The sequence below is a fragment of the Peromyscus maniculatus genome, chromosome 6 (genome assembly GCF_049852395.1).
Source record: "Peromyscus maniculatus bairdii isolate BWxNUB_F1_BW_parent chromosome 6, HU_Pman_BW_mat_3.1, whole genome shotgun sequence".
NCBI lineage: Eukaryota > Metazoa > Chordata > Mammalia > Rodentia > Cricetidae > Peromyscus > Peromyscus maniculatus.
The window spans coordinates 11,043,976-11,112,500 of NC_134857.1; the positions used below are offsets into that span (position 1 = coordinate 11,043,976).

The 68,525-nt window shown below is 46.7% G+C and overlaps 2 protein-coding genes across 4 annotated transcripts in view; one reads left to right on the forward strand and one right to left on the reverse strand.

Annotated features, from left to right (window-relative positions):
* Positions 1–12,334: 12,334 nt before the first annotated feature.
* Cldn11 (claudin 11) lies at positions 12,335–26,467 on the forward strand. The gene is made up of 3 exons (XM_006971161.4): positions 12,335–12,773; positions 16,400–16,564; positions 25,257–26,467. Exons 1-3 carry the CDS (start codon positions 12,548–12,550, stop codon positions 25,487–25,489), a joined length of 624 nt encoding a protein of 207 aa, XP_006971223.1. The 5' UTR covers positions 12,335–12,547; the 3' UTR covers positions 25,490–26,467.
* Positions 26,468–59,295: 32,828 nt separating this feature from the next.
* Positions 59,296–68,525, reverse strand: part of Slc7a14 (solute carrier family 7 member 14) — a 126,569-nt gene continuing 117,339 nt past the window's right edge. For all 3 annotated transcript variants that reach the window (XM_006971162.4, XM_042278881.2, XM_076573943.1), the window contains one exon: positions 59,296–60,300. In XM_006971162.4, the coding sequence (XP_006971224.1) occupies positions 59,978–60,300 (323 nt within the window). In that variant the 3' untranslated portion in view covers positions 59,296–59,977. The remainder of the gene's footprint in view (positions 60,301–68,525) is intronic.

The window sequence follows — 68,525 nt, forward strand, 5'->3', positions numbered from 1 at the left end:
AGCGTCACACAAGACTGAGTGTCAGGAGGTTGCTTACTAAAGGAAAGAACCAGAAAATTACCCTCAAAAGATCATGGTGGATAGTAGGAGACCTTACACATTACAGCTGGAGCTTTCTGTTGGAGAGATGTAAGGGCCTGAATTTAGCTCAGATGATTGCTTTGCTCTGGCCTGACACCCACACTGTGACTTGTAGGAATGAGTCAGACAGGCCTTCTGCCCTTGAGGAACTTCCAGATACCTGAGCAAAGCCCAGTGGGTGAGCTCAACAGCAGAGGTCTTCCAGGGCACCGAGCTGAGGGTAGAGGCTTGGAAGCTTCCTGTTCGAGAGGACACCGGAACTGAGTTTTCAGAGATTCAGTAGATGTGGTCACTTCACCCCCACCCCTAAAGATGAGAGATCTTGTCAAGGGAGGGAAACTCTGACGGGTGCATTCTCAGCGGAATGCTGCATGGGGACAGGCGAGGGGCCTGTGGGCAACATGTAGCATTACACTTAGCTATGAAAACATCTTTGCCCCACAGGGAGCTAAAACTTACTGTGAGTGTGTATGTGAGTGTGAGTGTGTACATGTGTAGTGTGTGTGTGGGTGTTTGCCCACACTGTGTATGCAGAGGCCAGAGGCTGATACTGGGTATCTTCATTTATCTCTCAGTACTCTATGTTTAAGATAAGGTCTGTTTCTCACTGAGCCTGGAGCTGGCTGTTTAGGCTAGACTGGCTGGCCAGCAATCCCCCCAGAATCCATCCGCCATTTCCATGGGCGGCCGGGGTCTGAACACAGGTCCTCAGGTTTGACAGCAAGCATTTCACCCACTGAGTTATCTCCCATCCTGGAAGAGGTATTTATAGGAGAATTTACAAGGCTCTGTGAGGACACTGTAGAGCTCACCGGGAAGAAGCAGAAAGGTCATTTTGTAGGAGGTTCTTGGGTTGTAAATGGGTGGAAAATAACAGCAGAAAAAGCCATTTCCAGCACGGTGGAGAGTTAGGAATGTGGCACTGAGGACAGGAACACTTGGCATCCTTCCATGAGGAATGGCCAGAGGTCAGCTGGATGAGATGGACATCAGTTGGGGAAGGGGTCTGTGCAAATGGGTTGTTTATAGTATTGAAGCATGAAGGGCTTGTGTGATTTTGGGGTCCTTAAGGGTTTGTTTTGTGTGTGTGTGTGTGTGTGTGTGTGTGTGTGTGTGTGTGTGATTTGTGTGATAATCAAGGGACTATCTGTGGGCATCAGTTCTCTCCTTTTAACATGAGAGTCCCAGTAATCAAACTCAGGTCATTAACGAGGCTTGGTGATGAGTAGCTTTACCCATGGATCGTCTCAGCAGTCCACAGATATTTATAAATGCCTAAGATAGTTTACACTTAAAAAGAATTTTTAAAAATTTCCTATTTATTAAAAACTCATGCTTCTTATGGGAAAATGTCTAAAAAACAAAAGAGCAAGGCAGTGGTAGCGCACACCTTTAATCCCAGCAGATGCAGGTGGATTTCTGAGTTCCAGCCCCGCCTGGTCTATAGAGTGAGTTCCAGGACAGCCAGGGCTACACAGAGAAACCCTGTCTTAAAAGACAGCAACAACAACAGAACCCCCAAAACAACAACAACAAAACAAACAACCTCCACCAACAACTTCCCCAAACGAACAAACAAACACACCCCCAAACACCACCAAAACCAAACCAAACCAAAGCCAAAACCCAACAACAGCAGCAAAAGGAAACCAAAAGACCCCCAACCTCACCACTCAAAGGAATACTTGTTAAATTTTAGTGTATATTTTCCAAATACATGTATTGGATTTTAAAAGCCTCCAATTGTACATATATTGAAATTAATTTAGCAGTGTGTACTTTGAAAGCGGTAATTTGGGGCTGGAGGGGTGGCTCCGTGGTGAAGAGCAGCTGCTGCTGTTTCAGGGACCAGAGTTCAGTTTCCAGCAGGCAGGTTGGGAGGGTACAAGTGCCCCTAACTCCAGCTCCTGAGCTCAGATGCTGTCTACTGGCCTGCATGGGCACCTGCACACATCTGTGCAGACATGGACATAGACTCACACATGTGCACATAAAATAAGAATAAGAGCATATTTTATAACATACATAGTTCTTAACTGATACTTTTTGAAAAGTAAATCGCAAAACACATTAACAGAATATTTTTGCAGACTTCTTAGACAAACTTTCAGGGGCTGAGTGGAAGAACATGTGCACCTTAAGTCTTCTATCTATGTTGCCAGATTACTCTGGAGAATTGGGGTATGCCAGTGAGGCTGGCGGTATTTTGTTAACACTCCTTGGCAGAAGGAAGTTATTTATTTATATTAAGAAATTATCTACTATCTCTACATACCACCCACAGATCACCCCTCTTCCCTCCTCCCACCCCCACCCCTCTCTCCCAAGCCACTCCACATCCCCACATCCCCCAAATCAAGGTCTCCCATGGGGAGTCAGCAGAGCCCGGCACACTGAGCCTAGGCAGGTCCAAGCCCCTTCCCACTGTTCCAAGGCTGCAACAAGGTGCCACACCCCAGGCACCGGATTCCCAAAAGCCTGCCCATGCACCAGGGATAGATCCTGATCCCCCTGCCTGGGTGTTCCCCAAACAGTTCTGTGGTGATATTGTGCTCCCCAAATTATTGTACATCCTAATAAACTTATCTGGGGTCAGAAGACAGAACAGCCACTAGATAGACATAGAGGCCAGAAAATGGTGACACACACACCTTTAATCCTATCACTTGGGAGGCAAAGATCCATCTGGATCTCTGTGAGTTCAAAGCCACCCTGGAAACAGCCAGTCATGGTGACTTACGCCTTTAATCCCAGGAAGTGTTGGCAGAAAGCAGAAAGGTATATAAGGCATGAAAACCAGGAACTAGCCTGGTTAAACTTTTAGGCTTTTGAGCAACAGTTCAGCTGAGATTCATTCTGAATGAGGACTCAGTGGTTTCCAGTCTGAGGAAACAGGATCAGCTGTGGAATTGGCAAGATGAGGTGGCTGTGGCTTGTTCTGCTTCTCGATCTTCCAGCTTTAACCCCAATAACTGACTCTGGGTTTGATTTTATTAATAAGACTGTCTAAGTTTCATGCTACACAGCTCGAGCCAAACAACCGTCTTCCGTATCCAGAGGGCCTAGTCCAGTACCCCGAGGGCTCCACAGCCACCAGTCCACAGTTCATGGGCCTCCAATGGTGTGGCCAGTCATCTCTTCCCGGCACGATCTCGACGTCCCTTACCTGCAGAATCCCTCTTCTCTCTCATCGATTGGATTCCCAGAGCTCAGCCTGGTGCCTGGCAGTGGATCTCTGCATTTGCTTCCATCAGTCACTGGACAAAGGCTCTATGATGATAGTTAGGGTATTCAATAGACCAGTCCAGGCACCCTCTGGACCACTGCCAGCAGTCCAAGGTGGTATCATCTTTGTGGGTTCCTGAGAGCCTCCCCAGCACCCTGCCTCCTGCCCCTCAACTGAAGAATGGATAAAGAAAATGTGGCACATATACACAATGGAATACTACTCAGCAGTAAAAAACAATGATATCAAGAAAGTTGCAATCAAATGGATGAAACTAGAAAATATCATCCTGAGTGAGGTAACCCAGACTCAGAAGACTAACATAGTATGTACTCACTCATAAGTGGATACTAGATGTGAGGGAAGGGATGGTCAGACTGCAACCCACAGCTCCAGAGAGGCTAGCTAACAGGGAAAGACCCTAGGAGGGACACATGGATGACCCTGTGAAGGAGAAGTGGATGAGATCTACATGAGCGGACTGGGTGTGGGGTGGTGGTGGCAGAGGGTGAGGAGTGGGGGATGAGAACATAGGGAAATGGGAGGGTTGAGTTGGAACAGGGACAGAGTGGGAGGGCAGGGAGGGAGATACCATGATAGATGAGAACATCACGGGAAAAGGCAGAAGTTATTTTAAAGGTCTCTTATCTAGTAGCAATGGAAGTCTGTGAGAGCCCTCCAGTGGTCAATTTAAGTTTTGCAAAGATTATTTTCTATGGAATTAAACACAAAGGTTTTTAATTTTAGGATTAAAACAGGAAGGATTTTAAAGTCTTAGCAGAGGTTTACCTTGGCTGTTTAAAAGGCCTTTTCTTAGCTGGATGTGGTGGGCACACCTTTAATCCCAGCACTAAGGAGGCAGAGGCAGGTGGATTTCTGAGGTTCAGGCCAGCCTGGTCTACAGAGTGAGTTCCAGGACAGTCAGGGCTACAGAGAAATCCTGTCTTGAAAAACACAAACAAATAAACAGAGACTTTTGGAACAAAAGTATTTGGAACAAAAAGATGCCACTCCAACCCCCCTCACCCCCCACCCCCCGCCCCGCAAACTTTGCTTTTTTTTTTTCAATTTCACTGTCACATAAAAATTCCTCATGTTTACTAACAGATTTATAGCCAATTAATTAACTTTTGTAAACATAGAAACTAACATTTATTGATCACCATCTACTGCTCCAAGCATTTTACACATCACCTACTTCATACACACACACACACACACACACACACACACACACACACACACACACACCATGGCAGATGTGTGGCTCTGAGAGAACAGCTTTCAGGGGTTGGTTCTCTCCTTCTATCATATGGGTCCCATGATCAAACTCAGGGCATCAGTTTGGAGCATGTGCTTTTACCTGCTATACCACCTTACAGGCCTGTTATCCATTTCTTCTTTTTAAAACTGCACCTTCAGTTTTCACAGTTACAATGAAATAGTTACTATTACTAATACCATTTTATTGGTGGGAAGCACAGTACTACTCACAAAGTGAAAAGGCTAGACATGTTATCTGAGTGATGGAGCGAGGGTTTGGACCCAGCGTTCACACCATCTCGAGTGACAGAGCGAGGACTTCAACCCAGCGTTCACACCATCTCGAGTGACGGAGCCAGGGTTTCAACCCAGTGTTCACACCATCTCACAGCCATGTGTACCTGGTTCCTGGTGCCCAAGCCTGTTCCCACCCAGGATAACCTAGTAAGAAGATTATTTATGTAAGAAACAGAAAGGGGGCTGGAGAGATGGTTCAGCTGTTAAGAGCACTGGCTGCTCTTCCAGAGGACCCAGGTTCAATTTCCAGCACCTACAACTGTCTGTAACTGTCTGGGGATCTGACACCCTCACACAGACATACATGCAGGTAAAACACCAATACACATCAGTACAGTTAAAAAAAAAAAAAAAGAAAAGAAACAGAAAGAAAGAAAAAAAAAAAAAAACACAGACCGGCAGGGCAGGCCTGCAATCTTAGCACAGAGAGTCTGAGGAAGCAGGAGTGCTAGTTAGAAGCAGCCTGGTTTACATAAAAAGACTCAATCTTGGAAAAAAAATGTGATATAGAAAAAGACACCCAAATTTTTTCTTGTTTTTTTTTTAACCGAAACAGCTGTGTAGTGTTGATAACAGAATATCTCTTTTTCAGAGAGTCACTTCATTATTTTAAATATGTGTATGTGTGCGCATGGGGCTTAACGCCTGACAAACTGCCCTTCATACCCACGTCCCACGGAGTTAAAGGCGATGCCTGTTCTTACTGGCTGAGCTCCGGACCTGGTGGTGGGGCTCTTTAGATTGTTTCCCGTTCTTCCATCCAGCACTCGCGTATTTTGTTATCATCATGTCTTTAGGAAATGTGGTCTCCAGTGTAGGGTTGACACAAGTCCTTTTACTAAGGACCAGGAAGTGTGACCTCAAGGCTGAAGCCCACGCCGTCACCCACTCTTCTCAGGCTTCTGGAAGAAGAACGGGCTGTCTGAGGGCCAAAGAAAGGACTCAAACCGGAGCCCCAGCCGCTTCTCACGTTCGTTATTCCACTTGTGTGTAACGGGGAGGAAGGCAACTTTGGGATAAAAATGGCTTCTGGGCCAGGAATTGCACCTCAAGTCTTCCTGAAGAATGCAGTTCTCACCCCCGTCGAGGACTCTGCTCCTCCTCCTCTTCCTCCTCCTCCTTTTTTTTTTTTAGACAGGGTTTCTCTGTGTAGCTTTGTGCCTGTCCTGGATCTCGCTCTGTAGCCCAGGCTGGCCTGGAACTCACAGAGATCCACCTGGCTCTGCCTCCCGAGTGCTGGGGAATAAAGGCATGTGCCACCACCGCCCGGCTCAAGGACGCCTCTTTTTGCAGCAGACCGAGGCTGCTGCAGAGAACCAGAACTGACTGGTGAAAGGCGGAGGAAAGGTGACCGGAGTGGCCAGCCCAAACAGGACGTGTGTACCACAGCACCTACACGCAAGGCTCGGGAGCACCACAAGAGGTGGGTGAAAGACCAACAGTCAAAGGTCAGGATTGCAGGGACACAGTGTCTTCAGGACAGGGTGCTGCAACTGTGAACTCTCAAGAGTTGTGGTTGTCTGCTCCAGACCTGCGTAAGACCACACCAGTCAACCTTCCAGCATTAAGGGGTGTCTTAGGTAGGGTTCTGTTGCTGTGAACAGACACCATGACCATGGCAACTCTTACAAGGAAACATTTAATTGGGGCTGGCTTACATTTCCGTGGGTTAGTCCACTATTGTCATGGCAGGAGCATGGCAGCACACAGGCAGACATGGTGCTGGAGAGGTGGCTGAGAGTTCCACATCCAGAATGGCAGGCAGCAGGAAGAGAGTGAGATACTGGGTCTGGCTTGAGCATCCGAGACCTCAAACCCACCCCTAGTGACACACTTCCCCCAACAAGACCACACCTACTCCAACAATGCCACTTGCTCTGAGTCTACGGGGCCATTTTCATTCAGACCACCACAATGGGGAAAAGCTTACAAGACCCCAGCCAGCCCTAGCTGAGGAGCTACAGGCAGTCCGCTGAGGGAGAGTCTGTTTTTAGGAAGGAGTCGCCTGATGGCTGGCCAGTGCCCATATAGTTAGCTCTATACTTATGTGCACTCAGGCATATAAGAAAAAGGCATGGATTTGAGAGGGAAGTATTGGGAGAACATGGGAGGAATTGGAGGAAGGGTAGATATGATCAAAATGCTGTACTTGTGTATGAAAAAATTAAAAAATAAAAATGAAGGCTTTTGAAGAATGGTTTAATTGAAGATGAAGGCCCAGAAATGGAGCTCTGAATGTGCCCCTAGCTACTTAATTTTTTAAAAAATTTGTTTATTTATTTTTGAGATTGGATCTTACTGTGTTGCCAGGACTATTCCCACATTCCCGAGTTTAAGCAATCCTCCTGACTCTGCCTCCTGATTAGCTGAGACTGCAGGCATGGGTGATGATGCCTGCTCTCAGCAGAGTGTGAAGCTCTAGATGAAGCAATGTGTGGAACTCACTCTTCGCTGGTAGATTTCCAGAAGAGGCCGTTGGCAGCCCTGAATGAGCAAAGAGGATGTGACAGCATGCCGAGCAGTCATATCTCTTCGGCTGGGAAAGCCCTCTGTCTAAGGACTGGGGCCACAGAGGCCAGACTCTGCCTTCGCCCATCCCCTAAAGCAGTGCGATTCCTTCTGATGTCTGCACACAGTGTCTTCAGATTCCCTTACTAAGGGGACTTGGGGGCTTTGGAGTTTGGGCGATACCTTCCTCTCTTTTTCTAATTCTGTAGCATTTAGTCAGTGTGTACTGAATGTCCTCATGAGTGCCTGTGCCTCGGTCTCAGGTTTCAGTGCTAAACACAAGAATCCTGAAAGCATGGGGCATTTGACTCATTTGAAGACTTTTTTGAGACACTTGCTTACTTTGTGAATCTGTACTGTAGTAATTCTAAAAAGATGTGTATGTGAAGTTTTTGTATTATCAAATATTTTAAATCCACCAGAGAAATGTAAAAATAGATGGTGTAAAATGTACGAGACAGAGTGTGCAACTGGCTGAGTTAGTAGTGAACTCACAAGCAGGAGGACCTATGTTTGGTCTTCAAAGTCTATGCAAAAATAAAAAAAAAGGTTGACTCGGGGCTGCTGATGGTTCAGCGGTGAAGAGCATGTACAGCACCCACATGAGGCAGCTCACAGCTATCCACAACTGCAGCTCTCAGAGATCTCATGCCTTCTTCTGGCCTCTTCAGGCACCTGCATGCATATGCACATACCACACACATACACATATAATTAAAATAAAATGCACTAAAAATTAAAGAAAAAAGTATGCTTGGTTATGTGCCCTGGTAATCCCATCTCTGGGAAGGTGGAGACAGACAAATCCCTGGAGCTAGCTGGTCAACTGAGCTAGCTTGCTTGTTTCGTTCCAGGCCAGTGAGACCTGAAAACAAACAAACAAAACATAGAAGGTGAATGGTGCCTAAGGAGGTGCCTAATGGTACTCGGTATTGTCCTCTGGTGCCTGCATGTGCATACCCACACACACTGGATCCCACCCTTCCATAAACACATGCATGTGTGTACCCACTCCACACCAAAGATACTTGATTTGTAGTCTTAGAGAAGTGGGTTCGTATACATCTTGTGTTTTCATATATTTAGTTTCCTAAAGAGATGCATATCTTTAGTATAAAAACTGTCCCAGAAAAATGCAAATTGTAGTTAAGTCTATCACCTACTTGACATGTATGAAGCTGAGGTTAGGTTAATCCATCATCGAGTTTTCTCATTGCTCCTTTAAAATTTTTTAACCACCTACGCAATGACAAAACCACTAGTGGGCGCTAAGAGCACACTGACTTGGCCTGAGTTCTCAGCGCGAGCTTTTTGAGTGTCCTAGCAAAAGCCTTAGCCTGTGTTACACCCAGCTCTCACTGAACGGCCAATTTCAGGTGTAGATGGGAGGACAACGCAAGGCAGCTGTTTCCTTTTCCACACATCTGTGCTTTAGTGTACTAACTGGCTCTCTAAACGCTCCCCTACAAATACCGTCAGGTCAGAAGACAGAAATGTGGGGCGCCTCTAGAACTTTCCAGTTTTGTGATAAACTGTGGGGATGTGGAGAGGGGATACGGAGTTTCTGAGAGAAAATAAACGGAGATGGGATGGTCTGTGATCCCACCGGCGACATTTCCTGGGTGTGGTTGGACTCAGACTCACTGTTAGGGTGGAAGGGTGCCTGAGATTGTGTGGGGCTTGGGATGCGTTTTATTGAGTTATATTGGGTGGGAAGTCAGATCCCTATCACAGGGAAGACTTGAGACACAGTCAAAGTGAGGAACGTGGGAGAGACCCTACCTCAAATAAAATAAAGTGAAAAGGGGAAAAAAAATCCATGAGAGAGCTGGTGGGCTTTCACCAGAACCCAGAGAGCTTTGCTGTGGGATTGCAGCCTCCTCATCTGGGGCCCATGAAGTCATATCCTGTGGGTAGTGAAGGATTCTCAGGGCTTCTGTCCACTTGTTGGTGACAGGTCTCTGCTTCAGCGGCTGCCTGGCTTCCTTTGGAGTGGGTAATCATTTTACTCATGGCTAATTTATTCAGCCACATGTCTGCCGGCCTCCCTTAGGTAGCGTTCTGTGTGTGCTTGTCATCAGAAAATAATAATAATAATAATTACTTAGTGTCTTGTCTCATAAATGTAGCTTATACATTTCCAAGTGATATATGGTGCCTTAATCTTCACAATACCCCTAGTGGAAAATTCACACTTCTCATTCCCAAGAAAAGATCATGAGAGGCACGTGGGTGAAGGAACTGATCTAGAAGGAATGTGTACCCTGGGCATTGCCCTCCAAGACAGAAACTTTGACAGTTTAGCAGGTCATTTTACTACTTTGTGCCTGAGTTCTGAAATCTGACTTTCCAAACCTGTGTGTGTGTGTGTGTGTGTGTGTGTGTGTGTGTGTGTGTGTGTGAGAGAGAGAGAGAGAGAGAGAGAGAGAGAGAGAGAGAGAGAGAGAGAGAGAGAGAGAATGCACTAGTGTACATGTGTGAGACCTGTGGGCAAGCAGGCCATTGCTGAACTCTGATTGAGCTATCGTGGGTAGAACATTAATTCTAATGGAGTGCCAAGAACATAAATTTCGTAACTAGTTCACAGTGCTTGTGTTTTTATATTTTATATTGTACTTAGCACAAAGCTCATTTTGGGTGTTCTAAGAAAATATCTGACTACATCTAGATTAATAAACCCCATGATGAAGTACTCTGTAGACGCTGTATCAAAAAGGAGATATAGTCCTACAAAATAGTTTGTGCAAATCCCCCCTTACATGGGTGCAAGAAGAATGCAAAAGCAAGAATTCTGAGTACCATATTGTAACACAGTAGCCAGGTTTATTAAGTCTTTGTACCAGACGTTGCTCTCAGCGCTGTATGTATAGTGACTTACATACTCTTAAAGAGAACTATAAGATAGGTTCCATGTTCACTCCCACTCTACAAATGAGAGGAGGCCAAGAAACACGAAGTAGGGCTGGTGAGATGGCCCAGATAGGGCGTTGTTGTCAAGCCTGAAGACTGGAATTTGACTCCTGGGACCACCTTGACCACATGGAAGGGGAGAACTGACTCTTGCAGGTTGTCCTCTGACCTCTACACATGTGCCATGCACGCACACCCACACACGTATACACGCACACAAAACAAGTAAATAAAAATGTAATTAAAAAGATACATGCACAGAATTCTCAAGAAATGAATACAAATATTCTATTTTTTTAAAAAGCAATGTGAGCTGTCTTGATCCCAGAGCTGTAGTAGTGGAGCCAGGATTCAGACTGTGCAGCCCAGCTTGTCCACAGTACCAGCCCTGTCAAGCACTGTACGGTTATCCCACTGAGCCCACAGTAACACTAATGGAGTGTTTGCCATTCTCACTCCAAAGTGAAGAAGAACCCACAAGTCACACAGGCTAAGAGACAGCTCACTGTCTCCTCAAGGCCAGTCCTCCCCAGAAGACTCGGTGACGTGCAGTGGCTCCAGTGTGGGAACGACTGTGGTAAGCTCAGCACCAGCGGTGCATGGTTGGTATCTGAGGCTTCACACCAAGTTTTTGTGTTTGTTGAAACCCTTCACCATTTTAAATAGAATAGGTGGTGAGCCGGAAGTGGCCCAGATGACTAGTTCAAGAATACTTTCAAGATCAGATCACGTCATATAGTAAGATGAGCCAAATGATTCCAAGACTTCAAACTATGCAAGCCTGAAGCTGTAGCTCAGTAGTAGAGCACTTGTCTGCCATGCTCAAGTCCCTGGGTTCATCCCCGTGCTTCCTTCTACCCAAGGGGCACAGAATGAGCCTTATCTGAATGCATGTGGAGAAGGGGGCTGCCAGGCTGTGGTTGCTCATAGCTTCCGATTCCCACGCAATCTGGGCTGGTGGTTTCCTCAATGGAGAATAGAAGCTCACTTGTCTTCTGTGATCTGGGCAGAGTGCCTCACTTTTAATGTATCAGAAGTGGAACATCAAGCCCTTTAGGAACATTCAGAGAGTGATAACCAGGATGGGTTCCCAGGAACGGTCAGGGACAGTGATGAGGGACCCATGGGTTCTCTTTCCTAGCTTCGTGGACTTGAGGAGCTCATCCTTTTGGGGGCTGTGTCTTCTGTGTGGAATTGACAGTTGTTCCCACTACAAAGTGCGGAGAAGTCAATGAGCTATAATATAAACATACTTGTACATAGTAAGCACTAATAACAGTACTGTGTGTAGCTATTGACACCATATTGTGTTAAGAGCTAACTGCTGGTTTGACACCACAGGAAAGAATCTCTTTATTGTTGTTTCTTGTGGAGTGTGTGTGTGTGTGTGTGTGTGTGTGTGTGTGGTGTGTGTGTGTGTGTGTGTGTGTGTGTGTGTGTGTGTGTGGTATGTGTGGTGTGGATGATGCCCAGAACTGAACCTGGAGGTAGAGGAGCAGTCAGCAAACCCCAGAGATCCTTCTGCCTCAGCCCAGCTGCACTGGGGCCACAGACTTGCAGGCCACACCAGGCTTTTTTTAATTGGGCGCTGGGGACTGGGATTCAGGTTCTCGCGTGCGCATGCAGGAAGTGCTTTTACCCACTAAGTCATCTCCCAGTCTTTTCTTGTGATAACATCAGAGTGCTGGTCCCCTCGGTTCCTTAGGGCCATAGGAAGAGTTTACAGCTGGAAAGAGGGAGCGAGTGGGGAGTGGGTAGATGTTGAAGAGGAATTCCCAGACACAGAGACCAGAGAGAGGCCCCAAGAGAGACAACGCTCAGTGAACGCAGCAGGAGTGCGGCGCGCCCCTTACACCCCGCAGGTCTCCATCAGGATGGGATTAATTTACTTTCTAGCGCTGACCGTGCGCGCGTCACCGGCCCGCGGGGCAGCCTGCTGCCCCCTCCCGGTCCCCTGCTCCCTTCCACACCCCGTTCCGGAGCCCGGTCCGCGATTGGCCGGCTCGGCCCGGGGCTGTCGCGGATTGGCGCTTGCTGGCCCGGGCCACCGAGTTTAAAGAGGGGGCGGGGGGCGCTGCTCAGCAGCGCTGCTGTCCCCGCCGTGCGCACCTGTCTTCGCCGCAGTTCGCAGCCGCTCCCGCTCCACCTCCGAGCATCCCGGAGCCAGCGGCTCGCGAGGGCGGCAGAGGGCAAGCCTAGGGCAGGCTCTGTCCAGGCCGGCGCAGGAGGCACAGTCCGTGAGGGTCGAGCACTGCGGCCACCATGGTAGCCACGTGCCTGCAGGTGGTGGGCTTCGTCACGAGCTTCGTGGGTTGGATCGGCATCATCGTCACCACGTCTACCAATGACTGGGTGGTGACCTGCAGCTACACCATTCCCACCTGCCGAAAAATGGACGAACTGGGCTCCAAGGGGCTGTGGGCCGACTGCGTCATGGCCACCGGTCTCTACCACTGCAAGCCCTTGGTGGACATCCTCATCCTCCCCGGTAAGAACCCTGAACTCGCAAGTAGCTTCCAGGGGCAGGCTGGGCCAGAAATGGGGGCTTTAGACAGAGTTCTCAGAAGTTTGAGGACTCAGAGACCTCTGGGTACATTTTTGACATCTCCAATCCCACCTTGTAGGAGAATTAGCCCTAAAGAACCACCTGTCACCCTCGGTGTTTTTTTTTTTTTTTTTTTTTGTCAATCTGGAACATGGGATAATAAAGGCAATTTGGCCACTGGCAACACTGGTCAATGGCTTTGAGAATTTAATGAACCCATCCTGTACACATAGTAGGAACTCACTCTTGTTAATTCCTATTACTTCATCATCCCAGGTTCCCGAGCTAATGGACCAAAGATACAGAAGCCTGGCCCCTGCCTTCTCTGATGGGCTTCTGATTAGAGCCAGTCTGTAGATCTGAGGGGGAAAGATCACAGTACTTGGTGCCTCCACTAAGTATAGGCGAGCCTCTGAGATGGGACTCAGCCGTTCCGGTGAGGTTAGGGTCATATGCAGGATTCTCTGGATCGAGTCTCAGTTGGTTCCCGCAGGTCTCAGGGCCTGTCTTATCTGACCCGGCACCATCCCTATCCTTCGCCCTGGGGTCCTTCTGCAGTGACCCCCCTCCTCTGTTAGGGTGAGGGTGACACCCTTCCCCAGTTCCTCAGAGCAGGCTGCTGGGTATCGAGAAGAAACAGCACCCCCGGAGAGGACACTCCACCGGAGACAAAGGTCCGTGCTGGGGCCCCTCGAGGGCTTTCAGCTGTGTCCTCGGGTGTGCGTGGGAGGGCTGATGAGCCTCCGGAACGCTGGGTGAGGGAGTTTGGGAGGGCGCATCCTCCTTTCTGTCCTGTGGGAAAGTTCGTGGAAACAGTGTGAAGCCTGTAGCCGGGTGGATGGCTTGGGAGGTGGTGAGCACCACTGGGAGACTCCTGCTGGAAATCTGTCACACCGGTGGTTTTACTGTCACGGAGGTGAAGTTCCCTGCCTCCCTCTGGCCTTTGATGATGTGTATATTTAAGAGCATAGCCAGGCTTTAAGATGAGGAGAAATCAGCCCTAAAGTTACTGGCCTGAGAGCAGCTGAATGTGTGCCTTCTCCAGAGCATTTGGCTTTCCAGAGACCCTGTACCCCCTTTGAGAGCCCCAAGTATCCCCTCTTTTCCATACAGGGCATTTGGAATTCACCTCCCTCCACCCAGCTCACTTACTGCCAACTTCTAACCTTTACCCCAGGATGCTGTATTGGGAATTGAACCTGGGCTTTGTTCATGTTAGACGAGGTCACTACAGACTGAGCTATGCCTCCACCCCACTGCATTTTAAGTTCTCTTTGCATTCACTCCTAGTCCACACCTTGCCTCTACCGCATGGTAGGAGGGCCCAGTGGATGTCAGACCCGCCTTTCAGTCCCCTTTCTGCATTTGGACCTCGGAAGGACAGGCTCTAAGAGCCCCAGTGTGGACTCAGCTTCAGCTAATGCTGGCTTTGGTGGACGTGGGTTAGACTCCAGGACCCAGCACTCACCATCTGGGTTCCCCGGGACAAGTTGCTAACCTCAATCAACCCTAGGAGGTCTTCTCTAAAGAATTTAAACCAAACCAGCCACTTATCTTCCAGGATTGCTTGCAGCAGTCAATGGGACCAGAAACGAAGGCTCTCTTCGAAGTAGGAGATGTTCTAGAAAGGGCAAATGTCATTTTCTACTGACAGATGGGCATGGCAGTAGAGATTTCTGACTGATGTATAAATTCCCTTTGTTTCCTTCCCCTGAAATTATATTTCCTGAGCATTCGATGCCAAATGATTTTTTTTTTTTTCAGAGCACATAGGCCATGCTGGGGGCAGGGAGTATATTCTGTAGAGAAGCTTAATTGTTTTATGCTTCCTTACCTTACCCATTGTGTGTGGGTAGGAGCACTCCTCTATCTCCGACTTCTGATTTCCAGACATGGCCTTGGGACTGTAGCACGTGGACAGCCTTGTGCCATAAATTTCAGAGCATCAGTTTGAGCTGACTGCTGCCTTTGTGTGGGCCCTGGCTCTTCTCCCAGCTGCCAGGAGGGGCTGAGCCTCAGACTTCTGGGGCTCCTCCTGGGATCTACAAGTCTATGATACCTGATAGGTTCTCTCATTCCTAAGATGAACTAGATGGGCAGTGGTCGGAAGAGAGTCCATGTGGCATACCTTGCTGAGGGGCAGTGTTGGTGCTGTGTGTTGGAACAAAGGGAGGTTGGCTGGGTCTGACATGGGGTCCTGGTACCCGGAAAAGAGTTAGGGTCAGCTCTTGGCTTTGCCATTAACTCAGCCTCACTCAGGCCGCTAGCTCTAACTCTGCCTAAGCAAATGAAACAAAACAGACAGCCATCATTTATAAGTGCAACACTTTTTGTCTAACCTGGGGAGAATGTTTCAATGAGAAACAATAAACGATGGAAAAGTGTAACAGTAAATTTAAATCTCCTGGTGAAATTCTCCTGGTTTCTGTTCAGCTTTATTTCACATGAAGTTGTGCATATTATAACCTGTGTCCTCATCAAGTTCTCACTTAGCATTTTTATTTGACAGCACAGAGTGGATGCTCTTGCTCTACATTTCTCTTTCAACTCACCTTTTCCTTCATCGATAGTTACGTCATCCGTTATGGGGGCATGAAGACCAAGACAGGGGTCTACTCCACAGGCATCCCCGGGGCTGGAGAGACACCTTTTAAGCCTTGACAGATGGGTGGAGGAACATACCCAGGCACCATTAATAAAGCAGGGAATGGAACTTGACCATCTAAGGGGATGGGAGTCACGTGGACGGCAGCCTCTGGGGATGGGGGAGAGAGGGGGAGTCTCAGTCCTAGCTTGTAGTATAGTCAGGGCTACACATATTCACACCCATTGTGGACTGAGGACAAAATCACCAGTACCCCGAAGATACCAGCACCACACTATGCTGAGTGTGGTGTCTCATGCCTGTAATTCCAGCACTGGGGAGGCTGAAGCAGGAAGATCATGAGATTGAGATTTGCCTGGACTATGGTGAGTTCCTGTCCTTGAAAAAAAAAGAAGTATCGCCTTGATACCGAGCAATAATATCAGTAATACTTGCTGCCAGTCTTCTCAGTGCTTAGCATAGGACATATTCTGAAGACTCTTTGAACTGTGAATTTCATTGCCAGTGGAGTTAGTTCTATTAGGGAGGAGGAGGAGGGGCCTATGATGATCGCTCTGGAGACAAGGAAACAAGATGCAGTAACCGACTCGCTAAGGTTCCGCAGGCAGACCATGTGGCAGTGACCGGAGTCAACAACCCGCCATCATAGGTGACCTTTAACATGTGAGTGTCTAGGCGAACCTTTAGCAAGGTGTTACAACAGTGTAAGCAAAGGCTCGGCTGCTCCACCGTGGCCAAGTGGTCTGCATCCCTACCTGGCTTCTGTTTCTCTGGCACTCTCACTGCTCTTACCACCAAGTTTCTTTAAAAGTTCAAGGTGCGGGGTGACCTTAGACCGCACTGATCCCATTTTAGGTCTTAGAGGGGACAAGGAGGAGGGAGGTGGTGTTGAATTCCCGAGAGGTGGGACTCAGGAGTAAGAGGACCCCAAGTCTAAGCTGCGCTCTCTGTTCTCTCGTTCCAGGCTACGTGCAGGCTTGCAGAGCTCTCATGATTGCTGCTTCGGTCCTGGGTCTGCCAGCCATCCTTCTGTTGCTGACCGTTCTTCCCTGCATCCGCATGGGCCACGAGCCTGGAGTGGCCAAGTACAGGCGAGCCCAGCTGGCCGGGGTGCTCCTCATCCTGCTGGGTAAGCTTTCTCTTTGGCTCCCCCACTCTAGTGAATGTGAAGGAGCTCGGATCTTGGAGTTGCTACTTCAAGAGAAATGTGAAAGAAGTCAAGAGGACATCCTGGGCAACAGAAACCTGGAATCTGTGTCCCTTTAGGTTACATTCCAGAGGAATTTAGACAGGACCCTAAGTTACAGCTATGAGAAGAGCTGGTGGGTAACAAAAACGACTACCCAAGGAAAATTGGAAGGAAGGGGTTGTGTGGCGGCTCTCTAGGCAGGATCCACAGTAGAATCCCTTTAGAATAAATAACTTGTCCACAGACTTCATAGCAGATCAACTAAACTGGAATTTTCTGGTGATCAAGTGAGGAAAGATATTTTTTAGGAGGCTCCCGGGGTGGTTCTAATCACAATAAGAAATGAGGGCCTCGTTAATCTCTAACAAGAGGACAGGTAGAGAAGAGCACAAAGGAAAGGTGTGTGTGGGGGTGTGTGTGTGTGTGTGTGTGTGTGTGTGTGTGTGTGTGTGTGTGGGTGTGTGTGTGTGTGTGTGTGTGTGTGTGTGTGTGTGTGTGTGGGTGTGGGTGTGTGGGGGTAGACCAGTAGGGATGGATGAATGTTTTGTTCAGCAAGTGTTCATTAATCACGACAGCGGGCACTTCAGTAGCCAGTGGGGACCCTGATGGGGAAAAGGAATGTCTGCTTCGGGGGTGTGTGTGGAGACACTCCAGGGTATGGAGTCTGGGGAGGTCACCTTAAACTGGCTTGTATGCAGTGTACAGGGAGGACAGCCCCTAAATCACACTGGAGGGGGTTCCCAGAGCACTGGACTCCAGAGAGTTGAGGTGCGGTGACTGGTCGTGGATGGAGGGAGGAGCAGTCTAAACTGAGGGGTGGTGTGTGCTCATTCAGTTTTGCTGATCATACCTGCACATGGGAGCTTGCTTCAACTCCCTGCTGAGGGTCTCGTCTCCTGCACTACAAAAATAAATGCCGGCAAGAAGCGCAGGTGTAATCTTAGCCCATGCAAGGTGAAGGCAGGAGGGCCAGAAGTTCAAGGTCGTCTCCTTGGCTAATGAGGATAGCCTGGGATACGTAAGACTCACTAGTACTCTTTTTCTTTTTTTTGAGTTTTCAAGACAGGGTTTCTCTGTGTAACAGCTCTGACTGTCCTGGATCTCGCTCTGTAGACCAGGCTGACCTCAAACTCACAGAGATCCACCTGCCTCTGCCTCCCAAGCCCTAGGATTAAAGGCGTGCACCGCCAGGGCCCCAACATAAGACTCACTGGGATACAGAAAATACATTGTCTCAAAAAATACGTTTTTTTTTTCTTACCTTTCTCTGTAAGAGCTCCAAGTGAGACAGGGGTCTAAACAACTGCAGAGCGGCCTGTGGGAGGAAAGGAACAAGCGAAGTGTGGAGATGCAAATTGTGGGTTTGCTTTGCTTTGTTTCTGGTTTTTGAGTTTTTGGGGGAGCAATGTGTGGTTTGAAACTTCCCAGATGAATTCGCTTTTCACTTTTCATATATATATGTATTTATTTGAGACAGAGTTTATGCAGGCCTGGCTGTCCTGGAACTCACTCTGTAGACCAGGCTGGCCTTGAACTCATCGATCCACCTGCCTCTGCCTCCCGAGTCCTGGGATGAAAGGCGTGCGCCACCACCTGGCTGGTTTTTCTTCGACTTATTTTTTTCATCTATTTATGTGTGTATGTGTACCTGCACAGGGGACAGTTGGTTCTAACCTTCCGCCACGTGGGACCCAGAGAACGAACTCAGGTCTCCAGCCTTAGCAGCAAGCACCTCTGCCTACAGAGCCATCTCACTGGCCCAAGTTTGCTTTACCTCTTGAAGGTGGCTTGGTATAGGAAGTTTGATAGCTGAAGAGAGTGAGGTGGAGCTGGAGCGAGGGTGTGCATCAGTCAGTCCGTTTGTCTGTCTCCATCCACCCTGTGGGTGAAAAGAAACCTGAGCCCAAGGAAGCCGCGCCTTGGCGGCAGCTCACCATAAGGATGGGATGGACGGAGGAGCTTGCCGTCCAGGCCTAGACTCACATTTTGGTACTGCCTGCCTCTTTTGACTGCTGTCAGATTCATTTCTCAGCAGGTCTCCCTGGCCTTCGGGGTCCATGTTGTCTTGACTGGATGGAGCTGGCTCTGGAATGTGGAGCTCATTGTCTCAAGGGTGTTATCTGCTGATTTCCTTCACGTCTTCTCTCCCCCAGCCACAAGGCCCTTGTTTCCACCCCCAGGGATGGGTGGGAGAGGCCACAGTGTGAAGGCTCCCTTTGTGTGTAGCTCTGGGTTGTTTCTGCCACTCTCACTCTCTGGGGAGAAGTTGGTCCTGGGCCCATGCTCAGTCCTGGGAGTCACTGGTCATGTCCCAGCTGAAGTATGGCTGCTGAGCACGAAGTAGTGCTGGAGCTGGGGGCCTGGAAATGAGCAGTGTCACAGCTGATTCTGATGCGGATTTTTCTGGTCCTGAGAAATCTCTTGACTATTTTTTCTGAAGGCTTAAAGGAAAGCCCGCCCAGGAGCTTGATTCTGTGGCTTCTGAAGCCAGAGGCAGTGTAGAAGGAGCAACAGGTGCCTCAGAGCTGGGGAAGATGGAGGCCCTGGGCCCTAACTTTTTTCATCTTGTCGGTTGGAGTCAAACCAACGGCACTGAATCAGGAGGCCACTGCCCTCCAGCAGAGTCAGCTGGGGCAGCGACTGCCTCTGAACAGCCATGCTTCCTTCCCAATGAGAGCAGTGTGATAAAGCATGGGGAGTATTTAGCGTGGCATCTGGCACAGAGTAGGTCACGGTTGCCATGGCTGTGGTTACTGCTGGCTAGAGGGAATAGAGAGCCAGCCCGATCACGTTCGAGTTCCACAAGGGTCATGTCCACACACAACTGGAGAGGACAGCCGTGATGTTGTACTTCCAGAAACATCATCCGCATCCTGACTAAATGGAATGGGCCTTCATAGAAATCAGAATGCGGGCACCCACAGGCGAGATGGTCACTGTTCCCATCATGAAGGGACCCTGACTCCTTGTTCGGATTCCTTCATTCTTGCTGCGCTGTGGAAAGCGCTTCAGCTGCGTGTCTCCCGGGAGTGGGCCGGGAGGAACCGGGGCTCGCCTTCCTCGGGGACTTCTTTCATCTTTTCTTCCCCCTTTAAACATCCGGGCCTGGTGGCTTTACTTCTGGTGGAAAAAGTTGTTTCAGCTGCACACTTCGGGTTAATGGTGAATTGTACTAGAATCAAGGGTGTAGCTACATGGGAGATGAACTGCGTGTTGTACTTAGAAGTTTCCTACTGGGAAAGGGAATCCTTGCGTTTGGAAAGAGTGAGGTTCTTAATCCAGAGCAGAGGAGAACAGCTGGAGAAATGTTCCAGACTTATTTACTGTATACACACAAGACCCTAGTCTAAATAAAAGTCTCTCTGGGTAGTGGTAATGATGGGGCATCTTAGTATGGCAGTGACTCTGCTGGTAATCAGAGGCCCTAGATGCTGTGTGAACACTTTCTGTGATTGTTCTTAAGAAATATATTACCAAGTGCCTGGATATGTGGCATAGTGGAGAGCAACCGGGGACGAGCTTCAGGCCATAGCAACACATACACAAACAATAAATAAGAATAAAATTAAATTTAACAGATGACCATGAGACTTGTTTCAGAATGCTGTAGGAAACAGTAGATGATGATGTGTGCAGTGAAAACAACGGGAAAAATGTCAGTGTTGAAAGCTGGCCAGGAAAATAACGGACTCGAATATTCCATTGACTTGATGACGGTGGTGAGTGCTAGGTTTTCCTGACAATCACTGTGTGAGAGGAGCATGACCTCTCCTGGCTCCTCCCTTAGGTCATTGCTTTAGGAAACAATAGGCGAGAAAAGAAAAACTCAAGCTTTTCTAGATCCATATGAGAAAAGAACAGATAAATATGGCTCCACAGCTCACTGAGAAAGAAATACTACTTTCCTTTACCTGGCGCCCCGTTCCGGTATGTAGGCTTCAGACTTACCATCCCAGGGCAGCTCGGCTTCCCCGGTCATCCTTCCACTTTTCCACATCCCGCTGCCCAAGGCCTTAGATGTTCCTGGTGACTCTCTCAGTGTACCGAGGAGGACACAGTCAGAACAGCTCAAGTAATTTAACGGTGCTTTAAAAAGTCCCTTTAGTGCCTAGTATAGACTCGGGAAGGCCTGAAAACACACACACACACACACACACACACACACACACACACACACACACACACACACACACACACACCATGAAAGAAGAGATGCAGGTGTCTGGGGAGTTCCCCACATCTGGTGTCTTTTTCTTTCTCTGTTTTTCTCTCGTTTGTTACCTGGAAACTCAGACACATCTGCATTAATTTTATTTAACTTCATCCTCTCTTTTTTCCGTGTGTGTGTGTGTGTGTGTGTGTGTGTGTGTGTGTGTGTGTGTGTGATGTGCTCCTGAGAGGGTATGAGGAGGACCTAAGCGGTCCTCTATCACTTTTTGCCTTATTCCCCTGAGACCTGGAGGGAGGCTGGAAAGTCAACAGGTTCCCGTGATCTCCCTCTTCTGTCCCCTACAGTTCTGGGGTTATAGACTCAAGTAGCTACACCTAGATCTTTATGTGGGTACTGGGTATTTGAACTGAGGTTCTCTTTGTTGTGAAATAAGTGCTTTTACCCACTGAAACTCTCCTCAGCCCACATTTATTTATTTCTCTTTTGCTACTTTTTAGTTGACACCAAATACTTGTACATATTTAAGAGGTTGTGTGCATCTCATTTACTTAATTTCTGAATATTACCATGTGTTATTTAACCTCTAAAAAGATGGGGAGATAGACTTAAATTTCCCTTTTGTAAACTATCTTCCTAAATACTTTGTTTAGTTAAGATATATCAGGAACTTTTAGCAAAGATGCATCCTTTCAACTAAGGAACACATTGTATTGCATTATCTGAAAATTGTCCCTAACACACGCCGATGTTCTCACTCTGTAACAAGGAGGGGATTTTACGTATGAGGGGACCAAATCCAGTGTGTGTCTGCATCGGTCCCCCCGCCCCCACCTCCTCCCTTACTTAGCTTCTCTTCCCCTCAACAGACTGCAGGGTTCCGCTCCTTCCTGTGCAGGTTCGGAATGTATCGACGGAGGGAATAAGAAATCTGAGGGCAAAATTGCCATCTTGTCTTAGAGACTTAATTTAAAAACAAATTCTGACCTATATAAAGAAGGGAGACATCGGGTTGTTTATCTTTCTTTACCTTATGGGTAACTGTGACTTTTCATAAAAACCTATTATGTTTTCCCAGATAACGGGACCATTTCAAACTCCGTTTTTTGGGGATAGGATGGTAGGTACACAGATGGAAACAGGCCTAGTGAGCCTGTGCCTTTGGGAAAGCCAACGGTCGCTGTGGTTTTTCCTAACTGGTCAATCAGCTCCCCCATGCCCCCTCACCTGCCCAAAGCCACTGCTGAAACGGAGTATATTCTCTATTCTCTTTGTTTGTGTCTAAACATTTTTCCTTCGAATTCAGCTGGGGTCACTGCAGGTCAGCCTCTAGTTCCCTTTCCTGTGGTGGTGGCCTGTCATTTCTTAGCGCTTTTGATGTGGCTCACCTTTGGGTGCCACAGGAATTCCACCCGAGTTTGTGCATCTGCTAGCAAGGAAGGAGACTGTTTGCCTTGTTTTGCATGGGTTATGAAAGAGGGAGATTTTAATGAGGTAAACTGTGAGTTTGTGACTCTCATTGTGTTACAGTCACATTCAAATTTGTGGTTGGGGTGTAGGCAGGGGAAAGTGGGACCAAAATGAGACGACCTTTCATTCATCTGTCTGTCCATCCATACATCCGTTCATCCATCTGTCTGTCTTTTATTTGTCCACCCACTGACGAGTCCAGTTCTATGTGGTCACTATATAAATGTATAAGCATTTCCCCCTTCTCTAGTGAGTTACATACAGGAAATCTAACAACTTCTCTAACACATGCAAAGTCAGCCATCATCTGTGGGACACGGAGCCTGGCTCTTCCTAGCTGCTTTATCTGTGTTTAGGAAATAAAGGAATGCTAAGTGCATTGGAGACCATTTTTGGTCTTGCTGTTTACAATCTAAATTGAATGTTCCTAGTTTTCACAAAGGGGAGGAATGGTGTAAGCACTTGTGTGCATGAGTGTGCATGTGTGTTCTCTGTGTAAATACAAAGTAGCCCAAAAGGATAACACTGAATTTGAACAATGGAGTGCTTTGAAACCAGTTAGCTGTTTATGGGATGGACTGGCTGTATTGACTCTAGTCAGTTGTTTGGGAATGAGACCTTTTTCCCTTACCCCTTTGCCTGCTCCTCTCAGTGTACCTGGGCAGGAAAAGCTTTTGCTGATGGCTGGTGTGTCCTTTTTAAGGCTAGGAATGACCTCTTTTTTATTGTGTATCTTGCTCAGGGGGTGCATCTCGTCATTGTTAATAGAACTGTTGTAGGCTACATGGTAAATGTGATGAGATCATTTCAAATCTTTCCAAACGAGTAAGACTTGAATCCTTAGTTTACAGTTGACATTAAAGAAAGACTATTTCCTCTCTGTGCTCAGATAGTGTAACTTAGAAAGCTCGTGTAGAAACCAGAAAAATAGCTTGCTGCGTTGAAAGCCACAGGGGCACCCCAGGAGGCAAACTGGGCTGGCGGTGTGGCTCTGCTGCTTGAACTGGTCCATGGTTTTTAGGATGCCAGCTGGAGATCTCGTTCTGATTAGCGTCACGCCGGGCAACTCTAACGGGCCATCTCAAGTTAAAGTTCTTACTAAAATTTCTGTCCTGCTGTGGTTGAGAGAAATCAGACTATACTAAAGGGAACCATGGAGGTTTGTTTCGAGCTGTGTTGTCCAGTAAAATAGTCATTAGATACATGTGGCCATTTGAGTGAAAAACATTAAAATTAAACAGATCAAAATTTCAGTCTCACTAGCCCCATGGCATAAGTGAAATGACCCTATGTAGCTTGTTGCCACCCTATTTGGTAGAGTGGTTTAAATGTTTAAATTTCCTTTAAAAAATCTGGACTACTGAGAAGGGTCAGCAGGCCTCCAAGCCTACAGTTTGAGTTCGATCCTTGGTACCCACATTGTGGACTCCTGGAACTTGTTCTCTGACTTCCACACACACCCTGTGACATGTGTGCTCACTTATGCACGTACTTGCATGCAATAAATAAATTAAAATGCAATAAAAAAATTAAAAAAACCTTGAATAGATGAACTATTTTACCCCAAGAACTGTTCATTTGTGTGTTGGTGTTTTATGATCATGAATGACAGCACACAATCTCAGACCCTTGCCTGGTCCTCTGTCAATACCTAGCAATGCTCACTCCAGCAAGAGAAAAGTGATAGCTCACCCAGGTCTTTGTAATGTGGATCGATTAACTCAAGAAAATGGTGTGGAAAACTGAGATGGATAATTTCGTGTTTCTCATTTTGAAGAGCCTGATTATTTACTCATTCAGCCAGGAAACACTGAGCTGTGTGTGGTGCTGAGCTGAACCTTGAGTTTCTACACATAAATAAGGCATGGCCCCTGCCTTCACAGAACTCAGAGCATGGGGTGAAGGCTAGACACATAAGGCCATAAGTCTAATAGGATAATTCAGTATAATAAGAGAACTGTAAATCTAGAGAACTGGGGATGAGGCTCAGTTAATATAGTATGCCTAGCAAACTGTGGGGTTCCATCCCTGGCACCCCATAAACTGGTTGTATTAGCTCGTGCCTGAAACCTCAGAATTCAGGGCATGAGATTCAAGGTTATTGGCTATAGAGCATGGCTTCTTTTTTCTTTTTTTTTTTAATTTATTTTATTTTATTTTACAATACCATTCAATTCTACATATCAGCCACGGGTTCCCCTATTCTCCCCCCTCCCACCCCCTCCCCTTACTCCCAGTCCACCCCCCATTCCCACCTCCTCCAGGGCAAATCCTCCCCCGAGGACTGAGATCAACCTGGTAGACTCAGTCCAGGCAGGTCCAGTCACTTCCTCCCAGACTGAGCCAAGTGTCCCTGCATAAGTTCCAGGTTTCAGACAGCCAACTCATGCAATGAGCACAGGACTTGGTCCCACTGCCTAGTTGCCTCCCAAACTGATCAAGCCAATCAACTGTCTCACCTATTCAGAGGGCCTGATCCAGCTGGGAGCCCCTCAACCTTTGGTTCATAGTTCATGTGTTTCCATTCATTTGGCTATTTTTTTTCAATAATTGAGTAAAACTGAAATTTATTATAAGCCACAGTCGTCCTAGGGACCTCCAGAGCATGGCTTCTTAATGAGTGCAAGGTCATCTTGGGCTATATGATCCTTGACCTGAAAAACTCAAAACTACAGCAACAAACAGAAACGGCACCCAAACGAAAAGTAACACGACGTGTAAGTAAAAACAAGTACACGGGTTCGGGGCTTAAACGATTATGTTAAGTCCTTACAAGGGTGTTTGCCTCTTCTCCTGTTGAGAAAAACGAGGACCAGCCATCGAACACAGCCTGTTGTAAGTCAGCTCGTTCTACCGAGCAGAGGCCGCCAAAGGAGCAATGCTGTGTGTATCGGTGTGGATTGGAAGGGGCGTGTCTGTGGCGTGAACGTGCCTGCCCAGCGCACTTGGTGTGTGACGGGTGTGCCCAGTCACCCTCTCTCCCTGTCTCCCCAGCTCTCTGCGCCATTGTCGCCACCATCTGGTTCCCTGTCTGCGCCCACCGTGAGATCACCATCGTGAGCTTTGGCTACTCGCTGTACGCAGGCTGGATCGGAGCTGTGCTGTGCCTGGTGGGTGGCTGCGTCATCGTCTGCTGCTCCGGGGACGCACAGTCATTTGGAGAAAACCGTTTCTATTACTCCTCTGGCTCCAGCTCGCCAACGCATGCCAAGAGTGCCCACGTATAAGAGGGCTGCTCCGCTGCCCACCGAGGTGCTGGGCCTGGGGCCCTGGGTTTGCTCGTCGCCGCCGCAGTGGGGAGAAGCCCATTTCTCTGCCAAAGGTGTAGAAAGTGTCCCGCCTGGCGGTCTGCAGTCCTAACAGCCCCTCCGCCCCACCACTTACTGGTTCTTAAAAGAAATCTCTAGCTCAGAAAATGCCCACATAGTTTTCTCCTGGTGTTGACCGCTTTTAGCTCTTTCCTCGGGCGTTCCATTGTTGTTGATTAAAAAAATATTTTGTTTCTCTCTTAAATTCAAATGTCTTGGGAACATTGCTGACTTGGGTGTGGATTGGGAGAGAGATAAAAGACACTTTTCAAACGGTTACCGATGACAATGGAGGCCTCATCGAGACACAGCTCTGTTTTTTCTTCCCCCTTGAGTTTCAAGGTCACTTGCATTTAAGAGATAGAAAATGGGAACACGGGTGGGAGGGACTCCTGAACGTTCTCTCTGCGGGAATGCTCCCCTTTTATAAGTTGTGGGGTCGGGACTTTTTTTTTAGTTTGTGATTTTACATTTATCTGTACATACTTTTTCAAGATCGATCATTTTTATAACCATGGGTTTCCTGAAATTTTCAATTCACCAATATGAAGGAAATGAACCACACAGATTTTAATATGCAGTAAGTAACAGTACGAAGATTATAACCTTAACTGCCCGTCCACGATTTCCAGGTTTGTATGCTGTAGGTTTTAATTCTACAGTTGTGTATGCTTCAAATTAACACCTTTTAAAGCTTTTCTCGCCCTCTACCTCTGTCTCCATTCTGTCAGCGATCTTGAAGCGATGCTGTTAACATAAATTGTACCGTTGAATTTGGCTTCCTGGGTGTAAACACTGATGGTCTGTCGGGATCCGAGACTCTAGACACCCCACACAGGCTTGGTGCATTTTGTTAAGGTAAAATCTGTGCAATAAAATAACAAAGTGTCTCCCAAACTGGTCTTTAGTCTTCTGTTGTATCCAGAATATCATCTAATTAAAAGCAAAGCAAAACAAAACGAAACAAAACTCATCAAATTAATTTCTGACCACGAGCTAAGAACAAATCATTTGGGGCTGGTGAAGTGCTTACTGCTGAGGCATGGGGATTTGAGTTCAGTTAGAGTCAGCCAAGGGTTGGTAGACCCCAGTACCCTCTCCTCTCTCTCTGGCTCTCTGCGTTATGTGTTGTGTGGTCAGGAGGATCCCTGGGGAGTCTAGATAGTTGGGAAACTCCAGGTTCAGTGAGAGATCTTGTTTAAAAAGAAAAAAAAAAAAAAGCTAATGGGCCTAGCATGGGAGTTCATGCATTTTTTTTTTCTTCCTTGAGACAGGGTTTCTTCGTATAGCCTTGGCTGTCCTAGAATTCTCTGTAGATCAGGCTGGCTTTCAACTCACAGAGATCCACCTGCCTCTGCCTCCTGAGTGCTGGGATTAAAGTGTGCGCAGCCACCACCACCTGGCTTCACACCTTTAAGCTCAGAATTTGGGAGGCAGAGTCAGGGGGATATCTTGGTTTGCAAAGTGAGTTCTAAGACAGCCAGGGCTGCATAGAGAGACCCTGTCTCGAACAAAAACAAAAACAAACAAAACAAATCAACCAAACAACCAAACCACATGTACCTGCACACACACACACACACACACACACACACACACACACACACACACACACACACACACTGGGTGGGGGAGAGAACAAATGACTTTGGGTTGCCTTGGCTGGCTAAAAACTTTATGCTTTGCTCACTATATCATGGTGATGGTACATGGTCATAACAATGTAGCCTTGTTGTTCTTGTTTCTTACGTGTGACTTTCTTGTCCCTGTGATAGCGTAAATGTGTAGCCACAAGAGCCAACTTCTAAGCACACACAGCCCAACTGCGGTTTTGAACACTTGATGAAAGGACTGACTAAGTCTCAAGAGAGACTTGAACAAATTCATTTTATTGGCTTTTAGCTGTAATACCTAGATGTGTTTTGTACAAATAGACACAAGACAATTTGGACAAAGACATGTTAAGTGTGGTTTTGTTATTTATTTATTTTCTTCTTCTTCTTCTTCTTCTTCTTCTTCTTCTTCTTCTTCTTCTTCTTCTTCTTCTTCTTCTTCTTCTTCTTCTTCTTCTTCTTCTTCTTTTTGGTTCTTCGAGACAGGGTTTCTCTGTGTAGCTTTGCACCTTTCTTGGAACTTTCTTGGTAGCCCAGGCTGGCCTCGGACTCACAGAGATCGGCCTGGCTCTGCCTCCCCAGTGCTGGGATTAAAGGCGTGCGCCACCACCGCCAGGCTATTTATTTATTTTCTATTTCAGAAACTCTGTCAGGTTATGAGCTAGCTCTATGAGACTAGATTAAATATATTTTGGCTCCCCACCCCCCAAGTTATTCAGGCTTGGGCGACGGCTCAGTGGACAAAGCACCCTCCACGCAAGCTCCCGAAGCCCTGTTAACAGCTGGAGGCAACAGTGCCGGAACTGGTGCCCCCACATCAGGAGGCGGGGACAGGGACAGAGCAGTTACCAGAGGCGTGTGGGTCAGCTGGCAGCCTGAACCCGACAGACCCCGTCTCAAAGAGCAAGGTGGAAGGAGAGGAAGGAGAGGCGGCTTTCTGCCTCCCACGTGTGCCTCCCACCTGTGCTCCCCCAAACACACACAGACGCGCACTAAAAATGCTAGTTTCATCATCGAGTATAGGGAGTCCTTAAGATCGACAACCATTCTCTCTGGAAGTGCCCATGCCCAAATTCCACAGTAGAAACGGTTTCTAAGTTCCTTATGCTAACAAACATGACTGATTTGTTAGGCTGGCTAGAGGACACCCTTACCTCACTGCCCGTGTCTGGGGTTCAGGATTATGAACGAGAAGGACAAACAGCCCGTGGGAGAGAGTGGGCAAATGACCAGTCTGAAGAAGCACCATCAGGCCAGGAGTCTCTGTCATGGGGGCTTGTGTTTTTCTCTCCTGGATCTTTCTCTGAAGCTGCTGCTTGCAGACTCTCAGGAGAGGATGTGGTACCTCTGCAGCATCTGGTCTCCTGGATGCTGTAGCCTGACTAATCCAGGAGCGCATCCTGCAGGCTGTGTCCGAAGTGTTAGGGATTGTTACCAGTTTGCTGTAGGAGACTAGATGACCTGTGAGAATACCATCACCCAACGGGAAGCTGTGAACCATGTCCGAGCCTCGGAAATTTCTGATAGCCATTTTTTTTAAAAGAGCTGAAACTGCACAAGTGAAAGGAATTTTAATATATTCTATTTAATGTAGTCCATTCAAATTTTTCTCATTTCAGTATGAATTCAGCTATTAGATTTTCCACAATGTTCTCTTGGTATTAGGATTTGGGGTTCTGGTATGTTTTATACTTACAGCTCATCTCAGTTTGGATCAGCCATATTGCAAGGGGTGAGTAGCCATGGGCTAGCAGCCATTGGATTAATTAGCCCAGCTACAAAATAGTAGGTTCTGTCTCTGTAATCCTAAGAGGAATTCAATTTTATTTTATCTGCTCTCCTTGATTTCCATTAGAATGTGGCCAATACACTTTTTGAACAATCATAGTAAATCTTAATTCATGTGGAGACAGGGACTCCCCACAAGCACACTCCAAAATGGCAGCCTCAATATACTGTCTACTGTCATAGGGAGCAGGGACTCCATACTCCTGAGACCTGGTCCTGTCAGGAGAACTTTCCATCTTTTTTTTTTTTTTTTTTTTTTTTTTGACAGGGTTTCTTTGTATAGCTTTGGTGCCTGTCCTGGATCTCGCTCTGTAGACCAGGTTGGCCTCGAACTCACAGAGATCCGCCTGGCTCTGCCTCCCGACTGCTGGGATTTAAGGCTTGCGCCACTACCACCCAGCAGAACTTTCCATCTTTAATCCTCCCCAGTCCCTGCTCTTCGGATGAGAGAGGAGCCTTTCTGTGGCTTGTGAAGGTCAGGTAGCCACTGCACAGAATGAAAGGGATTTAAGCCTATTTCAACGTGGCCCATCACTCAAGGGGGTCAGGCATTCACTTGCTTCTCTCCTTCGCACTCACTCAGTAGATCTGTGTCCAGAGCCAAGCGTACGAATGGTTTGGGTGTGCACTGTGGCCACTCTGCCGGCGTGGCCTCCACAGCGCACCCTGAGAGACAGGGGATTGAAAACAGTTTTCTCATGTTTTTCTGGAGTGCAGAAATCCCGTCCTTTGTCCCCTCTTTGATAGTCACTGGAGACAGGGTGATTTTGAGAGTGAGACCATCAATCTCCAGCCTGCTCTGAATAGACAGTGTTGAGGGATCTTTGCATTGAAAATAAACCGGTTCTGTTCATGCTTTCCAAGAACTCGATAGGAACCAAATTAGAGCCGAGAATGTTTCCAGGGAAGTGCTGGATCTGGAGATGCTGGTGACAAGGCTGGGCACAAAAGGAGAAGCCTGTGAGCCTAGAGAATGCAGGCTACACACTCATGCTGCCTGGGAGGCTTGGCGTAACAATGGAACAAGGTCCGGCTCTGTCCTGCCATGCTGCTCTCTTTGTTTTAATTAAAAATAATCTGCGTGTTAGTGTTTCTCTATACAATGTACACAATGAGCTGCAGCATCTTAAATGTTTGGCAGGACATTGGTGCTCATGACATCACATGCTGGGAGGACAGGGAGGCCACTGTGGGGCTGGCCCTGGGGACAGGCAGGATCAGTGCGGCCTTTGAGACAGCCCCACAAAAGAGGGTGTGACAGCAGATGTGCGGCTCCTGGAGACTGAGGCGGGATTGTGGGGGGAACGTTGGCACATGCCGCTCGTCGCCTGAATAGCGGCTCTGGAGGAATCTATACTTCTTTAGCTCGTGGATACCCGGAGCTCAGGCACTCCGGCCGTGTCGGGAAGAGTGAGTGGAGATGGGGGGACTTGTCACTGCTTCATGTCCCTTTGTAGAAGTGAAAAACGTGGGACTCATTCCTAGAGGACTGTGAAGGGCAAGATCACATCCCGGGGAGCTTCGGGACAGTGGTGGCACCCATTGTCACGGCCAGGGCTTTTGTTTAACTAAGACAGTTTCATCTCTCACTGCCAGGCTGAGTTATTTGTAGCTCAGCTGTGAGTCTCGGTAAAGTGAAGATTCTGATTAATCCATGTGGTCAGGCCTGAGATCTTGCATTTCTTTAAAAAAAAGCATGGGAATTCTCGTTTTTATTTACACGTGTGTGATCACAGCATGCCATACTGTCCATGTGGAGGTCCGAGGGCAGGGGACCAGGGATTTGGCAGCAAGCGCCTTTCCCGTTGAGCCTCTGCATCTCTAACAGGCTTTCAGAATGTACTGGTGCTGAAGATCCACTGGGGTACCTGGGTGACCATCCTCCGGAGGCTGACCACAGGCCATCCTTACACATGTACATCACGAGGGAGCCTCCTCTGTGCAAGTTCCTGGGAATCAGTCCGTGTCTTTCTGGATAATTCTGGGAGCTTTGTTGGCTGATAATTGTGATGTAGAGTCATTCATTTGCCTTTGGGGCTTTGGATCCTCACCAAAACATTAAGTTCTCTGCAGGCCAACTCATACAGGTGAGCTGTCTCAAGAAAGCTGACTACTTAAGGCTAGGAATTCGGTGTGCCAGTTGGTGTCACACAAGTATCTGGATAACAACCGTGGTGCAGTATTTACACTAAACACCACAAAACAAGCGTTTCCTCCTGCTGGCTCCCACCTTCCGGGTAGTCATCAAACATTGGTCCAGTAAAGCCATCTCCGGGAGATCCACAGTTAAGCTAACGGAGTGAATGACACCTTAGTTGTGAAAGACGCATCCCTCATTTTCTTTAACTTCACATAAAGGAAGGTAGGGAGAACAAGGAAGAATGTGGGGAAACTGAGGAAAGAAGATGAGCTGGTTGTCAATTTGCAATTGTGTCCTCATCCCATTGAAACACGAACCTTAGATGGTCTTATTCATAGAAAACCTGGAGCCAGGTATTGGGGCGAATGCTGGAAGATCAGAGAAGCAGGACAAGCCACAGCCACCTCACCTCGCCAACTCCTCAGCTGATCTTGTTTCCTCAAACTGGAAGCCTCCGAGTCCTCACCCGAATGGATCTCAGCTGAAAGCTTAAAAGCCTCTAGTTCCTGGTCCTCACGCCTTATATACCTTTCTGCTTCCTGCCATCACTTCCTGGGATTAAAGGCATGTGTCTTTCCCAAGCAAGACATGAGATCTCAAGTGCTGGGCTTAAAGGCGTGTGCCACCATACCTGGCTGTTTCCCGTGTGGCCTTGAACTCACAGAGATCCAGATGGATCTCTGCCTCCTGAGTGAAAGGCTTAAGTGTGTGCCACCATTTTCTGGCCTCTATGTCTGTCTATGGTTGTTCTGTCCTCTGACCCTCAGATAAGTTTTATTAGGATACACTGTTTATTGGGGACACATTATATCACCACATTCCATGCTGACTCTGAAGGCCTCAGTGGCCTGGGCAGGTGAGAGTCTACTTTCCCACCTCTTAAAGCAAGCCTGCATCTTAGGTTCAGAGTAGAGATAGAAAAACTCCAACACCAGGACCACCAGGCTGGTGCCTAGCGCCACCCTGGTCTCCTTCGAACATATTTATTATATTTGATGTTCTCGTTAGTCTGGTTTCCTGAGAGTTTGCTTTCTCTCTCCCTTTCTTTCTTTCTCTCTCTTTCTTTCTTTCTTTCTTTCTTTCTTTCTTTCTTTCTTTCTTTCTTTCTTTCTTTCTTTCTTTCTTTCTTTCTTTCTTTCTTCCTTCCTTCCTTCCTTCCTTCCTTCCTTCCTTCCTTCCTTCCTTCCTTTCTTTCTTTCTTTCCTTCTTTCTTTTTTGGTTTCCAGAGACAGGATTCCTGGTACGTTCTTTGTAGATCAGGCTCCAACTCATAGACATTCACCTGCCTCTGCCTCCTGAGTACTAGGATGCCACATACTTTTTACAGGAAAGTATTTGCTTATCCACACGACCGCCTTCTGAGTTCTTAGAAGGTAGATTCTGTCCCAGAATATCTTTTCTTTTTAGTGAGAGGATAACTAGCTTACCCTAGTGCTTATGGTAGTAGAATTTCAATGTACTATGCTATTCTTCTAAAATTAACCACAATTCACACACACACACACACACACACACACACACACACACACACACACACACCACACTACAGTTTTAATGGTGTGGGGTTATATGTGAAAATATTTGGAATAAGTAGTTAACAGGGAAACACTAAAAATATTCACAGCAAGAGAAAAGATATGTGAAGTAGAGTTGGGGACCCAAAGTCTTCTTGAGGTCACCATAGTTCTCTCAGTGGGCTCTGCTTCTCAGAGAAAGGAGCCTGTTTATATCCAAGAGACTTTGCTTGTGGGGCACACTGATATTCTGATACCCACAGTCCCTGGTCTGGGTGAGGGCTCTGGGTGTCGTTAGTCAAACTACTTCTTTGGGTGGAGAGCTTACCTTTTATGTTCTGCCTGGTTTTAGTCACTGTTTTGATGAAAGGTCATGGAAACACATCTAGAGACAGGTGTGAGAAGGCCCTGCTGCCGGGGTTGAGAGCACGTGAGCAGCTGAAGGTCTTTGTGTGTTTTCTTTGTTTCAGCCTGGACTCCATGGGTGAAGCAGAGCTTCCATTATATAGGAAGGGACCTCACTCATACCCTGGTCCACAGGCTGACCTGGTTGTGTGACTCTCACTTTGGTTCCAGGTCTCTCCCTTAGCTCCTTCAACAGGACAGATCTTAGCTTGCTCCAGTCATGGATGTATAAGCAAAGATCTGTAGTCATTCTCTCTAATATAGGAATTATCAAACACAATTCACTCAGTCAAATTTGGGGCTCCTGCCCCATCTCTGGGTGTGTGTAGGGTAGGGCATCAGTGACTGGAAGTGGATCCTGGGAAACTAGCCAGGTTTTCTTATCCACTCTAAAGTTTAAGAACTGTGGAAAAAGGGTTTCCATTATGAATATAAATTAAAGCCATTTTCCCTAGGCCATGTTGTTAGGGAGTCAAGTCCTGTTACCTGGGACTTTTCAAGATGATGGGGCTGTGGTCCAGGGGAATGCTTCCCGCTTTGAGCAGCCATCCTAAGTGGGAGCAGCCGCTCTTATACTTGCCAGCTCCTCCTGATTTTGAAGCAAGAACCTAACTCAGGCTGGACCAATCTTGGCTTCATTTTCCCGAGATGAGTTGGATTGGCCCAGGTAGTCAGCATTTCACCCAGTCAGGATTAACCATACTCCATCCTTCTTTGGAGCTGTGGTTAAGAGCGTATTTCTCCTTGATGGTGAACGGGAAAGATGTGAGCCTTGAGTAGCTGCCATATTAGCTGTGTGGAAGGAAAACCAAACCAAACCAGAGTCTGGAACAATGAGGTCAACGTGAAGAGGGAAGTAGGAACTTAAATACAGGCAGATGATATGTGAGGCTGGCTCACACTTCCGGGGGCCTTTTGGTTGACTAGGTACACTGTCGTTACAAGTCACTATGGAAACGCCCCTGGATTTTCTGCTTCTTCTTGGGAACATTGAACCTCTTCATTTACTAGCTCTGCAATCTGCGTGGAACCCTGACCCCATTCAATCACCTTTGGAGGTCAAGAAGGTATGTGACCCAGTTCAAACCAACCAAGTCCTGTTCTGGAACTTCTCATGCTCAGGCTCAGTTATGAGGACTCCCAGTACTCATGGTATCCGTTAGTCTGGTGTGGAGGACTGTTTGTAGGGATGGAGAAGAAGTGGAAACAAGACCCAGAAAGCAGAGAGTCAACAATGTCAGGTCTCTAGCACTAGGTAACCATGGACACAGAACATGACATAATTTTTGGCCAAAGCTAGGATATTAATTACTTTTCTTGTTGATGTGATAAAGTACGATGTTGTTGGGTCCTAATGGCTTCCTTGGCAGAGGGGGGTGAGAAGGCATGGCATCAGGCATCAACAACACAGACACTGGGAGTGTCTGAAGGCAAATAGCAGACTCTTTTATTCAATAATGGGGAAGCACCCAGGCTGTGTCCCGATCCTGTGACATTGCATGGTTGTCCCTCATTGGCTGGGCACGATCAGGAGCTCTGACAGTGACCTGGTGACATTGCATTGTCACCCCTCATTAGCTAGGAATGATCAGGAACTCTGACAGCTCCTGTTGTTAGGCCCTCAGGCAGACTCCAGGTTGGCTCTTAAGGAGTAAGTTGTGTACATGCCTTGGCTACTGGTTTGAGCCAATTTCCTCGACCCTATGGGCCTGTCCTGCTACAGTACAGGACAAAAGGAAACAGAAGTGGGGAAAGAAGGAAGACTTTATCTGGGCTAACATCAAGGGCACAGTCTATCAAGGGGTAAGGCATGTCAGCAGGAGTATGGGTAGGCCACTCTCTCTACAGCCAGGAAGCAGAGAGACAAATGCTGGTGCCCATTTCCCTCTCTTGTGTTTATTCAGCACAGCATCCCAACCAGTAGGATGGTATCACCCAGTCAGGGGTGGCCTCTCCTCCTTTCTGGCAAAACTGTCGTGGACACACCCAGAGCTGTGTCTCCCAGGTGATTCCAAATCCAGTCAAGTAGACAATGGAGACTATCATCACATCTGGTCTCAGATGAGGTGCTGGCACTTTCTTTTCTTTTTTCCATCTTCTCCTCCCTCTCTTCACCACTCCCCTCTTGCCTCTCACTCCTCCTCCTTATCTTACTTCTTTGAGACAGAGTCTTACTTTACAGCCCAGGTAACCTGGAACCTACTACATAGGTAACTCTGGCCTGGAGACTCATAGCAATCATCTTGACTCCGTCTCCCACATCTGAGAGCTTTCACCAACTACTGGTGAAAGTGTATGAGCCACAACATGTGGCTAATTGCTGTTATTGTCAATTAAAAACGTCTTCTGGGGAGCTAGAGAGGTTGCTCAGTGGTTAAAAGCACTGGCTGCTCTTGCAGAGGACCCAGGTTGGGTTCCCAGACCCCACATAGTGGCTCACAGCCATCTGTAACTTCAATTCTAGGGGGATCATGTTCCATCTTTTGGCCTCTGTGGGCACCAGGCACATGTGGTACAAACACTCATATACATCAAATAAAAATAAACAAACTTAAGAGAAAAAAAAGCCCTAAAAACCAAAACCAAAACCAGAAAAGAATTGGTGTTTTTGCCAAGGAAAGAGTGAAGATGCCGAGAAGATCCAAATAATAAGTGTCCACGACACTCACCAACACTCAATGGTTTAACTCAAGCTCTTAACTTGTTGTGCACTGTCCCCACGCCCAGCTGCTGTCAACCCATGACCTCACTGGGAGCAGATCAGACACTAAACAAAGGACACTCTGTAGGACTGTATCCTGGAGAAGTAATTGTGACAAACTCTTCCTCTAAAGCCATTTACATTTTCAGTAAATCTACAAAGCTTACATTAATTAAAATAGTCCCCTATTCGGCCTTCCACAGAAAGAATGGATTCTGGATAAGTAGGGTGTCGTATCAGCCACAGTCTGTGGCTGTGTCTTATTTCCCCATCACATTAGCTTTCTGACCAGGGAATTGAAATCTTGCTTTTGGTGTTTGAAAAATTCATAAACTCTTAAAAGTTTGGTCATCTTAATAGGTTTTGTGAGCATCTGCTAAGATTATATTTTTTTGAGTGTTTCTGTGCATGTATGTGAGGGTGCATGCATGTTGTCCTGGATAGTTTTATGTCAACTTGACACAAACTAAAGTCATCTCAGAGGAGGGAACCTCAATGGAGAAAATTCCTTCACAAGATCGGGCATTTTCTTAATTAGTGATTGATGTTGGAGGCCCAGCCCACTGTGGGTGGTGCCATCCCTGAGCTGGTGGTCCTGGGGTCTACGAAAAAGCAGGCTGAACAAGCCATGGGGAACAAGACAGGCAGCAGCACCCCTCCATGGCCTCATCACCAGCTCCTGCCTCCCAGTTCCTGCCCTGAGTGAGTTCCTGTCCTGACTCCCTCCAGTGATGAACAGTGATGTGGGAGTGTAACACAGATCAACCCTTTCCTCCCCGACTTGCTTTTGGTCATGGTGTTTCATCTTAGCAATATTAACCCCAACCAAGACACCCATGGAGTCAAAAGGCAACTCTGGGTGTCACTGCCCAGGCATCACCCATCTCTTCGAAAAGAGGTCTGTCATTGGTCGGAACTCATGAAATAGGCTGGGCTGACTGGGATCAGTCTCTGCTTCCTTAGCACTGGAACACTGGAATTACAAATGAGCTTTTTTTTTTTTTTTTTTTTTTTTTTTGAGACAAGTTCTCACTGGATAGCCTGACTGGCCTGGAACTTGCTGTATAGACCAGGCTGGCCTCAAACTCACAGAGATCCTCACATCTCTGCCTCCCAAATGCTAGAATCAAAGGTGTGCATCACTGTGCCTGGCTATACTCCATTTTAAAAAAATTAACATTTAAAAGCCGGGCAGTGGTGGCGCACGCCTTTAATCCCAGCACTTGGGAGGCAGAGGCAGGCGGATCTCTGTGAGTTCGAGGCCAGCCTGGTCTCCAAAGTGAGTTCCAGGAAAGGTGCAAAGCTACACAGAGAAACCCTGTCTTGACCCCCCCCCCAAATTTAACATTTATTATTATTAATGATAATAATTACTTTTATTATTATTACTATTAGTGTGTGTGTGTGTGAGTGTGCCACAGCACACATAAGAGGTCAGAGGGCAATTTTGGGGGTTCAGTTTTCTCCTTCCACCTTTATGTGGGTCCACAGCTTTTGTGGCAAGTACCTTTACCCATGAGCCATCTTGCTTGCCCAAAATTCAGCTTTTTAACTTCCTTTTTATTAAAAATTACTTATTTATTTTTAATGTGTGCTGCCTTGCCCGCATATGTGTACCACGTGAGTGCCTGGTGCCCAAGGAGACCTGAAGAGGGTGGATCTCCTAGAACTGAAGTTACACGTGGTTGTGGGTGGCCACGTGGGTGCCGGGAACCAAACTAGGGTCCTCTAGAAGAGCGGCAGAGTTCTTGACTGCTGAGCCATCTCTCCAACTTCCACTGCTTAAAAAATGTATTTTTTTTATTCCCTGACAGTTTCATGCATGTGAACATGTATCTTGACCGTATTCACTGCTAGCGACCCTCCTGCCCACCCCAGGTGCACACCCAGCGTGTCTTCCTTCCTGCTTCACGCCTCTCCTTTACCTTTTTAACCAGCTGAGTCTGATTAGTGCTTCCTGTTGGGTGTTGAACTGGTGTTGGCTTAATCTCGTGCGGGTAACCAAAGCCACAGTGAGTTTGTGCATGTAACGGCCATGCATGTCCAGAAGACAGTGTTTCACACAATTCTTCCCCTTTCTCAGCTTCTCACATTCCTACAGTCCTCTCTTCTGGGATTTCCACTGAGCGTTGGGGGAAGGGGGTGATACAGATGTCCCATTTAGGGACAGGAAACCCGGTTCTAGGAATCAAACTTAGATCACTTGCAAGGCAAACATTTCATCAACTGAGCTATTGCCCCAGCCCTACACTACTGCTTTATCGTTCTTTTGTTGATGAAATAGCCATTTAATGAGCACTTGTCACATGACGGCCATGCATTACCATAAGATATAAAAAGGAAACATAAAGACAGCCCCAGAGCTCAAAATAACTCAGCCTAGGTTGCAGTCATAAGTAATGAGAGGCTACCAGTGCCTTGTAATGTTCATCTTTAATCTACACCGGGCGGTCCCGCTCTGGCTGGAAGGGAGAACGAAGCCTCAGCAAGCTTGCGACACTGGACAGATTACAGATATGACATTTGATGTATAAACACACACTGACTGTAGGTCTTCAACCTTGCACATTTTTCATGAGAGTCGGACAGTTCCTGAATGTTCTGAAGTCTAATGGGCTGATCATGAAGGAACAGTGAAATATTGGCAGAGAGGTGTCTGTGTAAGGCTTCCTCGGGGTTTCCTGCTGAGGCCTGTGGAGGAGCACACGCTGCTTTTGAGGCTGCAAGTTAGCTGAAGGCATCAATCTTGAGTTTATCAAAATGACTTAAAAATTCATCGTCCAGGTGTCAGAGCTCAGCTTCTGCTGCAGCTGTGCATGGAAAACACACGTGGCTTAGTGGGCAGCCTCAGGCATGCATTGGGCAGTCTAAGGCATGCACTGGGCAGCCTCAGGCATGCACTGGGCAGTCAGGCACCGGAAGCAGGGTGGAGCAGGAATTGAGGCAACGAGCCCCGTGCTGGGCGCTGGGGTTGGTGTAAGGATGCCGCTCTGTCCCAAAGGGAGACAGGAAGAATAATCTGGCCGTGCATAGCTGCTTTAAAAGCCACTCCATCAATAGGCAGTAAGAGCACACATCAAGGCATGGCCTGACAATTGAGGCAAATACACCACTGGAGGAAACATTCCTGAAATCCGTTTTACAGAGCACAAGGCTTGTGTTCTAGCCCAGGTCCAGTCTGGAAGTGTTCATCAGGGATCCCAGCTCCTCGCAGACCACTGCTTCATTCATCCCAGGAGGTGGATGTAGAACAGCAGTTCCCACACTGAAGGTGGGAAGGGCCGAGAAAAGGGGCAAATGCATGCCCGATCTCTCTGGGGGAACGTCTTGATGTTACCATAGGACTCTGTGTGTGTGTGTGTGTGTGTGTGTGTGTGTGTGTGTGTGTGTGTGTGTAGGTGTGAGGGTGTGCACGTCTAAGTAAAGGCCAGAGGACATTCTTGGATATCACTCCTCAGGTGATGTCTACCAGTTTTTTCTTTTTAGATATGCCCTCACAGTGGCCTGGGCCTTGCTTGAGCAGGCTGGGCTGGCTAGTGTGTGAGCCCCAGGGTCTGCCAGTCTGCTTCTCCAGCACCGCAATGCTGGTGTGTATACTGTGGTACCTGTCTTTTTCACGTGCCTTCTGGGTGTTGAATTCAGGCCTCCATGCTACAAGGCCAGGACTTTTCTGACAGTCTCCTCAGCACCACAGGACTCCTGAGTGAAGCTGCATGTCACACCTAGCTGCAAAGGAGGCTGAGGAAATACAGGGCTGTCAAGGCTTGCTGCATAGCTTGAAGTGCTCAGTGTGAAACAGAAATGCAAGACACTTTTTACTTCCTCATTAGAGGTGTGAAAACATGAAGCTTGCCTTTTAAAATGGTCTCTCTCTTACTGTGTTTTTACTACTTAATGTCAGTCTCAGTCAAGACAAATAAATATTAGGATGAGTTTTGCCATTTGATTTTTATATTGTACGATACCATTTTAAAAGAAATGTTTATTATTACTTTTACTTGTGGGTATGTCTGTCTGTGTGCAGGTATGTAACCTTTATGGGTACCTGAGGAAACCAGAAGAGAGCATCAGCCCCCCTGGAGCTGGAGCAATGGGCCCTTGTGAGATGCTGGATGTGGTCTCTGGTAACCTAACTCAGGTCCACAGCAAGAGCAGCAAGTCCTCTTGAAAACCGTGCCAGCTCCCCAGCTACAATAAAATTTAAACACAAGCAAAAGAGCATTTGACTTTTACCCCTACACAGAGAAACATGACAGTTTTTATTTAATCACATGCACACCCATTTGTATTTTGCCTTTTTAACGGAACAGTGAAAATATTACAGTAATAACTCTTTTTGAGACAAGGTCTCATGCCATCCAGCCTGGCCTCAAACTTACTTTGTAGCCGGTCTTCTTAAGTTCTGGGCTTAAGGACAAGACACAAGCATGCTAGGTTTGTATTTCAGTTGAAAAGATGTTTCCAGGGCTGGAGAGATTGCTCAGTGGTTAAAGTGCTCTTGCAGAGGACTGGAATTCAGTTCCTGGCATTCCCATCTGGGGGCTCACAACTGCTGGTTACTCCAACTTAGAGGATCCCACACCCTCTTCTGGCCTGCTTGAGCACCTGCACTCATATGCACGTACACACACGCACACTCATACACACACACACACTCATACACACACACACACACACTCATACACACTCATACACACACACACACACACACACACACCTTGAAAAATAAAATAAATCTTAAGAAATATTTCCTCAGTGTGCACAGGCTCTGCTCCTGCTGAGCCAGGAAGGGCCGGGCTGCAAAGAAACATCTTTCTCTTTCTTCTGTAGTATCACTTTCATTATGAAGTCATCGACTAACACAGTAAGCTAGCAGAAGTCAGGCTATGCCGGGCTCCTTAGTCATGTGTTTCTCAGAACTCTGCAGTCTTCTCTCTGGTTTCAGTGATAAGTGTGCCCCTCACAAGCCCCGCACAGTGTGCATCTCCTCAGTCACAGACCATGTACACTTAGCTTTGAACTTGCTGAACTCTATCCGTCAGGCTCCACCCGGTTCTGGGCTCACAGGGCATTGTGAATGGGTGGCACCTACCTGCAAGCAGGACAGAACGCTGTGTGGATATCGAGCACCTGCCCACTCCCAGCGTGTGCCGTTGTCCCGTAGACTTTACTTACAAATACAACTTCAGTGATGAAGTTATCTGTGATTTCCAGATGTGGACAGCAGAGCTTTAGGCTAATGGCGGGCTCCTTCGTCTCTGGGATGTTGAGACTGGCAGGATGTTTCTCTGTGAAGCTGGCCCCGGTTTTTTAATTAGCTGGCTGGATGCCCAGCTGTAATTTTGGTTAAGTCTGTAAAAAGAAGAGAATAGGTTTTGAGGGACACTTGCAGCCTAAGCCACAACTTTCAACAGTTCCTGGAGGTGGTGTGTCCTCTCCTTGCCATATGAAGAACTAGGCAGAGCTCCAGGAGCATCCGTCGGTCGGTAGCCAGGGTTACAGTCAGTAAGATCCTGTGTCCTTGTGCTCAGGCTGGCTCCCACTCTGCCATGTGTGGTGTATGCAATGAAACAGAATCATGTTTATCCAAATAGAAGAGCAGAAGCAACGAAGATCTTCACCATAGGATGTAAACAGGAACAATTCTATTTAAAACAATAGCATAGAACACACAGCATAGAGACTTACTCATTTGATTCATTTTTCCCCTAGTATCGGCAATTAAACTTAGAATGATGAATGTGAGTCAAATGCTCTCCACTGAGCTACAACCCTATTCTATTTTTACAGGGTCTCAGGTAGCTTAGGGTGGCCTTGAACTCATTATATAGTGAACAATGACCTGCAATTCCTGACCTTCCTTCCTCCACCTCCTGAGTGCTGGGACTACAACCGTGTGCCATTAGCCTGATTTATATGGTGCTGGGTCACCCTGGGCTTCATGCATGTTAGGCAAGTATTTACTCATTTAATTCTTAGAAGTCCCATATACTGGTGTTTATTATGTATCTGTTTTTCAGACAAGAAAACAGAGGCTCTGAGAAGTGAACAAACTTCTTAAGGCTTCACAGTAAAGAGTGTACGCCAGGCCGTGCCCTGCACAGCCCAGGTGCCGGCCACTGTGCTCACCCAGGGAGAGTTTTTTTTCCCTAGGAAGCAGGGCAAATCCTTCTGGAAAGCCAGGTTCTGTTGGAACCTGGAAGCACAGTCCACAGCTAGCACCAAATCCTTTGATGGAGATACTGTCCTCATTAGAAATATTAGTTTCAGGTGTAGGGTTAATTTCTGTGTCTCTGTCTTCTAACCTGACATTCTTAGTCAAAGAGCCTTTATCTGTCATCAAGTGGAAATAAGGAGAGGGCAGGCTTCTCAGCAGTGTGAGGGCAGTGGGATCCTGGCTCTGGAGAGAGGAAACATACTCCTTGATACCACTCTGTTAGGGTCAGTAGATCACCCCACAAAGACTACCAGTCACGTATGCAAAAGCAAGAGCATTTATTTCTCAAGAGAAGAATTCCTGCTTACAGGGGTCAGCCACACAACAAAACGGTGATGACCCCCAGAGAAGCTCGCAGGCTCCTTTTATAGACATCCAGGAGGGGATCAGGTCATCCTAAACACGACTGGCCAAGCGAGCAGCAGCCACACTAATGTGCTTCTGATTGGCTGGGGCTGTAAGTCTCGAATCATGCCTGGTTTGCAATATCTCCCTCACCTGCTTTACCAGAAACCAAAACTGAAACAGAAACTGAGACCTAAACAGAAGCTGCAACTCAGGCCTAGTGGAGGCTGGGGCCAGGAGAAGCCCACCTTGGCGCTACCGTGACCTCTCAACTCCAAACATGGGTTCTCAAGGAGTGGATGTTAGTCAAGGGATATATAGGCTTTGAGGACCTAAGTAATGGGGAAGATGGCAGTTTATTATAACACGAGAGTCCCATGGGAGCCTCCTGGGCTAGAAGGGCTCCAGGTGACGTAGCACTTTCCCCATGTCTTCAGGTGGCAGCGGACAGTGTTCAGGCTGTAGGTTAGGTTTGGTTTGCAAGCAAAATGCCAAAGTCAACACTTACATGTACTTGCGAGGGCGCACACGAGATGTGTGTGTGTGTGGTACCTGCATGCAAGTGTGCCGGTATGTACATGTGCAGGCCAGAGCAGGACATTCAGTGACTTCTACTATTACTTTTCTCCGTATTGCCTTGAGATACGGTCTCTCACTGAGTCAGAATCTTAGTACTTACTCTAAGCTGTCTGGCCTAGGAGCACTCAGATCCACGTCTGCCCCACCACAGCACTGCGGTTATAGGCATGCGCGGTCATGCTGGGCTGTGGATGTGTATGCTAGTGTCCCCACATTTGCATAATAATCTCGTTTACCACGAGCTACCTTCCCACCCACACTCTTCCCTTTTTAAAAATCATTGGTAAGAAATCATTCATTTGGAAATCCTTGAACATACCGATCATTCAATAAGCCTCCTTAGGAACAGTGTCATGAATTTTAGAATCTTTGAAGTTAACCCGTTTGGGCTTAAAACTCAAGAGAGCACACTAGGTCAGCAGGTCCTTCTGTGAGATTTTCAATCCTGGAAGACAGAGCGCTTCAGGACCTCTGTTTGCTGTTTTAAAATTGGCTTTGTGGTGGAAAAGCTGGAGAGCCTGCGATCTGATTTCTTAGTGCTGTGCTGTTCTTCCTGGGTGAGGAGAGAACGTTGCATCGAACCCAGGGGGTCATCAAAGACTCCTGTCAGGACTGGGACTCCCCTTCTGGTGAAAAGAACAAAGAATCTCTGGCTGTGTCTGAGTGGGTGACAGCTGTCCTCCGGGTGGGGCAGAGGGATGGGCTAAGTGCCCTCCTCGAAGACCACCTCCCCCAACCAAATCCAACGCTTTCTCCCTAGCAGGCTGGAGAGTTGTTCTTCACAGATTTCTCTGAACCCTCCTTGAACCCTGAAATGTTCCAGCTAGCCTGTCGCTTGGAGTTAACAAGCTCCGTATGTTTACCACCCATGGTGAGACTAGCTTTCCCTTTGGTTTGTCCTCAAATCGTCTCAGGCAGACTGGTTGCGTTACCCCATCGGGTGTTCTTCTCGCCATCTCATTAGGTCTTAACACCTGGAACAGCTGTCCACAGGAGAAAGCCTCGCTGAAGAAACCCAGTTAACTGTTTGGCAGGCATCCTGCGCAGGGCGCTGAGTGAAGTCAGTTCCAACGCATCCATCTTCTAATCTGTCAAGTGGAGACAAAAGCATCGCAGAATCAGCCAGAAGAAAACTAAACATGTTTCCATCTCATTTTCAAAACACTAAACTGCTACAGGATGATAAATGATGAAAACGCCTCTAATTTCCTCTTGTGTTCTTTCCCCTAACTGGTTGGGCATTTCCTGGCACCACAGACTTTCATCATATCCATGAATTCGACACTTATTTCGATTTTTCTGCCCCCCAGAAATATACATTTTAATTCTTCCAGGCTTCGGAATTATCTCTCACATCGTCACCTGTTACTCAGGTAAAAAGAATCATTGGGTATATGGGTATAGTATGAGACATAATATCCACTGGGTTCCTAGGTTTTATCGTGTGGGCTCATCATATATCTGCAATAGGTTTAGATGCAGATACCTGAGCTACGTCACATCAGTTGAATTAGTGTCTTCTTAGGAAGTTACTAGATGTGTTTTTGTTTGGTAAAGTGAATTTGTTTAATAATCAGGGTTTGGCAAAAATGCCACACTGGATATATTTTCAAGAAATATTTCTCCTATATTATACTTTCTTACAGGGAATATATATGTAACCTCATGTTATCTTTTATTTGGTAGTTCAAATTCTAGGCTGCTAAAAATTTTAGAGGATTTTTTTCTCTCCAACTACTATGAAATGAAACAGTGGAATTCCTGGTGGAGATGACACTTCCCTCTTGTGTTAGCTACTTACTTTGTTGGTGTGATAAAACAGGCCACACAGAGGCGCTTAAGGAAGGCAGGATTTATTCTGCTCCTTGGTTGGTGTGTACAGTCCATCACGGCAGGGAAGGCATGGCAGCGGGAGCCAGAACAGAGGGCCACATTGTGTCTGCAGCCAGGAGACAGACAACGGAAGCCGGTGTCCAGCTGGCTTCCCTCCCCTTCTCTTTCAGTCTGAGACCCAGCTCACTAAAGGGGGTACCACTTCCATTAAGAGGGTTCTTCTTCCCACCTCATTTAAACCACTCTGGAAAACCCCTCCCAGATATGGCTGTAGGTAATTTAAAATCCAGTGGACAACAGAGTAACTGTTTCTCCCTCTCCCCAATTTTGTGTTTTTCCTTACAGAACTCATGGTATCTTAAAAATCTATGCTAATAAACCTTACCAGGTTGTCATTATGTGAACTTTCATTAGTTGTCTCTTCTGTCTAGAGATGCATGCATGTGTTTAGTTATTTGTAGAATTCTATACAGGAGCAGGAAGCTGAGAGCACACCTCTTCAAACACAGTCACAAAGCAGGGGGAAAACTGGGGTGGCATAAGGTTTTAACTCTCAAGGCCCCTCTAACCCTTCCTCCATGAAGACAGCACCCAGTAAACCTCCCCAAACAGTGCTGCCAATGGGAACAAGTGTTCGGATATCTGCGCCTAAGGGGGACAATCTCATTCCAGCACTGCGAGGATGAAGGGTCTTCACCAGCAGGCGCCGCCATGGCGAGCGGTTAGGACAGGTGAACTTGAGAGCACAGCCTCTGTTACTTGTGGGAGGGACCAGGATGCCACCTTGGTTGTCTGTTAAGGACATGACAAATATCTGAAACAAAACAGAACATCACTAAATCTCCCAGCAGCCCCGAGATTAATGGGGGTGGTGCTGGGAGAAAGCTGAGTCAGCCTGACAACCTGAGTGGGAACCCATGGAGGAAGGAGAGTGCTAGCTTAGGAGAGATGTCCTTTGACAGCTACACACACAATGGCCAATAAAAATCAAATGAATTAAATACGATTAACTACATTTTATTTCTAGTTATGTGCCTTTGAAAGAAAATCTAGAGAAAAGAAAAAGTATAAAGAAGAAAATAGAAAACCAGACCCGGTCAAACTTCTCAGGGTTAGTATTGCTCAATCTTGTGTGTGATTTCCTTCTAAATATTTTTCTAAACTTTGTAAAACATACATATTTTCAAATTCTATATAGTCATTGTATCCTACATTAACAATTTAACATGGTGAATGAGGAATCCGCATGCTATGACTCATGCTGTTACACAGCTGTGTGGTCCAATGGGTTCTTTGCGTCTCCTTTCTGAAATTCAGTTTACCACAGCCTGAAAACACTGGAGAAGAGACATCGTCCTGTACTGTACGAGTACAGACTTGTTTTCTTGTTATTAGTCCCCAAACGTTGCAAAATGGCGAGTGTTTATACAGCGTTTGCATTGTGCTCGTTGTAAATAATCTAGAGATAATTTAAAGTCCATGGGAAGATTTATGTACTTATATACAAACACCACATCACTCTGTATAAGGGACTTGAGCATCTGTGGATTTTGATACCTTTAAGAGAAACCTAAAAATCATCCCATATGGGGATTATCAAAGGATGGATGTCTCAAGTTATTTTGTTGTACTTTAATTAATTTGAATCCCACCTCTCATTTTGGAGCATGGTTGACTACATTTTTCCCCTGGTGATAATAAATATATCCTTTGTTATAAACATTCCCCCACATCTCTATTTATTTTCTTAGAACCAGCTTATGAAGGGGATAGGGAAGACCTGGAATTCGTCAGACTCGCAAGCTGCTGGACACTTGAGTGGAATGATGGGAACTGATCTCGCTCTTGCAAAAGCACAGCAAGACACTCTAGATGGTTAGGGAAGATTTTGCGTCTCTCTGTTCGTTTCTTCAACCAACAGTCACTGAATGCATGCGCAGCCCAGGCTGTGCGCTGGAAGCCAGAGAGCCGGGCACAACTCCACTGGCGGTGACCTGGGAAGCTAGACATCATGGGTCAACTTGTTTGCAGGTGAGGAAACAGGGGGAGTGTCCGGCCTAAGTTTATGTGGTTAGTGATGAGTGATGGACAGCTGGGTCCAAGACTCATAGTTGAAGGTTCTTTGTTCCCCACCAGCCATTTCTTCCTCAAAATGGTCTCTGGGGCTTCACGTCAGGGCTGGTCTGTCTCTGGGTAAGACTGCGATTTAAATAGAGCCAAGTCTATCTTTGGGTAGCCTGACCTCTCCCTTGGATGCCCCTTTCTTCTCCTGGATTGCCCCAAATTCTGCCCCCATACCCAAGGGACCTAGTAATCACTTCTCAACACTTACACAAACTTGATGGTTGGGAAGGAGCGCATGGTGTCAGCCACTCCTGTCTTGCTGTGGATGAGTTAAGATACCGTGTTCCTTCTTTGTGTGGCAGGGGTAGGGGGCGGCGGGGGTGGGGGCGTCAGGGGCAGTAGTTAGACAGAAGGCGTTTAGAGATCCCTTTTTTACTGAGGACCAACAGACATTGTTTCCAATGGAGGAAGTCCGGTCCCCTGGCAGCAGGCAGCCCAGAAGGACTTTTCTCCACTGGCCCAGGCTGCTTACATCCAGGCTGGTGTGATCTCCCAGGCTGGTGTGAAAGGATTCTGCTTGCCTGCCTCTCCTCCCAGGTGAGGTAACAAAATCTCAGTCTTCTCCTACAAGATGGAGGACTGAGTAGGATGAAAAATCAAGGCCATTGTGTTAATATCACACCTAGAACAAAGGTAGCCCGGGCCCAGTCAGGGACTCCACTGGAGATGGAGCTTCACAGACCAGGAGAAGCCCACTTCCAGGAGCCTCCCTGCTTTCTCTGCCCTTCCCCACCCATGACGAGTATCTCTGCTGGGAAGGAAATTCAATCATCGCCTTCCAGCCTCCAGAGCCGAGTTTGGATTCCGTTCCAAACTGCATTCCTGTTCAGTGTTTGATGTTAATTAGAGTCACAAATCACGCCTGCTTCCCCTCCCTGCACGAAAGCCTGCCATGGTCCTTATGTCATCCAGCTAACCGACGGACAGAAGGCTCCCCCCTCTCCAGACACATTCCAAATGGCTTTGATGGGTGAACCCCAGCTTCAGCATCTCGGTAGTAAAAGCTTGCAGACCTGGGGTTTCTAGGTCACAGAATGGGGCCTGTGGATATTTTCTTGGATCTGTACAGGCCAGCATTTCACTGCGGTGTTTGAGGCCAGCATGAGAACGGGAGAGATTACCCTGGCCAGGGGAGCCACACACATGGACTGGCGAGGAAGAGGATTTAGAACCAGACAGACTGTTTGCCAGTCGGTGGGCTGCTGAGGACTGGAACACAGGAAAGCTGTCAATTCAATGTTCGGGATATGGAATTTCTAAAATTTCTAATGGAGCGTCCGATTGTGTGTGGTGTGTAGACAAAGGTTGATACAATGTGTCTCCACCTCACCACCATCATCAACGCCATTAATTTTTGTTTATTTTTATTTATTTATTTTGTGAGACAGGACCTCTCACTGAACTGGAGCTTACTGATTTGGCTAATGTGAGCTCCAGATCCTCCTGTCTCTGCCTCCGCAGAGCTAGAATTACAGGTCTTTGCCATGCCTGGCTTTCATGTGGGTTCTGGAGATCCGTACTAAGCCTCAGGCTCACGCTGCTCCTCTGCTGGCCAAGCCATCTCTCACCCCCCAAAATACTTGATTTAAAAAATGGTTTCAAAGTTATGGTTTAAGAAGCAATTGCCTCTGAAGCAACTCTGACACTCTGATTTAAAAACTGTAATTAAAAATCCTGTGAAAACAGCCTTGGTGCAGTGGGAAGGGGCTTGGACCTGCCTAGGCTCAGTGTGCTGGGCTCTGCTGACTCCCCATGGGAGACCTGATTTGGGGGATGTGGGGATGTGGGGTGGCTTGGGAGGGAGGGCTCAGGGGTGGGAGGTGGGAGGAGGGAGGAGGGGGAATCTGTGGGTGGTATGTGGAGTGAATAGAAAATTTCTTAATAAAGAAAAAAATGTTTAAAAAAAGCCTGTGAAAAATAAAGGAGACATGAAATTCGCCATCTTCAGCATCATTCAATGGCATCGAAGACATTATTTTGTGGCTGTTACTGGTACTCGCTCTTGAATACTTCATCCTGCAAAAGTGAAACACTACATGCTCTAAACCACACCCCCTGCCCTCCAGTGCCCCCTGCTCTCTAGAGTCTCCCCTGCCCTCCAGACTCCCCACTGCCTTCCAGAGGCTCCTTTTCCCTCCAGAGGCTCCTTTTCCCTCCAGAGTCTCCCTTGCCCTCCAGAGCCCCTCTGTCCTCCAGAGGCCACCCCCAGAACCCCACTGCCCTCCATAACCCCTCTGTCCCCCAGCCCCCCTCCAGGCCCCCACTGCCCTCCAGAGCCCCTCTGTCCTGCAGAGCCCCCCTCCAGAGCCCCCCTCCAGAGCCCCCACTGCCCTCCAGAGCCCCCCCCAGGCCCCACTGCCCTCCAGAGCCCCCCACTGCCCTCCAGGCCCCCACTGCCCTCCAGAGCCCCCATTGCCCTCCAGAGCCCCCACTGCCCTCCAGAGCCCCCCTCAGGCCCCACTGCCCTCCAGAGGCCCCCACTGCCCTCCAGAGGCCTTGGTAGCCCTAGTCCATTTCTGTCTCTATCTGACCTCTCTGAGTACTCCACAGCCGCGGAATCCTACGGCACATGCTGTTTGTGACAGGCTCATTTCACTTAACATAATGTTGTGAAAATTCACCCTGTGGCCTGTGTCAGGTTTTCTGTCCTTTGAATGTGGAATATTCCATTGTTGCTATTTGCCACGTTTGCTGACCCGCTCACTGATGGGCACCTGGGCTGCACCCATGGTTTTCTATTGTGAATAATGCAGCTGTGAGTAGGGGCATTCATATATCTACAAGATCCTGTTTTTAATTCTTTTGCATGCATATAATATATATTATACATAACTGCTGGATCATATGGTAATTCCGTTGTGAAATACTTTGGAGGTAATGTCATTATTTTCTATAGGAACTACAACAGTTTTCACTTCTCCCGATCAGTGAACAGAGGCCCAGTCTACCCACACTGTAACACTTATTCAATAACCTTCTGTGTGTGAGATCCACATGTAAGGTTGTATCTTAGAATATTAATCTAATCATTTTTAATATTGGCGATTCTGGTGCCAGGCTTTCCTGTGACCTCTTTTTGATACTGTTTGCAGTTTCTTCCATCTTAGAAAAAAAGGGGCAACCATTCTACCAGTTATGGGACTAATAGTTCCCAAGAAGAAGGACACCGTGTAGTAGGGAGGTCTAGTCAGACTAAAGGATGATTGAAAACTACCGGCTGTTGCCACCCTGTGATGGGGAGGGGGAAAAACAGGTAGGATGGAGAAGGGGAAATACTTGCTCAACCTCCCCACAATACTGCTGGAGTGGAGCAAAGACATCTCCCAACAGTGGGCAGGTGAGTGGTATACTTAGGGGGAAGGATGTAAGCAGTGATGTGGGAAGGATGTAAGCAGTGATGTGGGAAAGGATGTAAGCAGTGATGTGGGAAAGATGTAAGCAGTGATGTGGGAAGGTGTAAGCAGTGATGTGGGAAAGATGCAAGCAGTGATGTGGGAAGGATGTAAGCAGTGATGTGGGAAAGATGTAAGCAGTGATGTGGGAAGGATGTAAGCAGTGATGTGGGAAAGGATGGATGTAAGCAGTGATGTGGGATGGATGTAAGCAGTGATGTGGGAAAGGATGTAAGCAGTGATGTGGGAAAGGATGTAAGCAGTGATGTGGGAAAGGATGTAAGCAGTGATGTGGGAAGGAGTAAGCAGTGATGTGGGAAAGATGTAAGCAGTGATGTGGGAAAGGATGGATGTAAGCAGTGATGTAGGAAAGGATGTAAGCAGTGATGTGGGAAGGATGTAAGTAAGCAGTGATGTGGGAAAGGATGGATGTAAGCAGTGATGTGGGAAAGGATGTAAGCAGTGATGTGGGAAGGTGTAAGCAGTGATGTGGGAAGGATGTAAGCAGTGATGTGGGAAGGATGTAAGCAGTGATGTGGGAAGGATGTAAGCAGTGATGTGGGAAGGATGTAAGCAGTGATGTGGGAAGGTGTAAGCAGTGATGTGGGAAGGATGTAAGCAGTGATGTGGGAAAGGATGGATGTAAGCAGTGATGTAGGAAAGGATGTAAGCAGTGATGTGGGAAAGGATGGATGTAAGCAGTGATGTGGGAAAGGATGTAAGCAGTGATGTGGGAAGGTGTAAGCAGTGATGTGGGAAGGATGTAAGCAGTGATGTGGGAAGGATGTAAGCAGTGATGTGGGAAAGGATGTAAGCAGTGATGTGGGAAGGATGTAAACAGTGATGTGGGAAGGATGTAAGCAGTGATGTGGGAAAGGGTGTAAGTGATGTGGGAAGGATGTAAACGGTGATGTGGGAAGGATGTAAACAGTCATGTGGGAAGGATGTAAGCAGTGATGTGGGAAGGATGTAAGCAGTGATGTGGGAAAGGATGTAAACAGTAATGTGGGAAGGATGTAAGCAGGGATGCACAGCTAAATATGTGCATAATAACTTCTTGTGAAAAATAAAATCCAGTGCCATTAAAAAAGTTTGTCATTTTCCATAGCTAATTTCCAGCCAGTGATGTGAACTGGAGCTGGGGAGAGAGGTGAGATCATTGTCTAGTAGTCCATTCACATAGGTGAATAATCTCAAGAACACAGATAGCAAAATGTAATACAACCAAAAAAATGTAAAAAATAAAAATTAATAAAAATTAGTTGTTAGTACTTATTACCTCTTATCTAACATCCTACCATTCTTAGCTTACTTACAAATTTCAATAATGGTTGCATGAAAAGTTATTAATCATCCTGTGAGAATCTGTGGCACACACTGGCTCAAAGCTTTCATGAGCAGAGCTCAGAAATGATAGTGTGTTATTGGAAGAGGAGATGTCTGCATACCTAAGCCTTAAGTTGTAACTCAAATTGCTAAATGGTCTTATTAATAAAATACCCAGAGTCAGGTACTGGGGTGAAAGCTGAAAGATCAGAGAGCAAGCCAGCCACATATTACCTCTAGGAAATACTCAGCCAAAGAGAGGGCGACTTCCTGTGTACTCACGCCTATATACCTTTCTGTGCCCTGCTATCTTACTTCCTCTCTCCGCCCAGCTATATCACTTCCTCTTTCTGCCCAGCTCCATCACCTCCTGTCTGTCTGTACAGACCTCCAGGCCTCTATAATTAACTAGTGTTGAGATTAAAGGCATGTGCTACCATGCCTGGCTCTGTTTCCAATGTGATCTTGAATTCACAGAGATGTGGATGAATCTCTGTCTCCTGAATGCTAGGATTAAAGACGTGTGCTACCACTGCCTGACCTCTCTATATAACACAGTAGCTGTTTTTATCCTCTGATCTCCAGGCAAACTTTATTTGTTAGAGCACAAATAAAAAATCACCACATGAAGTGGTGCATCTGGTCCCTTGGGTCTCAGGACCACATGCAATGGGTTCTGAAGTGGACCAGAAAAGGCTTTGGTTCTGAGTGGAGAGGCACCAGTTTGCAGGAAAGTTAACAACTGAGTTCAGTTTCTGACTGTGGACTTGGAAAATAAGCACAACCCTGAAGCCCAGATGACCAGATGGACCCGTCCTCTTTAGAGGTCACCTGTTCAGGGATTTATCTAATAGCCAGTGTGCAGCCATGGCCATTGAAGACCCAGAACATGCTAGTTTTCACCTGTGTTCTCTGTCTTCCTTCCTCCTGAGATCATGCAAGTTCTTGTGTATGTATGTGTGATGCTACATGTGTAGAGGATAGAGGACAACCTTGAGTGTCTGTCCTCACTTCCCACCTTATTTGAGACAGGGTCTTATGTTTATTTACCATTGCACAGAACAGTCTAGCTGGGGCTTCCAGGGATTCGCCTGTTCCTGCTTCTCATCTAATGTTCTCATATAACAGAAATACTGGGGTTGTAGATGCACACTAACATGTCCCGCTTTACATAGATGAGGGGGATCTGAACTTGCTGCCCCCTTTTTTGGACAGGGTCTCAGGTAGCCCAGGCTGCCTTGAACTTGTAGTATAGTTCAATATTACTCCAAACTCCTAATCTTTCTGCTTCCATCTCATAAGTTCTGGGGTTACAGGTATTCACCAGGCCTGGATCATTATCATCAGATGTAATTCTGTGGCATCAAAAAAGACAACATTGCCAGGTGGTAGTGGCACATGCCTTAAATCCCAGCACTTGGGAAGCAGAGGCAGGTGGATCTCCATGAGTTTGAGGCTAGCCTGGTCTACAAAGCAAGTTCCAGGACAACCAGGACTGTTACACAGAGAAACCCTGTCTTAAAAAAAGACGTTAAGCCACCATTTGTACAGTGTAGACTGGTTTGGGATGGTGGGCAGTCAATGTTTTCCTAATTTGTTTTTAAAATGGATAGGAAAAATGAGTTGAATGTTCCACATTAGTATTAGGATCATACTGTGGGGCGGTGGCTGGGGCACTGGGGATGGGACAGTAAAGGAGGCCATCATGAGTGGAGTCCCAATAGAAAGTGAGCAAGGAAGGCTCTTCTGGAAGGTCGCCCAGGTGGAGATTCTGTGCCCTCCTCCAAGGAGAAAAGTGAATTTAAATGTTGGACAGCTCTGATTTTTTGCAAGTTCACATTTGCTAGTCAATAAGCTGTGGTTTTGAAAATATTTTGATGTTGGAAATGAATATTCCACAATAATGTGAGTAGTTTTAAGTGAGGCCATTTCTCTGTCTTTTCTACAAAGGATAATTGAAACAGGTAAGCCGAGAGTCACCCACTCATCTCCATTTTGGAATGGAAGAAAGCATCAGGCTGCAGCCACTGGGATGTTAGGTGGCACAGGAAGCTCCAGGTTCTCCTCCCTCTTCGGGTAGTTCTCTGAGTTAAAGCTTTACATTACTGTGGATAGTTAACAGCAAGACAGTTTTGTTTCTGACTTTTTTAATAACCAAAATTTAAATGTAAAGGCACACAATAAAGCTTTATGCATTTATTAAAATATACACATTTTGGTAAATTTATAACTTTCCCTTAGTATTTTGATAAATCAAAATATTGTCAACAGCACAGTCATTTGAAAATAAAACACACCTTATAGTACATCTGCATATTATCCTTTTCTTCATGGTACATTACAACATGCCATTGTACAGTGCACCAATGGGAAATAAAACCACGAAAACGAACACACATTAACAATACAGCAATTTCATACAGAAAAGAAAGTTGCAGAGAACACACTAGAAATGACCATTTGCAAAATGCAAGTTGTACTTTTTAAGGAGCAAACGAAACTGAAACAAGTTAGTGAAATTTACAGGTTATATTTATAACTTTGGGATATGAATGAAATGGTGATGTTACTTTCCCACAGTGAGAAGGAGAATGGCGGGTCCTGTTGGTTTGACTACACAGAATGAGGACATCAGCTGCCCTCTTAAAAGCCTGCAGCTCCTCTTCTCAGCCCAGATAGTTGAGGTATTTAGGTGCTTTTAGAACATTAACAGCGTCTTTGCTTTGGGAAGTGGGGTGCTTATGACTTCCAGTGTAAATTCTCAACTCCATGACTATGAACATGACTAGTGTATTAGCAACTGCCAAGAACACTCAACGGATGTCCACGGACCAGGACATCATCCCAACACCAGAATGAACACTCTTTGTCAGAGTCTGCACTCCTGACAAAACCCACATGACCCACAGTTTCCTTTAGCCAATACCACCAGTGTTAACGTCAGCAAAGCTAAACAGAAACAAAAAGTATGGAGGAGGTTCTTAACATAAAAATCCAGGCTGCCCTTGTTTCCTACTTCCAACAGAAGACTATTTTTCTTCCTTGTGTGAACCAACATGCACTAAATATTCAGAAAGAGTAAAAAATTAGAGCCATCTGTGGTCAGGAGACTTCAAACCTATGATGCCTTTTTGGAAGTCTCCTTTGGGCTGTGTGATTCCATGCATGTATTGATGAGTGATTTCAACACTATTTCTAGCTGATATGTCAGAATACATCTGCATTCCTCATGGACTTTAAATATTTACTAATACCCTTGGGCTTTAAGCCCTAAACAGGAAAAGAGGACATCCCATGTTTCTTCAAAGAATTATTTTTATTAAAAAAAAATTATGTGTATGCGTTTGAGTATGTGCACATGGGCGCAGGGTGTGTGGGGGCCAGAAGAGGGCGTTGGACATCCTGGAGCTGGAGTTACAGGTAGTTATGAGCTACCACGTGAGTGTTGGGAATTAAACTCAGGTTCTCTGGAAGAGCAGCAAGTACTCTTAACCACTGAGCTGTCTGTCCAGCCTCACGTTCTATATTTCTTAGAGAAGTAATTTTGGCAAAAGGCGGATGCCTAAGTGTTTTAGGATGATTCGTGAGTTGCTGAAGCAGAGGGAGAGAGGTGGTGTGAGATGAAGAAAGCATTTCAGAAAGAAAAATTAAACAAAAGCAAAAGCAAACGAGACAGTCTCTGTTCTAATGTCTTGGAGAAAGCAAAACAGGACACGGGACTGGCAGGGGCTGTCCTTCACCTGTCACCATGGCAACTGAAAACTCAGCCACCGCTCTGGGAGGAAGCAGCCTTCTGGCCCTGCTGGTGTGGACACATGGGTTGGGATGCTGTTTCTAGCCTCAAACAATGTTAACTGAAACTATGGACTCTTTCATGGTCAGGCCATTGCTGATCAACTGCTGGTCTTAGGGTCTCCAAAGGGCCTCTCTGCAGATAAGTGAAATACCTGAGGGTGACAGAGACAAGATCGATGGAGGCGTCATAAACAGGGGTCAGAAACACCCTTCTTAACAAGCCTTTTGGAAACACGCTTGAGAATGGAGAGGAGTCCCACCATTCAGGCGGCACCTTTTCCTTCCTTTCCTCCTTATCCCACTCCGTGTGTGGGAAATGGAAGCCATCTCCTGCCCCCTCCCTATGTGGAGCCTGGGGCCCAAGAGTGGACCACTGTCCCTAGGACCGCCGGAACTGATCCAGCTCTGGCTCCTGCTGATTTCCTGACTTTTGACTTTATATCACAGAACATTCTAGCATGAGTCGGAAACGTAGGCAAACCTGTGGCTGAGTCTCAGGGACTTCCCAGGCTCCTGGTAAAAACCCAGCGACAAATGGGACATCAGTTTCCCTTAGCATTTCAGCTGGATACTCAGACAGGTGGAAATTCCATTTATGATTCTATATGTCTCCAAGAGGGATTCTCTGGTAATGTGATTTCCAACAAGCACCATTCAAAGGGTGTCAAATTTCTCAACCCTTTTCAGCAGAGCAGACATTTCTCTGGGTCTTACTTCCTAATAGTGACTGCATTTGAGTATTCCGGCCAGCGCGGAGGCACAGGACTTGCTCTTACTAAGAGGCAGACCAGGACTTTTTTGCATAATTTTAACACTCATCTTCTCCCTCTTGTTTAAACCAGCTTGGAGCTCAATTGAGGTCAAGCCAGGAGTGGAGGTTTTACTCTTCAGATTAGGTGGATACAAGAAGCTGCTAGATTTGGTCATTGAAAGGAATTACTGAAAACTGGAAAGTGCTTGAAAAATCATGTTGTGTGTCTGCATGTTAGAAGATTACATGTTTCCTAAGGTAACATAAAAACATAAGGAAAGCATTGCTTTGAGTATGGAATTTTCTGTTACTATGCTAAATGTGTGTGTGTGTGTGTGTGTGTGTGTGTGTGTGTGTGTGTGTGTGTGTGTGTGCACATGCGTTCTAGAACACCCATGTGGAGGTCAGAGAGCAGGCATGTGGAGTCACGTCTTCCATTTTATGCAGGTTCCAGGGATGGAACTGAAGTCATCAGGTTGCTTTGGTCCTCTGAGCTGTCTGGCCAGCCTTTAGATCTTACTTGTTAAGAACTGAACCTTTCACTTACGGCATCAGAATATGCCATAACACATGACAGGCACTCTATGAATAACTACTGCATAGGTAGTTTATTTTCCTCTATTTTATCCATTCACTCGTTTTTCCCATTCAATCAATCAAGATCTTCCTTCCTTCCTTCCTTCCTTCCTTCCTTCCTTCCTTCCTTCCTTCCTTCCTTCCTTCCTTCCTTCCTTCCTTCCTTTTTCTAGACAGGGCTATTCTGTGTAGTCCTGGCTGTCCTGGAACTTGCTCTATAGACCAGGCTGACCTCAAACTCAGAGATCTGCCTGCTTCTTCCTCCCAAGTGCTGGGATTAAAGGCCTGCGCCACCACCTCCCAGCAGGTATTTCTTGATAACCACTCTCCGTCAGGCACATGTAGCTAGTGTAATCTAGTTTTGGAGCTTCTCTGTGAACTTCAGTGGTCTGTGCTGTCTTAACAGTCTGCCCTCGTGGGGGGCAAGGCTTATTTATTTATTTATTTATTTATTTATTTATTTATTTATTTATCTATCTATCTATCTATCTTGAGCATGTGGTGGTATTGGCTGTCATCACTGACAAGTCAATTGCTTTCTGAGGTGCTCTTCATCGGAAAACTCAGCAAAGCTCTCGAATGTTCTGTGCTTGTGCCTGTCACACATTTCTGACTGTGTGTTAGCCTTTCTTTCTTGACAGTATCACTCCTCTTTGTTTTGGAGCACATGTGTTTCAATAGCTGCCTCTAATCTCTCTGAAATGATGCAGAGTAAAAAAACAGAATACAATTTAAAAATATTAAACCATTGGCTCCAAAATTGCACATCCCGCATACATGAACCCCACCAGAAGAGCTTTTCTAAGATAATTATTTATAAAGTCTTCCTGCTTTCAATGCAGTCTCACAAATACAATGTTCAGATAGGATGGTATTTGAAAACCTCCTTGTGAAACCTGGGACTCTTTTACAGGAGCCAAGAAACATGGTTAAAAACATTCTATATACCTGAGAAAACTTTCCAAACCATATATATATTATATATATAAAATATATATTAAAAACCAAGATAGCTAAGAAGATGACCCCAACAATTTTAGAAAAATGAAGGGAGCAAACATTTAAAGCTACTAACTGAGAAAAATGGTTTCTAAAATGAGAATAATTCATTGGCTCTGCACAGACACAACACCACTGCCATTAACTAATAGAGCCCATGCCCTTTCTTACGCTACAGAAATAGCACACACCTGCCACCAGACCATTGCTACTTTAATACCTAAACACCATCAATAAGACATAACTTTCCACCCACGTTAAGATTCGTCGCTTTGTTTCCATATTTCTCCTAAACATATCTAAGGAAGAGACCATTACACCATCTGCCTAGAAGTGGACCCAGCCTAATAGAGGTTTAGAGCAGGCAGATTTCTTGCATCCTACACCAGTTTAAAACTTAGTTTTAGCAAACATGACTCATGATTATTTTACAGTGAATTCTCTAGGGTAGTTTGTTACAGGCCAGGCACTGCTTTGTGATGGTTAAGTTTAGGCAAGAGGAAACAGCTTTGTCAGACATTACATAAAAATGATACAATGAATACCGGAAGCCAGGGTTCTACAGAATTAATATGGAGTGATGAACGAGATCTTTAAAACGAAGTTATTTGAATGCAATAGCATACATTGGCTAAGAGCATGGTATGCAATTTATCTAAAAGCATTATCTTAAAAAAATAGTTTCAGTTGCTCTGTTGTGTTGAAGCCTCTTGCGTCTGTCATGGGCTCCAGCCCTGCACCTCCCTGTCTCCTAAGTCCCAAGGGCTGAACTTACAGATCTCCTCGTGGCCTCCACTTAGTCCTTGGTATATTTCAATCAGTCAGCTCAACAGGAGCATGCCTTCTCCCTGTAACTTTAGTACATGCCAAGAAAACATGAGCTTCAGACTAAGAAAGAAAAGATGTGGATGTTAGTTGTTATTCATGAAAGGTTTTGGCCGATGATAAGTTGAGGAGAGGGCAAGGAATTTGCTCTTTTACCCACTTCCAAGAGTCTCACAAAAATCTTAGTATGAGGAAAATTGTTTTCACACACATGTATACACATGTTATTGAAGCCTCGTTTTTTTTCCTGTTCTAAATTCGTCTATTCTGTTTTGGAGAAAATTCTTTTAAGAACCCTTTGGTGGCCTATACTTAAACCTTACCAGGTAGCTATTTCCCTGGGCCTCAGTGAAAGTGCTTTGGGAACTAATAGGAAAAATACTCCAGCAGTGAGCTAGCCCAGAGGAGTGAGGTCCAGGTGGGAATGTGATCTCTCTGAGCTTGATGATCCAAGTACCTGGCCTTCCACACCTCTGTTTTCAAGGCAGCAGCATCCAATCAGGTAGTCACCTAGCTAAAAAAAAACTTTGCAGATTTTATAATTTTAAAAATATGAAGTGGGATTTGTAATGTGATCTCAGTGGCTGAGTTACTTTTCCTTGCAAAGATTTTTATCTGAGTATAAAACAAATAGCCTATTTCTTCCAGGAATTTCAGAGGCATGGAATCACACTCCACCTCTGCCCTTTCACCAGGAGCTTAGAGTCTGGCATGAGGGAATGCATGACAGACAGTTCCTTTCTGCCAATTCCTTCTGACGTCTATTCAAGAGGTTACTTAAGCTTTTATTTATTTATTTTTTGGGGCATTTAAGTAAAGCTTTGATGTTATTTCTTACTGTACTATGGGGACTGCATAATTGCTTCATGGGAGATATGCTCTCAGAGTCTTCTGTCTTTTCTGGATCCTAAAATTATAGTCTGGAAACTGTAAGAACTTTGGTGAGTAAAGAGAAGCCTGGGTCTCCTCCATGGATAGTTTTGGGGTGGTAAGGTATAAGGACACAGTGTTGCTCACTGAGAAGATCCTGAAACAGCCTGACCTACAGCCCTGGGGAAGTAGCTTCCAGCTGGGCTCTGGGGGATGGGCAGCTGCTTCACACCCACAGCCACCTTTGTGGGTCCTCTCTGGAGGGCCTGTAGCCTCAGCAGGGCTGGAGGAAGTGTCCTTGGGTCTTAGTAAGAAGCACAAAGATCCATCCTGTAAAGCAAAAATTTGCTGTCATCGGCTGGGACAGCTCACTAAATAGAATTTCATGTAGTTTTTTGATTTTGATTTTTTACAAGGGGGCCAGTTAAGAGCCCTGGGCAAAACCCTTCAACAGAACTCTCCTGAACAGCAAAAGTAGCGAATGACAGGTTATGCCTGGGGACGGACTTTGGGGAAGGCTGGGTTTGTGAAATGAGTGGGAAGAGTTTCTGCCTTCTAGCACACAGGCCGATCTACAGAGAAGCCACCCTCTCTAGGCTCCTGCGTGTTTAGCCTTACTCCGGAGAGTAATCTAACTCATCATTGGTAATCAGGGCCTCTGAGTTCTGTTTGTGTTTGCTTTTACTTTTCACTTTGCTGCTCGTCCGGGTGTTTGCCTTCGCGTCTGACATCTGTTGGTAATGGAAGCCTTTGTCCTCAGCTGGCCCAGCCCAGTCCTCCTGGCTCTCGCCTTCAGTGGCGTAGGAGAACCCCTCCTCCACGGAAAAGGGGTCATCCACATCGTAGTGCTGGTATGTGCTTTGGTGCAGGGCCTGCTCTCGGGCGCTGATTTCCAGGGTGCTGTTCCAGATGCCGTACCCAAAATAAATGAGCATACCTGTTGGGAGGAGAAAGTGTAAATGAATAAGCAGTTGCTTTAGGATCCCTGGGGCCATTGGGGAGATTGTGGAACCAAAATAAGACCAAAATGCTCTCACCCCAAAACTAAAGGCCTAAGACTGCTCCTTTTAGCTACAGGCCATAAGTTACTGGAACAGGCCAGAAGTTACTGAGACCAGTCAGTTCAGATTCCAGAAACCAGGAAGTGTAAAAGTACAGAGCCACAAGATAGTCACGAGGTAATGCCTGCCAGACTATGGAATGTCCTCTCCCTGGTTTCCAGGGTAACTGACCACAGAAATGCCCCCACCTGAGGGCAGCCAATGAGAAATGGTGGCGGGCAACCACTCCCTTAGAAGTAATTTCTAGAAGTCCCTAGAAGCGAGCCAATCAGAATTGTACCTGTACTAGCACCCCTAAATGATGTAACCTTGTGACTTTTCCCTTTAAAAACTGAGCTTGCAGACAGGTGGGCGCTTCCTCCAGCCTCCACTGCGTTGGATGTATTGGACGAAGTCCCTGCCTAGGCTTGTATTGCTTTTGGATATCCAGAATTAAACCTTGCTTTTGCATTCCGGCATGCTCGTCTTTGGTGGGTCTCTCTGGGGGTCACGATCTGGGCACAACATTTGGGGGCTCTCCGGGATCCCCAGAGACCCCCCCGCCGGGACACCTAAGAGCTCCGGAGGTCCATCTGCACCGATCGGTAAGAGCGCTCCATTTTCTTGTCTGTGTTTTCCTGTTACTTTCATTCTCTTATCCGAAGTCGGCGGTTGAATCTGACAGGCTCACCTTGGCGGACGCGCCTGTAAGGTGACGCTGGAGGAGTTGGAAGACGTTCCAACCCCTCATCAGGACGCGGGGGTCCTCACAGGTCCCCCCGTCATAGGACGCCCGAGAGGGGTCCGTCTGTTAGGATGCCCGTGAGGGGTCCGTCTGTTTGGATCCGTCTGGGGATCGGGAGATGCCCGTGAGGGGTCCGTCTGTTTGGATCCATCTGGGGATCGGGAGAATTGTCCCTGTCCCATCTGTAGGTCTTTGGCATTATCGAGGCTCCTTCTCCAGACTCTCGTCTGCCTGGACCATCTGTAGGGCCCTTGTTCTTCCTTTTTGTCTGCCTATCTTGTTCGTCAGTGTGATTTGTTATACCTTCATAAATGTATAAATGTGTGAGAACTGTGGCCACATGTGTGAGTGTTTTATGCCTGAGCTTGTGTGTGCATTGGGACTTGTGGGCCGATTGCCAGCCGAAGGGATGGAGACCCCTTCGGTGGTTGAACTGGCACAGACTAACCTAACATTGCTTCCTTGCTCTCTCTGACCAGAGCACAGGCAGCAGGCAGCAGGCAGCAGAAAGCTTGTGGCTGCACAGCTGCTACTTCGGGGACCCAGGGCGCCGCTGAGAGGGCTAGGCAGCCCATGAGCATCACGGGGCCTAGATGCAGTGGGTTCGGGCCCCAGCTCGCTCAAAAAGCTGTGGAGTAGAGGCTTGGTTGCATGAGAACTAGGCATGGCTTTGTGCTAGAGCGGGCTGTGAGCACTGTGTGTGAGCACAGATTTGGCTGGCAGGTTCTGGCTGGGCTCCTGTGTGGACATGGGGCAGAGCTGGCAGGAGCCAGCAGGAGCCTCAAGGAGCTCAGTGTGGGGGCTGGTGGAGAACTAACTGCCCCTCCAGGGTCACAGCTGAGGAGTGGCCTACAGGTCTGTGGGCCCAGCCAGGGCGTGGAGTCACTTTCAGTCTGTCATTCTCGTGTTCTTGAAAATCTGAGGTTAACAGCAATCTTTTGTCTCCAAGGTGCACACTTTCCCCGTTCTCTTCCATGCTGTTGGGTGGGGCTCCCAAGACCTGCCCTGAGGCTAAAACCTGATCAAGGTCTGGCTCCAAGAATGGAATGTCACCAACAGTTTGTCTGTGGTACAGTGCTGATGCAAATTGAGAGTTATTCTTGTTATGGTATATGCATGTATTTCTGTTCTTGTTTAAAATACTGTAACTTTACAATATATTCTAGAGTACTGAGGGAAATCACAAGAAAGACTTTGGTAAGAGTTTCTGTTTTGAAGGAAAAGAAAAGGCAGAATTTGTCTGGAGTAAATGTCTGAGGGATCAAAGGAATGGACTGAGGGTACATGGAAGGTTGTAGAAGGTCAGAGGGGATGTGATGTAAACTGTTTGTTATGGTTTCTTATACCTGCAAATACTGAATTTGAAAGTTAATTCTTGTTGGTTTTCATCTTAAGAATGGCTAATGATTCTGCAAACTGCTTATGTGTGTATGTGGACAGGTATGTGACTTGAAAATGTAAGCAAGCTTTAACTGTATGTATGTATGTGTGTAACTTGGATCCAACTGTGTGTATGTGTGCAAGTAATTACTGTTTAGAAAAACAAGCTTTAAACAGCAACCACGTGGCTCCCTCCATCTTGGCTGGTGACCTCATGGGAAGCCATGTGCCTGGCAGCCATCTTTCACTAAGGTTATAAAGATCTACTCGGGTTAACACCTAATACTTATGTCTTTACCAAGTGTTCAACAGCAAGTTTCTAGAGAATTTAAATAGATGGCAACATATGTTTAATAAATAAGGTATTTGATTAATATTAAAGCTGCACATCAATGCTTTTATACACAGAAATATACCTTGCTCTGGCAGCCAAACTTTGCAACATAAAGGAATCATAGGAAACAGCTGAGGTTTGCAAATGTATGGCAGGACTAGAGTTCCAAAAAGAGTCTAGTTGCAGTGGTAGAAGACATTTGAGAGATCTCAGTCTTTTAAGAACAGTTTTTATAGTTAAAAACCAATGGCTTGAAAAAATGTTTCTCCTTATATTGATATTTGTTTTGGTTTCCTCACTGAACCTGTATTTGATGCTAGAAGAGCTTCAACTTAAAAGCATTGTTTTTAGGCTACTTTTGTAGACTGTTAGAGAACATAAATAGTCAGTCACAAGTAATCAAGTTTTTTAATTGTAGTCAGGGTAAGTAAGTACTGATGTAAGTTTACTCATTTACTCAGTCTCTTGCATATATTTTTAGGGTTGAGCTTGAAACAAGTAATTAGAAACAAAGTTTGTCTATTCAGATATACCTGGACAGCCCTCATACTTCAGAGATCTGCAGAATATGGCATTTAAATGTTGATCTAAAAGCTTACTATATCAGACAGGCTTCCAGATCCTAGCAGTGACCCAAGGTCTCCAAAGAAGATTATGTACGAGGCACCACAACGTCTACAACGCTGACCACAGGGCAAGATGCCCCAATGCAACGCCTGCCAACAGGACCCAGCCCAGACTGTGGACAAGCAGTAGGACACTGGAATTGATTGCACCCTTTTGCCTGATCAAGGTCAGTCTTCCATGTCCCTATTCCACAGGAAAAATACTCTGCCTTATGGACCTGATGGCGGAAGAAGATTGATGCTGTTCTGACTGGTGCCTCCAACGGTATGGAGACCTGGGTAGGGATTAGTCCCTGTAATTTATAGGATTGGAAGCTTCTTGGTCTGCACTCAGATATAGTTTATCCTTCTCAGATTTCTGATAGTACTGATGGCTGGGCTAGCTCTAACTTTGTCAGCATGGCAGCATCAACCAGATCCTTCTGCAAGGCCATAGCTAGCTTGTTAGCTCACTTTTAGGAAAATGTTCTGAGATATAAAAGTTTAAGTAAGTCATAAAGGTTCAGATATGAGTCTAAAATGAGATATGTTTCAGATTACTCTCCTGTTCTATGGTTCAGAGCTTAACATTTAGGAGTCCTGATGAGCTGGTAGAGCAATGACTACTTACTGTTCAGTCACAAGCTCAACATTTTGGATTTGTTTTAGATGTTATCTAAATATGTATAAATGTAAACCTAAAAGTGCCTCTCACCAGGCCAAAAATCTCTGTCCAATTTATACCTGGCTTTCTGGACAGAAGGAAAATGCACAAGCTTTTAACCCAAATCTGTAGTTGTTGTTGGGACTCAAAGGCATGAGTCTACTTCTGCTGTTTTACAGACAATATGGATTTCAGTATAGATTGGTAATACTAATGTATCTAAAACTTTTATGTCATTTTGTAAGTAGGCCTCAAAGGATCAAAAGAGTCATAAAAACCTAGACCCACTTTGCAGAGGTCAAAAGGACCCCAGATAAGTATTCCTAAAGATGGTATTTTTCCTCTCTCCTGGTCTTGGGACCACTGATTTTCCCATTACTAAGGGTATGGACCTAAGGGTTCCAAATAAGTTCATAAATTTTAACTTCTGTTCCTAGTTTAAATTTGTCTCAACAGATTTCCATTTGGCTGGCAGTCACCTCCAGGTTTCAGTTGCTGACTCCACTGCTCCAGACGACTGTGAGCTCCAGACTTGCTGAAAGCTGACGTGGACCAGCCCAGCTAACATGGTTCTTCCCTGTCCCTATGGGGTCAGGCAGCTACATGCTTCTGACAAATGCCCCCTTGCCCAGTCTTTAACTAGCTTTTCAGCCTTTTGGGGCCCCCTGACATCAGCGCCCCAATGCCAGCTCGAAGCAGTTCCAGAAGAGAATACATCACCCATATTCCCTGTTCAGAAAAGGCTGAAATGCTGGGTCCAATGAAACTCCCTGGCATAGAGACAAGATGGCTAACTATACATGGCCATTATTAGAGAGGGATACTTAGGAGCTAACTGTCCAAAACCCATGATTGGGTTCCATTAGGCACATGAGAAGGGGGAAATGTGGAACCAAAATAAGACCAAAATGCTCTCACCCCAAAACTAAAGGCCTAAGACTGCTCCTTTTAGCTACAGGCCATAAGTTACTGGAACAGGCCAGAAGTTACTGAGACCAGTCAGTTCAGATTCCAGAAACCAGGAAGTGTAAAAGTACAGAGCCACAAGATAGTCACGAGGTAATGCCTGCCAGACTATGGAATGTCCTCTCCCTGGTTTCCAGGGTAACTGACCACAGAAATGCCCCCACCTGAGGGCAGCCAATGAGAAATGGTGGCGGGCAACCACTCCCTTAGAAGTAATTTCTAGAAGTCCCTAGAAGCGAGCCAATCAGAATTGTACCTGTACTAGCACCCCTAAATGATGTAACCTTGTGACTTTTCCCTTTAAAAACTGAGCTTGCAGACAGGTGGGCGCTTCCTCCAGCCTCCACTGCGTTGGATGTATTGGACGAAGTCCCTGCCTAGGCTTGTATTGCTTTTGGATATCCAGAATTAAACCTTGCTTTTGCATTCCGGCATGCTCGTCTTTGGTGGGTCTCTCTGGGGGTCACGATCTGGGCACAACAAGATCACACCTGATAGGGCTGGGGTGATGCACATTTAAGGCTTGAATCAAATGCCCTTCGAATTTGGGAGCTGAGAGAGAGAGAGAGAGAGAGAGAGAGAGAGAGAGAGAGAGAGAGAGAGAGAGAGAGAGCAGTATAAGCTTGAGGATCTGAGTTCCCTCACCAGAGTCCACATGAAAAGCTCCTTTGTGGTAGCCTTAGCTAATAAAGCTCTAGGGGGGTGGAATCAATCAGATCCCTGGGCCTCACTGACCAGCCACCCCAGCTAAACTGGTCAGTACCTGGTCTCAGTGAAAGACCCTGTCTCAAATCTAAGGAGTGTGACTCCTGAGGAAAAACACCCACGGTTGACCTCTGGCTTCCCTGTGCACGGGTACAGACACACACCTCCCACCACAAAGCACAGCCTCCATGTCCACCCTCACAGCCACAGCACGGGCAGATCTCAGGGTGTGGCGGGACATGTCTGTAATCCTAGCACTGGGGAGGCCGAGGGAGAAGGATGGGTGTTCAAGGCCAGGATGGTAAGACCCTGTCTCAGAAAATGAAAACCAAACAGCAGGAAAGCCAGAATAAGCTGAGGAGACCTGGCATAAAGTCGCTTCCGCTACAGTTCCGACCACAGTGCCCTCGCACTCCTAGAGGTCAGGTTTTAGCTGAAGGTGAGAGCTAGCTGCCTCTTTAGACAACAGCTGGTCCTTTCAGCCACTTCAGCCCTCACCTTCTCAGTGGGCATCCATCATTACTCTCACAGAGGCAGGAATTTGCATCTTCCATCCTGGTTAGTATTTACAGACTGGTGATACAGTCTTGTGGGAGTTAGAATAAGAATGGTCCCCGTAGGCTCATAGATTTAAATGCTTGGTCACCAGGGAGTGGCACTATTTGAAAAGATTAGGAGGTGTGGCCTTGTTGGAGGAAGTGTGTCACTGGGGGTGGGCTGTGAGGTTTCACACCAGGGGTGTACTTTGAGGTTTCAAAAGCCCAAGCCAGGCCCAGTGTCTCACTCGTCATGCTGCCTTTGGGTCAAGATCGCTCTTGTTCACTGATTCATGGGCTGTAGCCAATGGGTAGGCTGGCCAAGGGCTTAGAAAGAGCATGATTGGAAAGTTGGTGACTATCTGGGGAAGACATATGTGGATAGATCTCTGTAAAAAGGCTGAGGATATCAAAATCCTTGTTCCCATGTAAATGCTCATCAAAAGGTGACTTCAGCTGAGGAGGAGTTCAGTATTCAAGTGGATAGGATGACCCCTCCTGTGGACAGTCAGCCTCTTTCCCCAGACATTCCCGTCATTGCCCAGTGACCCATGAACAAAGTGGCCGTGGTGGCAGGGACGGGGGTTATACATGGGCTCAGCAGCATAGACTTCCACCAAGACTGACCTGGCTACAGCTGCTGCTGAGTGCCAGATCTGCCAGCAGCAGAGACCACACTGAACCCCAGATGTGGCACCATTCCCCGGGGTGACCAGCCAGAGACCTGGTGGCAGGTTGACTACCTTGGACCACTACTTCCATGAAAAGGACAGCACTTTGTGCTTACTGGAGTAGAAATTTACGCTGGTTATGGATTTGCCTTTCCTGTATGTAATGTTTCCGCTCTAAACCATCATAAGCCCCAACCTTCTCAGAACATTTTATTATCCTGGCCTCCATGTAAGGCCTTGGCCTTTGTTCCACCTCTTAGCGGCACACACATATTACTCTGATTTATCCTGCTGTTTCACACTCACCACTGGAGTGATCTATTGCTAACCCCTAAGCTGCTTTTTTCTTTGGTGTGGACTCCCAGACTGCCTAGTGGTGCATGCCACTGTTATGGCCCTTACAACATCTGTCATGAGATTATCTGTACTGGGTATTCTAGTTTATAGTCTTGGCCAAAGCCTGGCCCTTCATGTTTGTTAAATGCATGAACCAGAGCTTCCGGTGAGCACAAGTCCGGCGTACCACGTCTGAGTTGACTCCATTCCCATCAAAGGAAAATTACCTCCCTGGCAAAACAGAGTACTCACATGACTAATGTTTCTTTTCTGTATTTTTGGATAGCACATTACCCTCCTTTTTCAATTTGAAAAGCCCTGAAATTCAGGGTCTGAAAAGGCAAGAATCATAGTGTCCCCAGTCACAGGTACTATTATTGTAAGACTGTGGAATCTGGGTTGAAATCCAGTACCCATCACTCTTACAGAGGTAAATCCTTGAACCCAGGATCGACGCTCACAGCCTTCTAGTCTGTAAACTGTAAGAAGCAGGGCTTGCTCTGTGAGCAAGAGTACATGCCACACAAGCGTGAAGACCTGAGAAAAAGGTTGATGTGGCCATGCATGTGCGGTACCCATGCAGAGCTGGAGTCGGGGCGGGGCCAGAGGCGGGAGGATTACGTGGGTTTTCTGCTTACAGGCCTAGCTTGGGGTTCAGTCAGAGACCCTGGCTCGTGTGAGTAAAGTGGAGAGTGATATAGGTCAGGACACTAGATGTCCTCCTCTGGTCCCTGAATGCTCTTGCAGAGGTGTGAATACTCAAACATACAAGTTTGCATATATCACACACACATTCAGTACACTTAACACACACACACACACACACACACACACACACACACACACACACACACACACACACACACACACAAAGAGCACACACAAAAGAAACTCAAAACCGAGCTCTGCCCCTGAGAGGCAGAGTGATTTCTGGGCCACTTGGGGGTAAAATGAGGCTGTGGCTTGGCCACTGAGGTCCAACACCCCTTGTCAATGGTGTTGGTCCTTGTGTCTCCACTGAGGCTGGGACATCTGCTCAGCTGTTTGCTCAGGAGGCAAGCCTGCCCTGCCAGCTCCCTACTCTGGCCCTTGAGAACTGCTCCCTCTTGAATCTGAAGTGTGTCTCTTTAAGCTTGGATTTCTCCCCTCCTTGTCTCAAATGACTTTCTCCCTGTCCCTT

Bases quoted from the DNA above. Each gene is read 5' to 3' on its own strand.
- Cldn11 (XM_006971161.4), top strand. From the start codon at position 12,548: ATGGTAGCCACGTGCCTGCAGGTGGTGGGCTTCGTCACGAGCTTCGTG. The intron at 12,774-16,399 runs GTAAGAACCCTG...CTCTCGTTCCAG, and splicing joins GGACATCCTCATCCTCCCCG to GCTACGTGCAGGCTTGCAGA. The intron at 16,565-25,256 runs GTAAGCTTTCTC...CTGTCTCCCCAG, and splicing joins GGTGCTCCTCATCCTGCTGG to CTCTCTGCGCCATTGTCGCC.